The sequence below is a fragment of the Benincasa hispida genome, chromosome 10, assembly GCF_027475165.1.
Source record: "Benincasa hispida cultivar pf3 chromosome 10, pf3_genome.v1.1, whole genome shotgun sequence".
NCBI classification, from domain to species: Eukaryota; Viridiplantae; Streptophyta; class Magnoliopsida; order Cucurbitales; family Cucurbitaceae; genus Benincasa; species Benincasa hispida.
In genome coordinates, this window is record NC_143487.1 from 35,614,808 (window position 1) to 35,686,896 (window position 72,089).

Here is a 72,089-nt window from a genome sequence, read left to right on the forward strand (position 1 = left end):
CATTGTAATGTTCTTTCTCTGTTTTGTAAGGTTAATAAGATTCTGATTTGAATAATTTATCTTTGGAAGACAACAAATTTCATTATTCGTTGTTGTTGGACATTGTCCTTTCCTCTAGTTGGAGATGGATGATTTCTGGCTGTTTTAATTTCTTTCTACTCCTATCACCATCCATCTTTAAATTTACCAAAACAACTATATGCAAAAATAGAAATAAGTTTTTTATAAATCAATTCACCTATTATTAATGTTCTGCAAATTCAAATTTCATACCTACTGTTTAATTTTAATATTCTAAAGAAAAGGAAAAAAAAAAGAGATAAAATGGTTGGAATTAACCCAAAAACCAAAAACTTCTAGTCAAGTTTTCAAAATATTTGGCCTTCGTTTGTTAATCATTTTGTTTTATCTTCTTTGTTTTTTTTTAAAATTAAGCTTATAAACATTACTTTCACGTCCAAATTTATCTACTTTCTATCAATGATTAAAAAACCAAGTCAAATTTTGAAAACTAAGAAAAAGTAGCTTTTAAATTATTGTTTTTATTTTTAGAATTTGAGTAAGAATTTAACCATTGTACTTAAGAAAGATGCAAACCATCATAGAAATGATGAGAAAATAGGCTTAATTTTCGGGAAAAAAAAAACTTAAATGGTTATCAAACGGGGTCGTATCTTTTATAAGGATATACCTCTATGTTTAAAAAACATAACTCGTGACCTTGTTTGATAACTATTTAGTTTTTTATTTTTGTTTTTTGAAAATTAAACTTACAAACACTCATTTTCCCTCTTAATTTCTTGCTTTCTTATCTACTTTTTACTTAGGTTTTAAGAATAAAGTCAAAATTTGAAAATTAAGAAAAAAAAAATTAATTTTTTTTTTTTTTTTTTTTTTTGTAAATTTGAATAAGAATTGAACTATTTTACTTAAGTAATATGCAAACTATTGTAAGAAAGTGTGAGAAAATAGACATAATTTTTAAAATAAAAAATAAAAAATGAAATAGTTATCGAATAGAAACAAATGCTTATGAATTTTTTATTTTCTCTCTTCTCTCTCTTTTGTCTTCTCCCTTCTCTGATTTCATAAATTTTTCTCTCCATTTCATCTATAACACTCTTCTTCTCCCTCAAAGGAATTGACCACCAACATATACAAAAACATTAATGGAAAAAAAACTAACCACAAGATCCACAATATATAATCAAGTATTAAAGAAATATCTAGATTTGAAAGATGATAAAAGAGATAGAGAAGAATAAGATGAGAGAGAAATTTCAGGAAAAAAATGTCTTCTAATCAAAGATAAAAGGATTATTCACTCTTAAACAATGTAAAGAAAATATCCTTTTTGAAAGTATGTCACATGGAAGATTTTAGCTTTTGAGTTAATTCTAACAATTTTCAAGGAAAAAAACAAAAGAGATAAGACATTACAACTCCCTATGGTCATAAAATAATCTAGGTTAAACTAGCACTTTGTTCTCTATTACTGGTTTTTTTTTTTATTTCCTATTTTTGTTTTTAAATATAGAAAATTATTAAAAAATAATTTTAAATATTTTAAAATTTCACTGTCTATAAATGATAAATAGTGACTAATAGTCTATTAATATTGTTACTGATAAATGTCTATTAGTGTCTATCTCTATTTATTATTGATAAACAATGATATTTTACTATATTTAAAAATATTTTCAACCATTTATCATTTAAAATAATTTTCCTTATTATTACCCTATTATGGTCACTTACATTAGCCATATTTAAATACAAAGTCAAACTTTAGAAGTTTCATAGGGGTATATATTTAATTAATGGTTGTAGCATTGCTACATTGGAGCTTCAAACTCGATGCTTCACTTTTATAAACATAACTTTAGGAAATTCCATTTGTTTAATCATAGAATCCTCCCTACTTAAAATGGGTTCAAATCTCAAAAAAATTATAAATATTTTAAACTTTGTTATTTAAATAAAAATAAAATTACTAAATCAAGTATTTTAGAATAAACAGATCAAATCAAAAATTGTGAAAAGGGGAAAAAAAAAAGTACAATTTAAGCCTTTGGTTTCTTTGAATGAGATATTTACTTTACATATTTTTTTTCCCACCCTATTTGATGAATAAATTGGAGACCAACACTATCAAGTTATCAAAACTCATCTTGTAACATTGACAATTTCCCTATAGGCCAAGCATCATATCTTGTTGGATATGTTTTTGGATGGGGAATTAAACCTTCAACCTTGAGAGAAGAAGGTCATATTAATTACTACTGAGTTAAGTTCAATTTAACAAACGTTTGTATGTTAAGCTGGTAAAATTTTAATAACTGTTAAAATGCTAATGAATCGATAATATATTATACTCAAAAAAGAAAATTTATCAATACTATATGGGAAAATGTATTAAATCTTGAGGCCAAAAATCAGTGTTAAACTTGTAACTATAAAAGTGATTGACAAAAGCTCTTGTTTTTTGATTCATGATCCACTCAAGGATTATTAAGATTATATTTTCAAGTGTTTAATTTAAAAAAATAAGTCATTTTAGAAAAAATTGGAATGGTTGACAACTATTCAAAATAGATTTTCAAATGCATTTTAATCAACTTTTATCATAAGTGTTTAAATAAAAATGAATTTTTTAAAAAACACTTTTTTCTTAAGTTAATCCAAACGACCCTAAGCATTTGGGACCTAAGTTTGTCATCATACTAACATGAAGATCCTCACGATAATTGGTTATTTTTGTAAGGTTAAATTAAAAGGATAGTCCCTAAATATTGAAGTTTGTGTTTATTTAGTTTGAACTTTCAAAAATGTCTAATTGGTTATTAAATAGTTGATTTTTGTGATTAATAGGTCATTCTACCTTCGATTTTATGTTTAATAGGTTTTCAAAACATTCAATTTTTTTCCAAAAAAAAAATCATTGATTATATATAAATTTGAATTTTATATCTAGTGAAACAAAAAAATTTCAATTTTGTATTTAATAGATTCGTAATTTTTTTAAAAAAAGAACTTGAAAGTCTAGAGACTAAATTTATGAGTTGAATTACAATAAATTTCACTAAACTATGGAGTTGGTTTCACTTATATTTATACTACAAACTTTTAAAAGTTTCACGTTAACGGTCAAATTTTGAAATTTATTTCAAAACAATCCTTGTGCATTTTGACGTTAATTTCATAGAGGAAAAAATTGTATTTGCTTATGTGAACAAATCAAAACAAATACATGAAAAAATATACACGTGACGGCATGTGTGAATATATACATATAGTCGTATTCCTGCATCCTATCTCACTTCCTCAATTTCTTGTTCTTTTGTATATGTATTTGGATTTGCTTGCTTAAGAGTAACACATAGACAGACACAAATTTTTTCGTCCATAAATTAAAAGACAGAGCCTTCTGAGATTGTTTTGGAAAAAGAAAAAAACCTTCCAATTAAAAAGTTAAAATAAAACTTCTATAACTTTGAAAAAACTAATTGGAACATGGATTTTTCTTTTTTTTTTTTAGTCTAACTAAATTTATAATTTTGAAAAGTTAAGAATCAAAATACCATCATCACCACTAGAAATAATAAACTAGTTTTGGTTCTTTTCAATTCTAAATCTATGATAGCTTGTACAAGGGAACGAGAGGCTTGAATGGTGAAGACATGTACTTTTAGTTGTGAAGACAACCTCAATCTTATCCACAATTAAAATGCCAATGTCCATTCTCCATGAGGAAGGAATTCAATAAGCATCAAACCATAATTCAATCTTTTCAATCTCTTTTGATCAGTTGGCTTTGATGTTCCTTTGCACCCGAAGGTTTGTTGAGAGAGGGAAAAAGTCCTTTTTTAGGAGTGGAAAAGTATTGAGCTTTCTTCATTACGTTAAAAGAAAACATATTGGTCCAATTAAAGGTATGCACGATTCGGTTCGATCCGATTTTAGTGAAACCAAGGACCAAACCCTTCGATTTACATAAACATGGAACCATTGAAAACCGAGTTCCATCGTTTTCAATTTTTTAACTGAACCAACCTGCTTCGATTCAGGTCGGTTCAGTTTGGTTTTAAATCTTTAAATCCCTACACCATTGTGCCTTATTTCTGCCTTCAGCTTCCAGCTTAGTTTTGCTCTTTCTAATTACCAATATCTATCAATAATCACTCAAAATATTTAATCAGATTTCTAAACAAACCTAAAATTCAATACATTTCATTCAAAATTTCAATCAAAGTTCATCCAAAATAAAATTTTAAAAAAATAAATATATGGAACTAAAAAGTGTTAGCTTTAGAGTTTCAATCAAACCAAGTATTTTGTTGATAACAAACTCAGATTTTTTGTACTAATATTTTTAGTATTTCAGATTCACAATCTTGTAGAGATCGGAAAAAAAATTCCAACGCAATTTGAATCGCTCAAATCGGAGTTCAAACGAGGAAGTTATAAGCAAAAGAAAATTGGAGAGGAAATCCAACGTGGCAGCGACACGTGGTACCTTGCTGACGTGGCATCCGACGTGGCAGCTGACGTGGCATACAAACGGTCAATATTGATGACATGGCAACTGACATGGTGGATGACGTGATGCTCCAACCGATCACTTTTTGATTACATGGCACATGATGTGGCAATGACATGGCGACCGTGGATGAATGAGATAATGACAAGTGGCGGTCACCCAGCTTCACGCACGCGTGCGCCGCACGTGCCTGCAGTTTCTTCACAGAATGCATGACGCTCAATCTCCTCCCGTGCACGTGGTACTCATATCATCCGGCTATTTTTTATTTTCTTATTTTTCTTTAATTTCTTGATCCAATTTTCTCCAAATTCTCACTAAATTTAAGCCTTTTCAAATTTGATTTCCTTCCTAAATTTTCAATCTTCAAATCCTTTTTATTCTCCAAATCTCAATAATTTCAATATTTCAAAATTCCTTTTCAAATCCTTTTTATTCTCCAAATCTCGATAATTCCAATCTTTCAAAATTCCTTTTCAAATCCTTTCCTTTTCTATTTTTATTCAATCTCCACCCTTCATTTGCAATCATATCCAATGGCCAAAATTTATCCCCTTCGCCTATAAATTCGACTTGATTTTACTCTTCATAGACATACAAAAAGCTATCAAGTCTTAAGCTCTCAATTCTCTCTACTCTCGAATTCGTGTCCTCCTTGCTCCTAAATTGGTCTAGAGTTATTTTTGTGAGTTTTTTTTAGTGCTCAACTTGTGTATTTAGCCTTCAAGAGGTAATATTGTGAGGTGTTCTTTTAATTTTTGGGAATTGTATTAAGGTATGGGTACACTTTGGGTTGTGAGAAAAAGAAATTGGTTTGATTCTGGACCAGTAAAAAGGATCTTGGGTTTCTCTTTAGCTTAAGAAAAAGAGGGTCGTGTGTCGATTTGGTTTCACCTACAAGAGGATCACTTAGTGAAATACCCAAGAAGGGGTCTTGGAGAATGGAGTAGGCAATTTGCCGAACCACTATAATTCCCGATGTTTTCTCTTCCTCTCTTTTTTATTTCTGGTTTTAAATTTTTTGCTTCTTGCCTTAGTTATTTTTTAATCTTTCCTAATTGCATGATTTAATTTTTAGTGTGTTATTTAAATTTATCCTTGATTAAATTGTCTTTAAATTTGAAGTTATCATAGCTTGCATGATTTAAGTTTTGTCTTGCATAAATTTTCTTTAACCAAATTAGTGGGTTAACTTTATTGAGCATTGTTTGAAGATAAAATTATTTTTTAAAAATTGGTAGTCAACCCTATTCACCCCTCTAGTGTTACTTTTAGATCATATAATTGGTATCAGAGCGGGTAGCTCGGTTTTCTTAATTCAAAAAGGTTTTGTAATTTTTTTTTCTTGATTTTACATTATGTTTTTTTAATCTTATTAAAATCTGAAAATTTTCTAATTTTTGCAAAAAGTTTAAAAAAAATGAGTTTTAAAAGCCGTTTTCATTAGAATTATTTTTTGAAAATTGGTTATTAAAACCATTATTTTTTTTCTACTTCTTAATCTTTGAAATCTTTTTGATTAAAATCTAAATTTTGGAAAAGTATTTCTCTTTATAAAAATCTTTAAAAAAAATTATTATATTCTCTTCCTTTTTCGAAAAACTTAATTGTTTAAGCTTATGGAAACTACTAGAATAAATGGGTATGGTGAAGGTCAATCTACCACTAGGCCACCTTTGTTTGATGGAAATAATTATGCATGGTGGAAAACTAGGATGAGAATTTATTTGATTTCCATTGACTATAATCTATGGGAAATTGTTTCTAATGGTCCTTTAATTCCTATTAAGATAGTTGATAATAAAGATATTCCTAAGGAAGAAGTTTAATGATGAAGATAAAAAGTTTTCTATTAATGCTAAAGTCATGAACTGTCTGTTTTGTGCTTTATGTCCTAATGAGTTTAATAGAGTCTTTGCATGTAATTCTGCTAAAGAAATTTGGGATATGTTTGAAGTAACTCATGAAGGAACTAATCAAGTTAAAGAGTCAAAGATTAGCATGTTAGTTCATAATTATGACTTGTTTAAAATGGATGCAAATGAAACTATACCTGAAATGTTTACTAGGTTCACGAATATTGTTAATGCTTTGAAGGGATTAGGAAAATCTTATACCACCTCTGAAAATGTGAGAAAAATTCTTAGATCATTGCCTAAGAGTTGGGAAGCTAAGGTGACGGCAATCCAACAAGCAAAAGACCTCTCAAAACTTTCACTGGAGGAGCTCGTTGGATCTCTCATGGCACATGAGATAATCATGAAGGCCAATGTGGAAGAAGATGTCAAAAAGAAGAAGAGCCTAGCATTAAAGTCCACTCAAGTTCAAGAGGACTCTGAAACTGAAGTTAAACTAAATGATGAGGAGTTCGCTTACTTGACCAAGAAGTTCAAAAAGCATTTTAGGAAAAGGAACTTCTAAAAAAAAGTCAACAATCAAGAAGGCAAAGGAGAAAAGGGCAATAGAGATACAATCATCTGTTATGAATGCAAAAAGTCCGAACACGTGAAGTGGGACCGTCCTCAAAGAAAATCCATTTCAAAGAAGAACAAGAAGGCCATGAAAGCTACTTGGGACGAAAGTGATGAAAACGAATCTGAAAGCAAGGAAGAAGTAGAAAATTTGTGCTTTATGGCTTTTGGAGACGACGACGACGATGAGGTAAGTCCTGAAAAGCTTACTTTTGATGAGCTCATTGATGCATATAATGAAGTTAAAATTGAACTCGAAAAACTAGGTTGCAAATATGTCTCTTAGGAAGAAAAATGCTAAATTAGCTCTTGAAAATAATAATTTATTAATTGAGCTAAATAATCTAAAAGAGAAAAATGAGACATTAGTAAAAGATCTAGATTTATCTAAATCAAATTTGCATGCTTTAAAAGAAGAGTATAAATTATTAGAAAATAAAAATGAAGATATTTCAGCTACTCTTTTAAAGTTTACAAATGGGAAAACGAATTTAGATATCATGATGGGTAAGCAACAATGCATATTTAATAAAAGTGGCTTAGGTTATAAACCTCACCAAAAACAAAAGAAATTTACAAACTACTTTGTCAAAGAAGGTTCTATTATTTGTCATGCATGTGGAAAACATGGTCATAAAGCTTATGCATGCAATTTAAGAAAAATCAATATTATGAATGAAAAGAGATAGATTCCTAAATTTTTGTTAGCTAAGCCCTAAGGACCCAAACAAATTTGGGTACCTAAGGTACATCTTGAGAATTAATTCTCTCAGGTATGTTTGAGATCCATAAAAAATAAGTGGTACTTGGACAATGGATGTTCAAAACATATAACTGAGGACCACACAAAATTCATATACCTAGAAAAGAAAGATGGAAGATACGTTACCTTCAGTGACAATAAAAAGGGTAAGATTGTTGGCAAAGGTAATGTTAGTAATGGTTCGAATTTTCTTATTGAAAATGTTTTGGCGGTTGATGGTTTAAAGCATGATTTATTAAGTATTAGTCAATTATGTGATAAAGGATATAGAGTAACTTTTAGTGATAAAAATTGTACAATAGAAAATGCATGTGATGAAAAAGTTCTGTTTTTAGGAAATAGAGATAAAAATATTTATACTATTGATCTATTAGATTGTCCTATAGTAGAAAATAAATGTTTATCTGCATTGCATGATGATTCGTGGTTATGGCACAGAATGTTAGGTCATGCTAGCATGCATTTAATTTCAAATATTTCTAAGAAATCCCTTGTTAGAGGGCTTCCAAAATTAAACTTTGAAAAAGATAAAGTTTGTGATGCTTGTCAAATGGGTAAACAAACTAAGTCTTCTTTCAAACCAAAGAAAATGGTTTCTACTTCTAGACCTTTGCAACTGTTACATATGGACCTTTTTGGACCTACTAGAGTTGCAAGTCTAAGTGGAAAACATTATGTTTTTGTTATAGTTGATGATTTTTCAAGATTTACTTGGGTTTTATTTTTATCTCATATGGATGAAGCTTTAAAATCTTTTATTAGCTTTTAAAAAAGAATTCAAAATGAAAAAGGTTTTATGATTTCGAAAATTAGATGTGATCATGGAGGAGAATTTGAAAATGCTTCTTTTGAAATTTTGGTGAAGAAAATGGAATCTCTCATGATTTTTCCTCTCCAAAAACACCTTAACAAAATGGTGTTGTAGAAAGGAAAAATCGATCTTTATAAGAATTAGCTACCTCCATGCTTAATGAATATGATTTACTAAATTCTTTTTGGGCTGAAGCTGTTAATACTGCATCTTATGTAATGAATCGTGATTTAATAAGACATGTTTTAGATAAAACTCTTTATGAGCTTTTTAATACTAAAACTCCAAATATTAGCTATTTCAAAGTCTTTGGTTGCAAATGTTTTATTTTAAAAGACAAAGGGAAACTTGGAAAGTTTGAGTCAAAAACGGACATTGGCATATTCTTAGGATATTCTACCTGTAGTAAAGCATATAGAGTTTTTAATAAAAGAACTTATGTACTTGAAGAGTCAATGAATGTTGTTTTAGATGAAACATGTTGCCACTAATAAAGTTTATGCTAGTAATGAATTAGAAATGCATGTTGAAGATCTTAGTATTAAAGATAGGGAAGCGGTATCAAATGAATCTCAGAAAGACCCAGAAAAATCCCTCCCTCAGGATTGGAGATTCTCCACTCACCATCCTCAGGAGTTAATAATAGGTGAGGTATCTCAAGGGGTAAGAACTCGCTCTTCTTTAAATGCTTTAAATAATGTTGCTTTCGTGTCTCAAATTGAACCAAAGTCTTTTAAAGATGCTAAATCTGATGAGTTCTGGTTAATTGCTATGCAAGAAGAACTAAATCAATTTGAAAGAAATAATGTGTGGGAACTAGTCCCGCGTCCTAGTGATCATCCTGTTATAGGTACTAAATAGATATTTAGAAATAAAATGGATGAATCTGGTAATATTGTTAGAAATAAAGCTAGACTAGTTGCTAAAGACTATAGTCAAGAAGAAGAAATAGATTATGAGGAAACATTTGCTCCTATTGCTAGATTAGAATCTATTCGCATGCTTCTTGCATTTGCATCTCATAAGAATTTTACTTTATTTCAAATGGATGTAAAAAGTGCTTTCTTAAATGGTTTCATAATGGAGGAAGTGTATGTTGAACAACCTCATAGTTTTGAAAGCTTTGATAATCCAAATCATATTTTTAAATTAAATAAAGTACTTTATGGTTTTAAACAAGCTCCTAGAGCTCGGTATGACCGTTTGAGTAAATTTTTGCTAGAAAATGGTTTTAAAATGAGACTTATTGATACTACTCTTTTCATCAAAATTAAAGATAATGATATTTTATTAGTGCAAATCTATGTTGATGATATTATATTTGGTGCTACTAACTCTTCTCTTTGTGAAGAATTTTCTAAGTATATGTATAGTGAGTTTGAAATGAGCATGATGGGAGAACTTAAATTCTTCCTTGGGCTTCAAATTAAACAACTTGAAGATGGAATCTTCATAAATTAAGAGAAGTACACAAGGGATCTACTCAAAAGGTTTAAGTTTGATAATGCAAAAGTAACAAAGACCCCGATGAGTACTACTACAAAGCTTGATAAGGATGAAAAAGGTAAAAACATAGATATTAAAGCTTATAGAGGTATGATCGGATCCTTGCTTTACTTAACTGCGAGTAGGCCTGATATTATGTTTAGTGTACGCATGTGTGCTAGATTTCAATCATGTCCTAAAGAATCGCACTTACATGCTGTAAAAAGAATTTTTAAATATTTGCTTGGTACCGTTGACTTAGACTTATGGTATCCTAAAAATGCATCTTTAGATTTGATTGCATATTCTAATGTTGATTTTGCTGGTAGTCTAACTGATAGAAAAAGTACTAGTGGAACATGTCATTTTCTAGGTAGTTCTTTAGTATCTTGGTATAGTAAAAAGCAAAATTCTGTTGCATTATCTACCACTGAGGCTGAATATATTGATGTTTCTAGTCGTTGTTCTCAAGTTTTATGGATGAAACAAACGTTGCGTGATTTTGGTTTAAATTTTGAATAAGTACCAATCTTTTGTGAACTAGTTCAATTAATTTAACTAAAAATCCCATTCAACATTCTAGAACAAAGCATATAGATATTAGACATCATTTTCTTCGAGAGCATGTGCAAAATAAGAATATTGTCAATAATTATGTTAATACTGAGAACCAGGTAGCAGATATTCTTACAAAGCCATTAAATGAAGAAGCCTTTTGTAAAAATAGACTTTCACTTGGTATTATTAAAATTACCTAATTATGTTTTATAGGGGAAGCATTATTCATATTTCTATGAATTTATGTGTTATAATTTATTAGGGGGAGCATTATTTGTATGATTAAGGGGGAGAAAAATCACTTGTATATCTTCTTGTTGATAACAAAAGGGGGAGAAGTATTTTTGGTATTATGGTGGTTTGTCATCATAAAAAAAGGGGGAGATTGTTAGTTTTAGGGCTTCAATCAAACAAAGTATTTTGATGATAACAAACTCAAATTTTTTATACTAACATTTTCAGTGTTTTAGAGTCACTATCTTGTAGAGCTCTGAAAGACGATTCCAACACAATTTGAATCGTTCAAATCGGAGTTCAAACGAGAAAGTTATAAGCAAAAGAAGATTGGAGAGGAAATCCAACGTGGCAGTGACACGTGGCACCTTGCTGACGTGGCACGCAAATGGTCAATATTGATGACGTGGCAGATGATCCTCGTCAATGCAATAATTGGACTAGTTAGTTTTTTAGGAAAATTTAATTAGCTTTTTTAATTGAATTGGTTAGGTATAAGAAATTATTTAATTTTGGTAATGAGAATTCAGTGATCAAATATTTTGAAAAGGGAAAATTCCATATAACCCAAGCTAAGCTTTCTCATAAAATTGATTAAACTTTTAATTTGTGCTTTTATTTTACTCTATTTAACTTTCCTTACATCAAAACAAATTTCAAACCCCCTCATCGATTACCTTCAGATTGTGGACGGTTTGATTGAGAAATTCAAAGGCTCCCTATGTTCGACCCGTGTTATCGCTGCTACATAAATTTTATTATAAATGGTTTAAAATTATTTGGTTTAGATTTAGGCAACGAAATTCACGTGACCAAGGAACTACATGTTCTTTTTCTATCTGAAGAGGTTGCTCTTGAAAGAAGGCTAAGTGTGATGATGTTTTTGCACAACCAATTGCCATTCTTGCTAATTCTAAACTTGCTCTGATGCAAAATCAAAATTTTAATTCCAACACTGGATGCAGTTGGGGATCTAATGGAAAGGTGGTAAAATTTTTAATCATGGTAAACTCTTTCCTTTTGGAAATAATGGTAGAGGACGTGGTTTTTCAGGTTTCCTGCTCAGCTAATATAACCTCCAAGACCTCCATCTTCTGAATAAATGACTCAAGATGTTGTATGTCAAATTTGTATCCGAGGTGGTCACAATGTCTTGATTGTTTTAACAGAACATAATGAATTATGACTTTCAAGGACGCTATCCCCCTTCTCAGTTAGTTGCTATAGTGGCTGCACAAAATCACGCCTCTATTAATTCATCCAACATGCCTTAGTTAACCGACTCCAGTTTCAACACACATATCATTTCTGACATAAATCACTTATCTCTTACATATGAATTTTCTAGAGATGAACAAACTACTGTTGGCAGTAGAAAATCTCTTCCTATTACTCATTCAGGTTATGACATTCTCAAAATTCCTTCCTTATTTATTCCTACACTCTCGAACAAAATGGTGTTGTAGAATGTTGAAATTAGGGTTTTTTACTCTAGAGGCTTTTTTGTCTTTTTCATTGTACCCTAGGGTTTCCCTCTTTTCTATTTAAGCTGGTGGTCACATTGTATTCTATGTATCAGACTTCTAATAAGAATCCTTTTATCTCATGGTTTTTTTCTCCCTGATTAGGGTTTTCCACATAAAATCTTGGTGTGTTATTTTTCTTTCTCTACTCTATTTTTCATCATGGTATCAAAGCATGGAGATGAAACCCTGGCCACCATTGAGGAAAATTCAATAAGAGAATCCCAAACCAATAATCCAGATATAATCAGTATTATCCAAAAAGTCATTGATAGATATTTTCAGTCTTTTCTTCCTTACTTTCAATATGATGATCACCCAACCCATTCCGACCAGCCAGCAGACAAGTCGTCAGTCGTGACCAGATCCATCCACGACCAGATCCAGTCGCCAACCGCAACCAGCCGTGATCAGACCAATCGCGACCAGATCCAGTCGCCAGTCACAATCAGCCTTGACCAGACCAGCCACGACCAGATCGGTGCCACGATAGACGCTCGCAATCGGTGCCCAGGTTTTCGGCACCTAGACCTTCACCGGCGCTTCGTCTCAGTCGTCGGCTGCCCAGTTCCTCCAACTATTCCTAGGTTACCTCTCATCCGAATCATACCCACTGTGTCTCTCAGCCGAACTAAAAAACCGACGGTAGATTTGTGGGTTTCTCTCTGTCAAATATGAGCAATAGATTGAGGCAGTTTTCATCGGTCATGGGTGAAATTGGAGGGGGAGATTCTTCATCTTACCACCAAGACCAAGGGAGTATAATCCAGGATCAAGTTTCTCAGTTGCAGCTGCAGATTAAACGACAGAACGAGATGTTCCAGCAGCAGGTAGCTGCTATTGGGGAAGCCCTGGGATCGACATCTAATATCCAACCAGATCTAAACCAATATCCTGAAAATTCGATAACTTCGTTCTCTACTTACTCCTCAAATTTATGTTCTGAAGCTATAGGCAACTCTTCTAGCTTTATTATAGGAGAAAATTTGAATGGTGATAATTACTTCTCTTGGTCCCAATCCATTAAAATGGCCCTTAAGGGTCGTCACAAATTTGGATATCTGATAGGTGAAATACCAAAACCAAGGACAGGTGATTCCCAAGAGCGAATTTGGAAAGGAGAAAATTCTTTGTTGAGATCAATTTTGATTAGAAGTATAGAACCTAAGGTTGGAAAACCCTTATTATATGTAGCCACAACCCGTGATATTTGGGAGGCAGCCTAAAAACTCTACTCCAGGAGACAGAATGCCTCTCGTTTATATACCCTATATAAGCGGGTCCATGAATGCAAACAGGGGACAATGAACATTACTGTTTACTTTAACAAACCACCTCTCTTATGGCAAGAGATGGATTTGTGTCGTGAAATGATTTGAAACTGTCCTTGTGGAGGAGTTTTACATTACCAGTCTGAGGAAACTGACCGCGTGTATGAATTTCTTGTCGGACTCAACTCTAAATTTGATACTGTGCGAAGTCGTTTATTGGGGACCAGACCTATACCATCTCTGATAGAAGTCTGTTCTGAAGTTCTCTTGGAGGAAGATAGGTCGAGGGCCATGAATAGTACACCTGTAGCACCAACAGATTCCGCTACTTTCAAAACATCAGGCCCTGTCCAAGATAAATAGAACAGTAAGCTGCCCCCAGTGTGTGAACATTGCAAGAAACCCTGACACACGAAAGATCAGTGCTGGAAAATTCATGGCCGACCACCAAATGGTAAGAAACGACAGCCAAGTCGGGCTTTTATAGATGAATCTATTACTGGAGATACTCAACCTTAGAATCAAGAAACCAATCAGAGGACTACTACTATAGTGGGAGTAAGTGCAATCGCTCAATTAGATACTTTCACTCCTTTGGCCTTGTGAGTATAACTGGTAATAAACCATAGATATTAGATTCAGGAGCCACAAACCACTTAACTGGCTCCTCTGATCAATTTTTGTCTTATCAACCTGGTGCTGGAAATGAAAAAATTAGAATTGCAGATGGGTCCTTTGCCCCTGTTCCTGGAAAAGGACGAGTGTCGCCCTTTGCAGGCTTAATCCTCCGAGATGTGTTGTATGTGCCAAAAGTTTCTTACAATCTGCTATCTATTAGTAAAATTATAAGAGATTTGAAGTGTCGTGTTATCTTCTCACTTGATGCTGTTGTTTTTCAGGATCTGAACACGGGGATGATGATTGGCACTGCCCTATGACAGAAGACTCTATTTTCTCACTGAATAAGCCTCCTTTAGGATATGTGATAGGACTAGTTTGTTTTCTTCTCATTTTTCTGTGTCTGAAACTGATTATGTTATGGCACTATCGCTTAGGCCATTCTAATTTCCAGTATATGAATTATTTGTTTCCTCATCTTTTTTACAATATTATTATTTCTAAGTTGAAATGCGACGTGTGTGTCCAAGCCAAACAACCTCGTGTTTTTTTCACGTCTCAATCTTATAAGCCCTCTAAACCATTCACCTTGTTCCATAGCGATGTTTGGAGTCCGTCACCTGTTACTCCCATAACCGGGAAGCATTGATTTGTAACCTTTATTGACGATCATACTAGACTAACCTGGGTCTTTCTTCTGACACACAAATCTGAAGTTACTTCGGTCTTCCAACAATTCTACAATTCTATCGAAACTCAGTTCAACGCCAAAATTTCTATTCTCCGGAGTGATAATGGTCGAGAATATCTTAATAACGCCTTACAAGAATTCCTAATCTCAAAAGAAGTTATCCATTAGAGTTCCTGTGCGTACACCCCTCAACAAAATGGAGTGGTCGAACGAAAAAATCGTCACCTAGTCGAAGTTGCTCGATCTCTTATGTTGTCAACTTCTCTTCCTTCTTATTTGTGGGGTGATGCTATCTTGACATCAACCCATCTTATAAATCGCATGCCATCCCGAGTTCTGAAGTTCCAAACCCCCTTAGATTTCTTCAAAGAGTCTTACCCAAATACCAGACTTCTTTCTGATGTACCTCTTCGTGTCTTTGGCTGTGTGGTGTTTGTCCATACTCATGGCCCTAACCGTACCAAGTTTATCCCTCGGGCTTAGAAATGTGTCTTTATGGGGTACCCACTACATCAGTGTGGGTACAAGTGTTATCATCCCTTTTCTAGAAAATACTTTGTCTCTATGGATATGACATTCTTTGAAGATCATCCATTCTTTCCCAATGGTTCTTTTCAGGAAGAGCATATTAATGAAGAAACCAATTGGGCTTCGAGTTTATCATTCTTACCTGAACCTATCCTTGATATCAATGTCAGTACTAATGAACCTATTCTCCCGACCAAATAAGTCCCTTGGATCACATACTATAGGAAGAATCTCAGGAAGGAAATAGCGCCGCCTGTTATCTCTCCAGCTCCAGTTCATGAGCCAGAACAGAGACTAGTTCCAGGTACTAATAGTCCTATCCCTGATCACGATAATAAATACGATGAAACTGATGCTTGTATTGAAAATGTTGAGAGCAAAAGCAGGGAAGATAATGACAGCAAAGATGTAATCGAGGTCAATGATGGTGGAGAGACAGATGATTGTGAGACTCTTGAAAAGATGGTTGAACCTAGAAAAGAAGCATCTCTTACTCCCACTAAAAAAACCATTGAAAGTGGGAAAATAATAGAACAAGAGGGTGAGTGCAATATGACAAAAGAAAGTAAAGACAGAGATGAATCCTTTGATCTTCTAATTTCCCTAAGGAAAGGTACTAGATCATGTACAAAATATCCACTGCAGAGTTACTTGTCCTATAGCAATATGTCTCCTAAGTTCAAGGCCCTCACTACAAATCTAGACATAGTAGTGATACCAAACAGTATACATACAGCATTGGAAAGCCTTGAATGGAAAGCCACAGTCATGGAAGAAATGAAGGCTCTCGAGAAAATCATACGTGGGAGCAAGTCAATCTTTCAAGTGGTCATAAAGCAGTCGAATGTAAATGGATGTTCACAATAAAGTATAGGCTCCATGGAACAGTTGATAGATACAAAGCCAGATTAGTTTCCAGGGGATTTACTCAGACTTTCGGGGTTGTTTATTCCAAGACTTTTTCGTCGGTCGCAAAGCTAAATATAGTTTGAGTCCTCCTGTCTGTTACAATTAATAAGGATTGGCCCCTTCACCAGCTTGATGTGAATAATGCCTTTCTCAACGGAGAATTTGAGGAAGAAGTCTACATGAGTCCTCCCCCAGGATTCGAGAAATAGTTTAATCACCAAGTTTGCAGATTAATGAAGTTCTTATATAGGTTAAAACAGTCCCCAAGGACTTGGTTTGGCAGGTTTACTATGTTTGTGAAGTCGCAAGGGTATAAACAGGGTCATTCTAATCATACTCTTTTCACTAAAAGGTCAGTATCCAGGAAGATTGTAGTTTTGATTGTTTATGTTGATGACATTGTTATTTCAGGCGATGATACCTCAGAGATTGACCATTGAAAGCAAAGATGGCTGAGGAATTCGAAATCAAGGACCTTGAAAAATTAAGATACTTCCTTGGAATGGAAGTAGCTCGATCGAAAGAAGGAATTTCAATTTCCCAACAGAAGTATTCTCTAGACTTGCTTGGAAATAGGTATGATAGGGTGCAAACCAGTTGACACTCCTATAGAAGCAAATGCAAAGTTAAGTAATATGAGTAAAGGTGTTTCAGTTAGCAAAGAAAGATATTAGCAACTTGTTGAGAAATTAATATATCTCTCGCATACTAGGCCCGACATCTCATATGTAGTGAGTATGGTAAGTCAGTTCATGCAGTCTCCATACGAAGAACATATGAGGGCAGTGGAGCGCATTTTGAGATATCTGAAAACCTTTATAGGGAAAGGCTTGATGTTTAGGAAAATTGAAAGGCGATGCATCGAAGCTTACACCGATGCTGATTGGGCAGGATCAGTAGTAGACAGAAAATTGACTTTAAGGTATTGTACCTTTGTGTGGGGTAACCTTGTTACATGGAGAAGCAAAAAACAATGTGTTGTTGCCAGAAGTAATGCCGAGGCTGAGTACAGGGCCATGAGTCTAGGAATCTATGAAGAGATTTGGCTTGAAAAAGTTTTAAGAGACCTTGATCAAGAGCATACCAGTCCAATGAAACTCTATTGTGATAATAAAGCTGCAATAAGCATAGCAAATAACCTAGTTCAACATGATAGAACAAAGTATGTGGAGATTGATTGGCATTTCATCAAGGAAAGACTTGATAGTGGCAACATTTGTGTTCCTCATATTCCTTCCACTCAACAGATTGCAGATGTCCTAATAAAGGGACTGCCTAGACAGTGTTTTGATGCGTGTGTGAGCAAGTTGGGTCTTATTGACATCTACGCCCCAACTTGAGGAAGAGTGTTGAAATTAGGGTTACTCTAGGGGCTTTTTTGTCTTTTTCATTGTACCCTAGGGTTTCCATTTTTTTCTATTTAAGCTGGTGGTCAAATTGTATTATGTGTATCAGTCTTCTAATAAAAATCCTTTTATCCCGTGATTTTTTCTCCCTGATTAGGGTTTTCCATGTAAAATCTTGATGTGCTATTTTTCTTTCTCTACTCTGTTTTTCATCATAGAATACAAGCATCGTCATGTGATTGAAACCACTTTTACTCTTATGTCTAAATCTTCTATTCCTCTAAAATTTTGGCTTTCTTCCTTATAAATTTAAATCACCTGACGTCAACCATTCTTAGCCACAAATCTCTTTTTGAACTTCTCTTTCATCGCCTATCAGATTATTCTTGTCTCAAGACTTTTGGTTGGTGCTTTTTATCCACTCTTAAAACCTTACACTTCTCATAAATTGGAACCAAAAACCTCCTGATGTGTCTTCCCGGGATACTCTCTTGATTATAAGGGTTACCTATGTTACAACATGGGCACGCATTGCATGTATACCTCCCGTCATGTAATTTTTTATGGGTCCACATTTCCTTTTGCACTTTCTTTTTCCTCTTCTTCTTCTTTTATCTTCTAATTTTCCTTATCAACCTCCACTTTCTTTGTTTCTTTTACCTAAATTACCTCTATCACAGCCTACTCCATCTATATCTTTGCCCACATCTCCACAAGATTCACATGTTCTTTCCATTTCTTCTCCATCTACTACCGATAGTAACCCAAGTCCACCACTTCTTTCAACCACTCATGGCCCTCCTACTATTCCTTCAATAAGTGCTCCACTAGTTCAAAATTCATATTCTATGCAAACATGTGGTAAATTTGTATCTTCAAACGAAAAGTCTTTTGTACCACCTTGTTTACTGATGTTCTTGATAAACCCACTTCTTTCACTAAGGCTTCCAAATTACCTGTTTGGAAAACTGCTATGGATGAGGAATTTGCTACCTTAGTTAAATAGGGCACCTGGATTTTCACACCTCTACGTCCTTACAAACATGCCATTGGTTGCAAATGAGTATATCACTTAAAGCGTAATCCCGATGGTAGTGTTGCTCGCTATAAAGTGTGTTTAGTCATCAAAGGATATCGTCAAAAGGGATGAAAATAGAAACATGCAAGCAGAAGTAATTAGAAACTTACACACTCTAATTTCATTAAGTTTAGGATTAAGCATGCTAGTTCAAAGCTGTAAAAATAAAGTTTGGTGTACAAACCTTGATGTAGCTCGAAATTGAAGCTATCCTTTGATTTTTTTTTATGGCGAACACTTCGTGGACCACCGTTAGAGTCTTCCCTGCTATTCTCCGGCCTTAGAATGGATTGTGAGATCCAATTGGTGATGAATTTGAAGGAAAAATTAGAGTTTGAGAGAGTTGGAGCTTATGATTTTTAGAGGAGAAATTTAGCTTAATTGATCAACCTTCCAACTTCAATCTCAGTAAAAAAATTCTTCTATTTTAAGAAGAATTCATGCACCATAAATTCACTTAAAGGTGATAGCAAATTAAGGTTTAAAATAGTGGGAATTGAGGTATTCTTCAAGTGGGAAAAATGGAAAAAAATCCACTATCTAAAATTCAATTAATATTGAATTTCTAATATTCAATTTAAATGAATTTGTAAAATTAATTCACATAATTAATTTCAATTAATTAAAAACTAATTTTAGATAAAACTAATTCTAATAATTAAGTTTAAATAATTAATTAAATAATTAAGTTAATATCAAATATTAAATTAATAATTAACACCAATCTCGATTATGAATCCCTATTCAAGTGTGCAGTATTTAAATATTTTCAACTCTCCATATTGTTTAATTCATATTTAAACAATAATATGTTAAGTATATTGAATAACAAATAACGCTTATTTCCTAAGGCAAATTTGAATAATTAAAATTCTCTCATCACATTGTCCTAAGGTTTAGTTCGATATGAGTTAGCAGGAAATGAACCTACAGATCATGAGCTCTAACAATCCGAGATTAACCTACTAAACTCTTTAACCTAGCTAACTAATATTCGTTAACTACTAGGACACTCCACTGTAGCCTAGTAGCTGCAATATACTCACTGTAGATATGTTTCTGTCCGCTCGATATAACTATGATTAGTAAGTTGATCATTCACAGGTAGTTCATAATTACAGCTAGGTCAAAATTACCATTTTATCCCTGTAACTACATCTTGTTCCTTAAGTCCCACCGATCCTCTAATGAATAATTGGTTTGTGGTCTAACAGAAGGAATTGTAATGGGAGAACCTTGAGCGGAAGCAGATCGATCAAATTCCATTTTTATTGAATACGAAGTTTACAGTAAACAAACAACAAAATATGCATTTAATTCTAAATTACATCATGCTTTAAAAAAAAGGTTTCAAGAAACCTCACATTTGAAGATCTTTCTTCGCGTTTTTCCCTCGAACAAATCACGAACAACTTGAAGACCTTCTTCAAGATTAACCTCAAACAAAACCCAGACACTACCACAAAATTACCTTGGTATTCTCAAGGTGAGAACTCAACAGTGGTGGGCTCTGACTATTTTGGTTAAAAGGGAAAACTTAAGGTAGAGGAGGAAGAATGAGAACTCTCAAAACTCAAGACAAAAACACAGAACTCTTCTGTATTTTTCTTTCTCTATCTCAATCGTTCAACACTTCTCAGAACAAGAAGAAGAAAAACATTTTTCTTTTTATTCTTCTTGCAATAAATAACCATCACCCCCTTACGTGGGTGGAGAGAAAAGAATGGGAAGGGAGTTGTAACTCTCTTTCTTATTATCAAAATAATAATAATAACATAAATATGATAACTAACTTATCATATTATATATATATATATATTACTGTATCAAATATAACATATAACCTATAGTTTTAATATTGTATCACATACAATATAAACTATAGTTTTTTTTCTCTTTTATATGGCATTTAATATAAATTTGTATTAAATTTAACAACTATGAATCCAATTCATAGAAACTATATTTGAATCTCATTCAAATATTTATTTCCTCCCATTAAACTATAATATATCAAATACATTATGACAATTATATCACATATAATTGAAACAACTTAATTATATCATATATAATTAAATCCCTCTATTAATTTGAACAATTCAAATTAATCCAAAAACTGATTCTCAACTAAATCCTATTGAGCTACCAAGAGGACCTCATGGACCTATAGCTTGAAGCTCCAATGGTACATGAATAATTAATTAAACTCTTTAATGATATTATTCACCATCTGTTAACTCGGGCACTCCACTAAAGACTGATAGCTTTACTCTTCGCACTACAGATATATTTTTATGTCCATTGGATATAACAAATCAACAGTACGATGACCCTTCACTATTACTCGTAAGTACAGTTGGGCCAAATTACCATTTTGCCCCTATAGTTACATATAACTCCTTAAGTACCACTTATCCCTCTAATGAACAATAGATCATATTCCAACTATGACTAAATCCCTTTTGGGCCAGAAGAGGGTGTGGTGCCACATTGTCCAAGACCTGGAATTAGCCCTTAAGGGAGCAATTTATCTACTTACCCCTACCTCAGGGAAGAAGTGAATTCCATCTTGTGTAGATGTGTTTCCAGCTCCTCAATCAGACGAATCCCCAAAATGGTAGGCTTGTTGAGTCGATGATTTGACCACTCTCATCCATATAAATCAAAGGACTACCTCATAGAGAGGAATTCATAACTCACTCAGGATTCAGGTCATGTTATCTATGGTCATCCTGGTGAAATGTAAGTCTCTGTTATGAACGACATTATATAATGAGACTAAACATTTCATGGTCCGGTCTTATAGAAACTCCTTTTTATAGAATATCTCCGCTCGTATGTCTATACATGAATGATCCAGATTAGATCATTTGTAGCACTTTACAACAATTGTAACACCTACAAAGCGGGCCATACTCGTAGTGTCACCAGGATAAGGTACTCAACCTTATCCATCTACTACAGACCATTTAATTGATCATTTAAACAGGATCCACCCGTATGTCTTTACATACATGTTTAAGTTACAAAGATAACCTTGGATGTTAGGTTATTGGTTTGTGGTTAATGCAACTAAAATATATATATTTTATAGACAATGAATAAAATATCATATATTTTATTAAATACATAATGAGTTTGTTCAACAATGTTTACAAACTGTAGGATCTTACGAGATTTAGGACATTAATCCCAACAATCTCCCACATGATCTAAAGCTAGTGGAGTGTACAAATACACAAAAAACAAACTAGGGCATAACACGCGCCCAGTCCAATATCTTCCACTTGCCCTAGTCTAGATGTGGCCTTTCCTGTAGACCTATACTCTACAGGTAACTCTCAAACACTGTAGCCATGAGGGCCTTTGTAAACGGATCAACAACGTTGTGCTCTGAAGCTATCTGCGTGACAATCACGTCCCCTCGAGTCACAATCTCTCGGATGAGATGATACTTTCGCTCTATATGCTTGTCGCGCTTATGACTCCTAGGCTCTCGGGAATTAGCCACAGTACTAATATTATCACAATAAAGTGTGATGGACTTTGACATGTCTAGAACAACTTTTAGATCAGTCAAGAATTTTCTGAGCCATATGGCTTCCTAAGCAGCTTCAGAAACTGCTACATACTCAGCCTCCATGGTGGAGTTAGCGATGCACCCTAGCTTGGTGCTTCGCCATACTACTGCCCCTCCATTAAGAGTGGACACTGATCCTGATGTGGATTTCCTAGAATCCTTATCAATCTAAAAATCAGAGTCCGTGTATCCCATAAGAATCAAATCCTTAGAACCATATATAAGCATGTAGTCCCTCATTCTCCGTAGATACTTCAGGACGTTTTTAGCGGCTATCCAGTGATCTTATCCTGGATTAGATTGATATCTACTGACTATCCCAACTGCATAGCAGATGCCAGGTCTAGTACATAACATCGTATACATCAAGCTGTGGGGATCCGTCTCATCTTCTTAGCCTCTTGAGGTGTCTTAGGACACTGTTCCTCAGACAATGTAACTCCATGCCTGAAAGGCAATAAGCCCCTCTTGGAGTTCTGCATCGAATATTTGACGAGCATCTTGTCAATATATGATGCCTGAGACAGTGCTAGCACTTTGTTTTTTCGATCTCTAAAGATCTGAATACCCAGAACAAACTAAGCCTCTCCCAAATATTTCATTTGAAATTAGGTCGCTAGCCAGTTTTTAACTGTAGTCAGTAAACCTAAATCATTCCCAATGAGTAGGATATCATCTACATATAAGACTAGAAAAACTACTAAAATATTAATGATCTTCTTGTATACACAAGATTTATCAATGTTTTAATCAAAGCCATAAGATTTGATTGTAGTATCAAACTTTATGTTCTAAGATCGAAAAGCTTGTTTCAGTCCATAAATGAACTGATTAAGCTTGCAAACCTTTTGCTCTTGACCTTGGGTTATGAATCCCTCGGGCTGCACCATATAAATGGTCTCCTCAAGATTGTCATTCAGAAAAGTAGCCTTGACATCCATTTGCCAAATCTCATAGTCATAATATGAGGCAATGGATAAAAGGATTTAGATAGACTTAAGCATGGCAACAGACGAGAAAGTCTCCTCATAGTCAACTCATTCTACTTGGGTATAACCCTTTGCCACCAGTCTAACCTTAAAGGTTTGTAGCTTCCAATCAGCACCTCGTTTCCTCTTGTAGATCCATTTACAACCTATAAGTTTAACCTCATAAGATTGATCTACAAGATCGCACACGGAATTGAAGTACATAGACTCTATTTCGAGATCTATCACTTTGATCCACTCAGCTTTTTCAATATCCTCCATTGCCTTCTTGTAAGACCATGGATCTTCAACTTCACCATCAGCTACCATCAGCTTCTTATTGATGTACAAGGTTCTTCAAGAACTCTTGTTGAAGATTCAATAGTTTCTTTGGAAACACAATCTTACTTCTGGGCCTGTGCTCTCTTATAAGGTATTCTTCAAGAAAAGTAGCATTTGTTGATATAAATACTTTGTTTTCTTTAGGATCAAAGAAATAACCACCTCTCGTTCCTTTGGGATACCTACAAATAGGCATAACGTTGAACGTGGTTCCAATTTCTTAGGATTAGCCTTAAGCACATATGTTGGGTAACCCCAAATTTTGAAATGACATAAACTAGTTTTACGTCCATTCCATAACTCCAAAGATGTTCTGGCATCACTCTTGGAAGGAACGCAGTTCAGGATGTATGTTGCATTCTCTATTGCATATCCCTAAAACGAGTCAGGTAAGGAAGCGTAACTCATCATAGACCAAACATGTCCAACAGGATTTGATTTCTCCTTTCTGATATACCATTTTGCTGAGATGTACCAAGTGCTGAGAGTTGGGATACAATTCCATGATCTATCATATAGTTCTGGAATGTTAAATCCATAAACTCTCCACCTCAATTAGATTGAAGTGTTTTAATCGTTCTATTTAATGCATTTTCAACTTCAGCCTTGAATTCTTTGAACTTTTCAAAAGATTCAAACTTATGTTGCATTAAATAGACGTACCCATATCTTGAATAATCATCAGTAAAAATGATGAAATATTCATAACTTCCCCTAGCTTTTACATTGATTGGACCACAAAGGTCTGAATGTATTAGCTTTAAAGGTTCTTTGGCTCTATGACCTTTTCCAGTAAAAGTTCTCTTAGTCATCTTGTCTTCAAAGCATGACTCACACACAAGTAAAGAATTTTATTCTAACTCGCTTAGAAGTCCATTCTTTACCAACCTCTCAATCCTATTGAGATTGATGTGTCTTAGTCTTAGGTGCCAAAGTTGGGCATTTTCCTTAGGAGAAATTTTAAGTCTTTTATGTTGAGTTACTGCAATTTTAAACATCTATGTGTTATGGAGGGCATTTGTTGCTAACAACCTTAGCACATACAAATTATTTTTCGGTTTTGCAGAATAAATATCAACACCATTCTTTGTAATAAATACTTTATTGAAAGAAAAGTTTATATTATAACATTGTTCTAACAATCACTTTACAAAAATTAAGTTCATTTTTAATTCAAGAACTACAAATACATCTTTTAAAACAAGAAATTTGTTCTATAAAGTCAACAGGGGACCTTCCACTGCCACTGCTGAGACAATGTGCCCGGTTCCAACTCGCATTGTCATCTCACCAGCATCTAGTCGCCGCTACGAACTAATTTCCTAAAATAAAGAACAAACATGGTTAGTGGCCCCATAGTCAATAATCCTGGCAGAATCATCATTCTCCACTAAACAAGTTTCTAACACAAGCAAATCGTATTTACCTTGTTTGGTCTTCTTCTTTTCTGCTAAATATCTGGGGTAGTTCCTCTTCCAGTGCTCATCTTGGTTGCAATAGAAACATTTTCCTTTGTCAGCCTTGATGGGTTGTCTACCCTTATTCGTAACAACTACTGGGTTAGCAGCCTTTCCCTTTCCACCCTTCTTCTTCTTCCACTTTTTGGTGTTTGAGGAATAAGGTATAGACTTCGTTTCAGAGGTTGAACCTTTATGGAGATTTTTAGAAGATGAAGCAACATTTGCTTCACCCTTCTTCTCCTTGCTTTTCAATAAGGATTGGAAGGTTTGTAGCTCGTTGAACAGGGTAGTCAGGTTGTAGTCAATCTTGTTTAAAACAACATTGCTACAAAAATGCAGGAAACTTTCAGGTAAAGATTCCAGTATTATGCTAACCTGACTGGCTTCATTGATGCTTGACTCGTTCATCTCCGCCATGTTGAAGTGGATCATCATATTGAAAACATGTTCTTGAACAGATGCCCCTCTTGCATACGAGCATTGAAGATGTACTTCAGAGTGTCATGCCTGAGCTGTGCAGACAATTGTCAGAACATTCCCCCTCAGGGACTCCACGATCTCACGTGCTATGAGCATGGGCTCATGCTTCTTAGCCAAGACTTCATTAAGGCTTGCCAAGATATACGCTCGAGCCTTTCGTTTGCCCTTGTCCAATGCTCATATGCTTCCCGAACATTTCGAGGAGCATTGGTAGGGGAGAACACTTCTCCATCAGGACAAAGCGAAGGTCGTCGATGATTAGAATAGTATTGGTTGTGTTTTTCCAACTGGCATAGTTCTTTTCCATTAACTTACAGCCGGTTAGTAAACTTAAAGTAGCGGTAGTCATTATAATGAATTTGCTGGGAAAAAAAACTATTTTAGTCTACTTGCATTAAACCACTTCAAGAAAAACAATCAACTTTTAGCAAAATAGTCTAATGTACCCTGAGTGACATCTATTTTGCAATGATGTTTCAGTGAGGCAAGAAAAAAGTCACCTTAGGGTGATCAAGTGCCCCTTCACTGAAATGAGACATTCTCAACCATTAAATAGAAACAACTCCTTGTCACTATAACTAATAGTCACCATTGTTCGGTCCAGAATTTGTTAACATCCTTAACAATTCTGCTTAAGTGTAATCCCTCATTTTAGGTTCTAGAGTTCTGCCTCAATGAGCCAACCGTAGGGAAAAACTGATTGAGACATGAAACTAAAGCAACCCTATCCATTTCTGGAGATCAAATAAAGCATCATGCAATACAACCATCCTTTAAAGGGGCATCTACGATGCCTCGAGGCAATGCATGAAACTTTATTTAACCTAATGAGAGAGAATAAGGGATTTGTTGTCACACATCCTGCTCCCACTTACTATAAACACTCTCTCCATTCACCGTGATATTGACCTTCCCCAAATGCCATCCGTAGGGGGACACCCATGGTGCCTCGAGGCCAAGAGTAGATCTCATGGTGTGAACTTTTAGGGAGAAACGTATAGAGGCAAAAATGAAGTATCATATCCCCATTTTCCTCCCACTGAGTATTCTACCTAGGGTTAATTAACTTAGGAAAAATCTGGCTATTGATTTTATCTAATTATTTGTTTAATTTGCTTAAAAACAACTCTTATCTTTAATGATTAAACAATTTTGATTGAACTCTCATTAAACTCTTTAATAGACTTTGATTAAACTTGCATGCTGTAACAAATCTATTTAATTCTTGCATGCATGTAACAAATCTATTTAATTCACCTTTCCAGATAGGTTCCCAGGAAGGGGTGCGACATTTCCATCGACTAAAGTACCCTAGCCTAGCCAGAACCCACCTTAGACTAAAGGTCCCTTATAGATACATTTGTTACATATTTAGTCTTTTATTAAGAATCAATTTAATCCAATTAAACCAATTTAAAATATTAAACTTGGATTTCTAATCTCATTAGAAATGTGATCTTAAGTCTATCTCAATCATATCTTAAAATAATTAAAAAAAAATGATAATAGCCTAAGGTGAAGGAAATTGAACACGAGGATTTCCATGAGCAACGGAATAGATCATTCCAAATTACACTCATGTATGGACATTACAAATTAAAGTTGTAAAACGAAACATATGGTTATGTATTCATTATAGAAATTACAGCATGACACAATAAGAAATCAAGGAGAAATCTCTACGCACGTTTGAAGACTCGTCTCCATGCTCCTTGATCAAGAACGCTCGAACGCAGCAACTTGAATGCTCGAACAACACGACCGCTACACAACATGAACACCTCGCACTCGAACTTAGTGATCGCCTCGGTCACGAACACCCCAACAGCACGAACGACCTCCACAGAACCTTGACGGTGTCGAGTTGAGTATGACCCCACCAAGAAGGCTACCTTGGTATTCTCAGTGTGAGAATTCAGAGGGTGGGCTTTGTGTGGACTTGGTATGAGGTAGACGAAGAAGGATTCAATAATCGTGTAAATGATTGGGCAAGTGGGAGAAGAATGAACCTATCGTATAGGTCGATGCCCAAACATTTTGCAAAAACTAAGTGATCGTCTAGCAAAAGCTAAGCGATCGTTTAGCTCATCGTTTATCCGCGTGTCTGTCGCTTACAAAACACTACACGATCATTTACTAAAACAAGCTGTCGCTTAGTAAATCCGTATTTACTTGACAACTTCCGTGAGATTCTTTTTTTGAGAGAGAAATCTCAAAATCAATTTTGACAAAAAACTTACTAAAATTAGGAAAATAATTTTTCTCTTATCTCAAGGTTACCAAGAACCACCAATAACCTCCCACTCAATTGGTTATTAAAGAAAAAGAATTAATTATCCAATAATTTATATTATTATAAATATAAATGATAACCAACTTATCATACTATATTTATAACCTATAGTTTTAATATTTCATCTCATGAAACATATAAACCATAGTTCTTTTTTTATTCCATGGTACTTAATGTAAATCTCATTTACATCAATCCTCCACTAGATATATCTCATACAACATATCGATCATATCATATATAATCGAATTACCTCTTGTCAATTTGAACATTTCAAATTAACACCAAGAACTGATCCTCAACTGAATCTAGCCGTTAACTGTCAGACACTCCACTAAAGACCGATAGTTGAATTCTCCTTAACACAGATATATTATGTGTCCATCTTAACCAATCAGCAATACGACAACTCTTCACAGATCGCTCGTAAATACAGCTGGACCAATAACCGTTATGCCCCTGTAATTACATCTAACTCATTAAGTACCATTGATTCCTCTAATGAACATAAGTCATAGTTCTACTATGACTGAGTCCTCTCTTCCAAAGAGAAGTTGTGGCCACTATGTTCAAGCGTCAGAATTAGCCTTAAGGGAGCAATCTCTCTACTTATCCCTGCTTCGGGAAATGAGTGAATTTCATCTTGTGGATTGAGTTCCTAGCTCCCAAATCAGACAAGTCCCCAAAAAGGTAGGCATGTTGAGTTGGCAATCTGGCCACTCTCACCCATATTAATCAAAGGACCACCTCAAAGGTAGGAGTTCCCAAAACACCAGGATTGAGGTCGTGTCACCTATGGTTGTTTAGGTGAGGTGTAAGTCTCTAGTATCAACAATGTTATATACAAAGTCTAGTCATCTCATGGTCCAAATCTTATACAAACTCTTTGTATAGGACACCCCCACTTGCACGTCTCCACATGAATGGTCAGGATCTACCATCTGTAATAGTTTACAACACTTTTAAACCTCTACAAAGCAGATCGTTTTCGTAGTGTCACCAGGATCAGGTATCCCACCTTAATCCTTATACTACAGACCTATTTAGGTTATCACTTAAGGCATGATCCACTTATATATCACATATACATGCTTAAATTCACATAAGATAACGAAGGAGCTTTGTTTATTAGATATAAGTAAATGCTAGAATTAAATAACAATTATTTTATTCACTAAACAATGTGTATTTTTACAAAACAATGAGACTCCGGGAGAATTAGGACACCAATCCCAACATAAGGTTAGCATGCAACTCTTTATGCTTCATGCAATATTGATTCATTACTAATATATAACAATTATATAACTAAGTAATGAATCATGCTATAGCATACATTCTATACATCCATTCAACCATATATTATAATACTTATAATATAAATGATGCATGATTATGCTATAATGCATGCATATATACTATAACACTTATACTATATGATGCATGAGCATGCTTTGTGTAATTTAAATCATGCATATTTATATATTATAACACTTATAATATAAAACGATGCATGAATATAAATGCATAACCTATGGTGAGTTTTAAAACTATATGACATACATTATGACATATAATATAAAACATACATCATATGTATATTTACTCTAATAGTTGATGGACTGGGATAGGACCTCTAAAAAGAAAAATACAAAAGGCTAACTATTACAAAATTTGAGTCAATCAGTTCGGAATAGGTGAACCGAGTCTTGAACTACCCTTCAAAGAACTACCTTGCAGCTCATCATGTAGAAAATGAACTATGCGACGAGCATCTATGCGATGAGCATGTAAGACTACATGATCGTGTAGCTAACAACTATGCGATGACCATGAAAGACTAGCGATCACGTAGCTAGCAACCATGCGTTGAACAACTAAAGACCACGCGAACGTTCAGTAAGCAACTATGCGATCTTGTAGCAAATGCCACACGATCGCGTAGCAAACGCTACACGATCGGGTAGAATTAACTACCTGATCGCATAGAAAGAGCTACCTGATTGTTTAGCTGTAGCTACACCATCTGGAACCTCTGTTTTGTCTTCTCCATCGAAACTCTGCTCTGCAACCCTTCTTTGAAGCCTCCCGAGAATAGCATGAGTGACTCTTGTAATTACAAACTCGATTGCAACATTAATGCCCAAAAACGCAGTGGCCTTTACAAACCAAATTTGTAAATTAAAGAAAGCCTTAAACAGACAGTTCTATCCTGAAACATCCATCAACAAATTCATCCACAACCATTCATCGCATAAGTAGAATGCAGATTATAAAACCCATAATTACTGTAAAACGATGCAATACAAGAATAGAATTTGGAATCAGAAACCTATAACCTGACTCTGATACCAATTGAAGGAACTCTAATGGGAGAATCTTGAGCGAAAGTGGATCAATCAAACTCTATTTTTATTGAATACAAAGTTTACAGTAAACAAACAACAAGATATGCATTTAATTCTAAGTTACAACATGCTTTAAAAGAAAGGCTTTCAAGAAACCTCACCTTTGAAGACATTTCTTTGCGTTTTTCCCTCGAACAAATCACGAACAACTTGAAGACCTTCTTCAAGATTAACCTCGAACAAAATCCAGACACTACCACAAAATTACCTTGCTATTCTCAGGGTGAGAACCCAGGAGTGGTGGGCTCTGACTATTTTGGTTAAGAGGGAAAACTTAAGGTAGAGGAGAAAAATTGAGAACTCTCAAAACTCAAGACAAAAACACAGAATTCTTTTGTATTTTTCTTTCTCTATCTCAATCATTCAACACTCAGAACAAGAAGAAGAAAAACATTTTTCTTTTTATTCCACTTGCCATAAATAACCATCACCCTCTTACGTGGGTGGAGAGAAAAGAATGGGAAGGGAGTTGTAACTCTCTTTCTTATTAACAAAATAATAATAATATAAATATAAATATAAATATAAATATGAAAACTAACTTATATATATTATATGTTGTATCAAATATAACATATAACCTATAGTTTTAATATTGTATCACATACAATACAAACTATAGTTTATTTTCTCTTTTATATGACATTTAATTTAAATCATATTTATATTAAATTTAACAACTATGAATCTAATTCATAGAAACTATATTTGAATCTCATTCAAATATTTATTTCCTCCCACTAAACTATAATATATCAAATACATTATGACAATTATATCACATATAATTGAAATAACTTAATTATATCATATAATTAAATCCCTCTATTAATTTGAACAATTCAAATTAATCCAAAAACTAATTCTTAACTAAATCCTATTGAGCTACCAAGGGGGGCTGATGAACCTGTAGCTTGAAGCTCCAACGGTACATGAATAATTAATTAAACTCATTAATTACATTATTCACCATCCGTTAACTGTCGGACACTCCACTAAAGACTGACAGCTTCACTCTTCGCACTATAGATATATTTCTATGTCCATTGGATATAACCAATTAACAGTACGATGATCCTTCACAAATTGCTTGTAGGTACAGCTAGGCCAAATTGTCGTTTTGGCCCTATAGTTACATATAACTTCTTAAGTATTTATCCCTCTAATGAATAATAGATCATAGTCCAACTATGACTAAACCCCTCTCGGGCCAGAAGATGGTGTAGCGCCACATTGTTCAAGACCCGGAATCAGCCCTTAAGTAAGTAAACTTGGGCCACTCTCACCCATGTAGGTTAAAGGATAATCCCGAATAAAGAAAAAGTCATAGTTAGCTCAGGGTTAAGATCGAGTTACCTAGGTCATCGTATTGAAATAGTATTCTTAACAGTAAACAACATTATAAAGTGACTATTTTGTGGTCCAATCTTATGCAAACTCATTGTATAACATACTTCCACTTGCATGTCTCCACATGAAAGCTTCAGGATTACATCGTTTATATCAAATACAAAATGGGTCGCATCCATAATGTCCCCAGGATAAGATGCCCAACCTTATCCTTATACTATAAACCTTTTTGGCTATTTACTCAAACTTGATCCACTTTTATGTCTCCACATATAGTTCAAGTATTCAGGTAATAGCCTATTATGTCTCCACATATTATTCGAGATTATCCTTTCATCTGCATGGGTGAGAGTGTCCTGACTTACTGCCTAACTTAAGTGAACCTACTTAAAACCTCAATATGTAAAACGACTTGGCAAAAACACAACCATGAAGTTAAATAGTGCAAGACTTAATTACTGTTCCAAAAACAAACATATGTCCAATGAAATACGACGATAAGAATAAACATATGTCCTAAAAGAAAATAAGTTTTACAAGTCCCCGATTCCTTTCCAAATATGTGTTACCTAATCGTCCACATTTTCCATATTCAATTTCTAATGTAAATAACTTGAAAACTAGAACCCATTTTAAGAAAGTTCCTTCTCCAAACATGTTCAGAATTTTGTTAGTAATATTACCTCAAAGTTCAACGTGAAACTTCTTGTGGTTTAACCAAGACCTTTAAATATTTCCCCAAAGCCTTAACTGCAATTCCCTGCTTGAGAAAAGATTCTAGGTTTAAAATCCAAAATATGTAACTCGAACCCTAGACCTTTTCCTGCCAAGGCTCCTGCTACAAACTTACTTGAAATGGTGTTTACAAGAATACCTCAAAGTTTCGGCTTGAAAACCCAAGTGGTTTGGTCTAGATCTACGTTTCTTTGTTGAGTGCCCGAAAACACCTGAAAATGAACCTTCGACACTTCCTTCCTTTTCTGACCCTCTTTCTGACGAGAATTCCCTTCCAAAGGCTTGATTTCAGAACCTATACTCGTAAAGCTTTCCAATGGTACCAAGTTCGTCTAGTTTGCCCGAGCAAATCGTCCAAAACGAGCCCTTGAAGTTCTCTTCCTTTTTATACTTCTGTCCGGCCCTTTGCATGAAATCTCCTTAAGCTACCTCACCTACTAATGGAGATTAAGGATGAGATTAAGCCATCTGTCCATGTAACTAAAAGAGAAGTTTAAAACTGAGCGTTTTGAGTAACTCGATCCTCGCTGGAAAAACTCGATGGAGAAAGGTCTTTACTTGATGAAAAATTTCGTGACTCTCTGTTAAATACTCGATGGAAGGACTCGCTACTCGATAGGGAAACTTGGCGTTGGGAGCTCGCTCGATGCACGCTCCTTATTCGATCGCTCGTACTCGACACGCGACCCTTCTTCGCTTACCCTCGACACTTGACTCCTTTCTCAATCACTTATACTCGACACTCGACAGCCTTTACTCGATGCTCAACCCTTCCTCGATGACTTATACTCGACGCTCTACAGCATTTACTCGATGCTTGCCTTACGCTCACTTGATCATTAAATACCCTTCAACACGATCAACACTTAGCCAAAAATTCTCTTTTAAGCCAGATTAATAAGTACTGAGAGCTAAGTTTCCATACTTAATCATTTTTCTTCTTCAAAATCATCTTTTACCTCATAATGCACAAATCAAATCTAACTTAAATATTTAACCCAACATTTTGCTTAACTTAAACAATAAACATAATTAAAAAGGGAAAAGTATGGTACGAGTTTTACAAAATTTGTGCGTTGTCCAGTGAGTATTGAAGTTCCCTTCTTGGTGGCGTTTCGGTAAGTTTCAAGGATTGGTAACTCCCTTGTGGATTGGTTTGGTGTTAAACCTTTGAGTTTTATTGAGGTTGTCGTTGGATTTAAAGAACTACATTTTGGCTAAGATTATTTGGAGTTATTTGAGATTGTTGGAATTTGAGACCCTAACCATTGTTATTGAATTTGCTTAAATTGGAACTTTCGCTTGAGAGTTTTGGAACTAATTTTGAACCAAGCCACATTTTCAGTAAGTTAAATTGGAGACACTTGGACCAATTTGGTTAATTGAATTTAAATACCAAAGGATTAATTTAAGTTTTGGATTTATTATTTTGGGTCATGGTTGCTAAATTAAGATCTGAAATTTATAGGGTTAATTCAAGTCTTCCAAAGGTTTTAAGAAGATTAATTACATGGACTAAAATTTGTGACCAAAATTTGAGGTAAGTAATGTTACTACTGAAATTGCCTATGTGCCAAGCGATAAATTTAAGATTATTTTTTAGGATTCTAAGCCCGTTTCCATCGAGATGCATGAGGATAAATAAGCTGATCTTGATTATGTTTTGAAGCATGTTATAAGTGCTAGCATGAACTAAGTTTTTTGTTTATACGATTTGCTAGATGAATAATGAGCATGATGATATGTATTTACATGTTTGTGGGACTATGTTTTATGACGCACAATATGTTTATGATAGTGATAGTCACCATCGTCCGTAATTAAATACCCACTAGAGGTGGTAATCTCCTTCGAGATTTCACTAGAGGTTTGTGTTTCCTTTGGGATTCACCAGAGGTTTGTATTTCCTTTGGGATTCACCAGAGGTTTGTGTTTTCTTCGGGATTCACTAGAGGTTTGTATTTCATTCAGGATTCACCAGAGGTGGTGATCTTCTTCAGGACTTCACCAGAGATTTGTGCTTTCTTCGAGATTCACTAAAGATTTGTGTTTCCTTTGGGATTCACCAGAGATTGTGATCTCCTTTGGGATTTCACCAGAGTTTTGTGTTTCATTCAGGATTCACCAGAGGTGGTTATCTTCTTCGGAACTTTACCAAAGATTTATGTTTCCTTCGGGATTCACCAGATATTTGTAGGTACACTTAATCTACGGTAGAGTGGGTTCAACTAACCACTAGTTAGCCATCCTATGAAAAGTAGAGGTTTATGCAACCCTACCAGAGAATGGCGTCTAGAGGACATAGATGCTTAGCCTGACCCCAGTAGTGGGGTTACTTACTGAGTATTTTATACTCTTTCTTTCTCATGTTTATTTTTTAGGTAAGGGTAAGAATATGTCGGTGAATGACAAGCGGAATCCGTAATCGAGCCATTGGGACCAGTCATATGCTTCCACTCATGTTTTCGGGATTTTATGTTTTAAAATTTATAATCTTGATGTTTGAACTTGAAATTTTGGTATTTGTGCTTTTGAACTTTTTTTATGAGAATTTTCTAGCTTTACTTTATGGTTTAAGGATACCCTATTAAATGAATTTCAGTATTTACCCTGTTAAATGAATTTTAGTATTTACTTTTAATAAAGTTAACTATTTTATGATATTTATACGATTTTATGAAGTCATGAAAAGATGTCATTTTGAACAGTATGTATGCATGTCTATAGTAGTGGCCTAGTTGGAGTCCTAGGGAGTTGAGTCATTACACAACACTTCCCATCTATTCTCTGGCAAGAACCTGGTTTGTGAGAGCCTTCTTTTGAAAGAGTTAAAATAATTTTTGGTAGTGAGTTTTTGTGTAAAGAAGCACCTCTTTGTAATTGAGATTATGAGAGAACTTGAGAGAGATGGGGAGATTTTTCATATAAAAACCACCATCCTCCTAAATGCAGAATTCTGCATTTAGAACACAAAGAGGGGAGTTGTAACTCCCCACTCTCCTGGCTCTCCCCTTTCCCCCTCCATCTACTTCTCCTATAATGCAGGGGAGTTAATTCTTTATTTAATTTAAATTTAATTAAATAATAATTAATTAATTGATTAATTTTATTAAATATTTCATATTTTATTAAATGAATATTTGAATCATATTTAAAATATATTTCTCTCTTATAGCCTATAGTTTTAATAAGAATCTCATTCACATTAATATATAACCTATAGTTTTTATATAAATCCCATTTATATTAATTCAATGTTTGAATCAAATTCAAATATATTAATTCTCTCAAATAGTTTTAATTATAAATAATATTTATAATTAATTATATTATAATATATCATTATACATTATACTTTATATTAATTATATAATATACAATTAATATATTTATATCCCTCTACTAATTTGAACAATTCAAATTAATTCATACTATGGTTCTTGTTAATCCGTAGGGAGCTAGCATGGACCTTATGGACCTATAGATTATAGCTCCAATTGTACGAGATTAATTGATTAAACTCTTTAATTAAATTAATCAACATTCATTATCTATGGGCCACTCCGCTAAGGACCCATAGTTGCACTCTTATGCACTATAGAACATGTTGTGTCCACGAATATAACTATTACATGTAAGTTGATCCTTCACGAGTTGTTCATAATTACAATTGCGTCACATTACCGTTTTATCCTTTGTAATTACCTCTTTGTCCTTAAGTACCATTAATTCTCTATTGAACAATTTCCTTATGGTTCAGCTATAAACTAAATCCCTTTCAAGGGAGTGAGGGGATGGGGCCCCATAATTCAAGTCCTAGAGTCAGCACTTAAGGGAATTATTCATTTACTTACCTAACCGGGAAGGAGTGAATTCCATCATGTGATGTTATGTTTCCAACTCCGTATTTAGTCAAATCTCTAAGATGATAGGCTTATTGAGTCAGCTGCTCAAGTCACTCTCACTCGTACAAATCAAAGGACGAACCCTTACAGGAAAGAGTTCATGACTCACTCAAGATTAAGATCTTGTTACATATGGTCATCTTGTGAAATATTAATCTTTTCAGTCGATGATGTTACAAAGAAAGATTAATGATTTCTCAGTCCTATCTAATACAAACTCATTATATAGGGTATCCACATTTACATATTTCCACATGAATGATTTGGATTATATCGTTTATAATTTTTACAAAGTGGGTTGTATAATTCCCAAAAGGTCACCCAAAGGATTGTTCCCAGCTAAGCACACTAAACTTTAGAGTACTTCTAATTGAGCTACCGAAAAGGAAGGTGCACCTTCTTGGTATAGGTAGTAACCTTCTATTCTTTTAACCTTTATTAACTGTACATTCATGTTCTCAGGATCCCTCTCATTCGGATGTGTGCTCAGTTCATTCATGTTCCTCTCTTAAACTTTGGGCATTACATGCTTATCAGCATCCACTTGACTCGTCCTCAAACCACATATTATTGGAAAGGTTCCGCTATGATACCATTTGTAATGCCCTAGGCCCAAGATTCTAAATTCTGGTTTGAATTATAAACCTGGGGGCTGGGGCATGACAGGATACATTTATCAATCAACGTTTCACGTGTATTTGATTATGTGTTGATCATGTTGCTATTTGCATTTTATAGCCCTTGTAGCTGAACTTACTATGGTTACACCTTTTCGATTAATGGTTGATTGGCAAAAAGTTACCAAGGCTTTCTATCAACCAAATAATATTTATAATCTCTGATCAAGAACTGCAACTAACAAGTTAGTAGCAAGAACGGGGTTGAACCATAGGAAACGTTAGATAAAATCTCCTTAAGCTAAATTAGTCCTTGGAAATCAGTAAAAACAGAGAAGGCTTGGAGTTTGGATTGACAGGAAAGCTAAATGCAATAATTTAAATTGCGAAAAATAAAATAGATTAAGAGAGAGAAAATGATACACGAATTTACTTTCATCGATTAAGAGACTGTCAGGCCATCTATGAATTAATTCATTGATTAATCGTGAAAATATCATAGGTTATCTACTTATCAAGCCTAGTTGAATGTTTGAAAATCCAGACAAACTCCCTAAGGAAAACCAACGTGGTTGTCGATTCCTATGTTAACTAAGTACTGTCACGCAAGCCTATTTACTTCGTTAACCACATTAAACTCTTGGATTGATTATAACATTGAGTTAATTTAGCCAAATCTAACCTAAAGTATTTCCATTCCTTAGGTTTCGTTATCTTTTACTACTGATAACCCTTGAATTTTAGCAATCGAACCATAACTATAACTGAAACTTATTACTACTCAAATTAAGCATGCTATAGATACAATTACGGATAACTACAACTTGCATAGCGTGGGAGAATGAACATACGAGTATTTATGATTAAGTTGTCAATTTAATCTACTAATATGTTCATCTTAAATATACAAACAAGGAAAGTGAATCAAGAACAAGTAGCAAATCCTAAAAACACACATCATAATATCATAAAATCTATAGAAAATATCCAATAAACCTCAAAATTGACGTTTAGGCCTTCAATCGATCATTAAAACTCAAATAACAATGCCAAAATATTCATTACAAAGCGGAAAGAAACCTCATGGGTTTTGGCCATTAGCCCAAACTCTGAAAAACGCTCCCTAAGTTGCCTCATGTTTAACATAGAAGAAAGAGAATATTTATAATAATCACGATGGCACCGCAGTGCTGAGAGACGAGGCTAGGCCTTGAAAAGCCCTCTACCTACAATGTCGTGTTGCAGCAGCACTGCAATGCACACATGTCCTCCATCAGAATTTGGAGTGTTGTGGAACCACAAGGTAGCACCGCGACGCTCTTGCCTTGTGTAGTTACTATGGCCTTACAACATCGATGCGTTAGATCTCTAGGGTCATTTTCATCATTTTTGCCCTTGAAACTTGGTTGCTCCAATTAGCTCTTAATTGCTCCAAATTAACCTTGAACGGTTCGTAACGCTCTAGAATGCATTGTTTGCTTGAATCCCTATAAACATAGATATTAAAACACATTAAAGATCATCAACGAGCTAGATTAGAGGCACTAAGATAGCACATTTTGGGTACTATCAATGGCTATAATTGGGCAGTCTAAAAAAGGGCAACACAACATAAGCTATGTAATTTGAAGTTATGTTACACTTTATTCATTAATTATCCTTTGGCTAGATTCTATAAAAGCTCAGTTTTCATTCATAAAAAGGTCCATGAAAAGATGGATAATTGATGCCTCCAAATTTACCAGAAGAAGAAGATAAGAGAAAGGTATATTCTTGTTTCTTGGTGTTTGGATGGATATATTTGCATACTTATCAGTTCGTTCATTAAAGACAAGGAAAGATAACGTAGGTAGGACACAGGGAATTTAGAGCCATCAAGTGTTGAATCTGAATTCTAAATCCTTGACCTCGATCATTACAGTAACTTAAGAGAGTTATAGAGAAAGGATAGAAGTGTAATGATAAAGTAAACTATGTTAATGATGTTTGAGAACTTCCCTTATTTTAAATGAACCACCACAACAATAATGAGAATAACACAATAACTAATTAAGACACAACCCCAAGAAAATTAAATAGACCTAACTTGGAAAAATGGTCAAAAATCAAGAAGAAATGAAAATTCGTTTATATCTTCAGGATTTCAAACTCACCACAATCTAATTAATCAAACTACATTTAAAGTTTTAAATCATGCATTCAAAATATAAGAATACAAAAAAAGCATAAAACTTAAGATAGATTAAAACTCTATGAGAAATTTACTCAAATTCTACTTCTCGTCAAATGTGAAAAATACAACATTATGCTAAATGAAATGTCATTATGAAAGGACATAACCTTTAATCTACATAGTCTAGATTCAATCCCAACCTTTCAATTTCATACATGAATTTTTAATAGGTATAATTACAAAAAATCAATAGGTATATAACGTTTTGATGATGAGGATGTATTTGAATTTTCATATTCATTATGTCTTTTAGTTGAAAAGGTATCTTTTGTAGCTTGATATCATGCAACTCTTCACCATTTGTAGGAATTTTTAGTTATATCTCTAGTTGTTGCCACTTATTTCCTTATCATGAAATCTACCATTTTTTTTAAAGAATAGAAATACCAGATCTCTTAAAAAAGCATAAATTAAGGTTTAAAGATTGAAAATATTAAAACAAAGAATTTCAAATTAAAAATTGAGTTTCGATTTAAAATTTGAGGATATAAACATGATTAAAAAAAAGAAAAAAAAATCAATTTTAAAATATAAGATATAATCAGATATTAAGGGGTCGTTTGTTTTGTGGTTGTTATCTAAGATTCTCCTGGATTACTGTGCATTTGTGTGACGATGTAAAATGTCCGAGCATTCTATGATGTCCTTATAGATGGTTGATAATTTTTTATGTCGTCTAAAACATGAATTTTCTAGATTTCTGTGCTGAAGACATCCTCTTTTTACCTTTTTTTTTTAACCCTTCTTTTTTGTCACGTATATATAAATATCAGCCTTCTATATTTTTTATAATTAAAATAAATATGATCAACTACATATTTCACTTTTTTTTTAGTTATATTGTAGTTATTTTTATTTAAACTACATGTGAATAGTACACATAATCGTAATGTTGAGGCCCAGCCCAGTAGCCGCGCCGATGAAATCTACAAAAACAAAAAAACCCCTAAACCAATCTAGAGCGAGAAACCCTAATTTTTCAGTCAATGGCCTATAAATTCACCGTTCGACCATATTTTCCATACCGTCGTCTCCTCAATGTTTTTGCTTTTCCTCTCTACAGTCGATGCTCTCATTCGAATTTGCCCCATTTCGGCACATCCGTATTGGTTTACTCCCGGCGATGTTGCAGAGTTTTTATTTTCCTTGCTTATTCCCCTTTCAATTTCAATTCTCATCTTCTTTTTCATCTTGTTGGTTTGTGCTGTGACGAGGCTATTTTTGTGGACTAGAGTTTCTGATCTGGGTACAACTCCCGGGATCTGATTATATACCCTTGGCTGTCTGAGCACTTTGTACAAATTTGTTTGGTTTTGTGTTAATTTGACTTTTTTTTTTTTTTTTTTTTTTTTTTTTTTTTTGGATTGGGTATTCGATTCTATGGGCTTATGATGATATTTCAAATAATCTTAGCGGATTTCAGTGAGATTTTTCTATCAATGATCTGATTGTTACACACACTGAAGCCTATTTTAATTTAGGGTTAAGTTGTTGAAATGTGTAGCTTATGTCAATAATATGCGCTTCATTCTTGTATTCTCATGGATTTATGTTGTTATTTAGCTGGATATGGAAGCTATGATGAGATTAAACACTTTGATGTGTTATGGGCAGTGGCCGTAACTTTTAATTAAGTTATGCCGTGAGCCTATATATTAAACGACTTCTCCTTCCACTGAGCTTCATTTCTTTTTGTTTTCATATTGGTCTTTTTGAGTACTTTAGTTAGAAAATTGTAATGAATTGCGTCCATTACCAATTCTGGGGGATTAACAGTTCCTCTTGGCATAATGGCTCGGACGCAATATCAGTAATGTGGTCATCCTGATTGATGGTTTGTCCCAATTCCATTTAATCCTGGAAACACCACAAACATATTCAGCCTAGAACTACCTTCATTTTGCATTGTTCTTATTTGGGTAATATTTTTTTATTGCAGTTAGAAATTTATCTTGGGGGTTACACTGGTTTCTATTAATGGGCCTTTAGTATTTGAAAATGGTTGAAGGTTATGACATAACTCTGAGCAAATGATGATTTATATTCATTAGAGCTGATTATTCCGTGAAGTTTACTAATTCGAGCTTTTTAAAACTGATGCTCAGAAAATTTGTTTATTTTTTCCATGTAGTAGTATTAACTAGGGAAACATTTCAACTTCTTGGTTGACCTTCGAATTTGCGAGTTCATCCGGAGCAGGTGACCTTGTTGGTGCAGGAAATTAGACACTTCGGTTATTTGGCAAGGCTCAAAGTGACGACAGGATCTTGGTGAGCCAGAATTGCAAATGAAAATTTATCTATACCCACGTTGGGAGAGCGGGGATGGGTTGGCATCTCGTATTTATATTGTTTTGGGAAATAGTAATTGTATATTTTAAGAATAATCAATCAATACAAAACTCCAGATCACGATACTGTTTCTGTATAATGAAAGAACATTAGTTATCTTTGTGGTGAGGTGCAGTGGAAGCCTTGGCAAAAATGGTCATGGTTGGTGGGCAGCTATGGATAAAAATGGTCGAGGATCACAGTTGAAGTCTCATGTGGAAATGGTCTGATGGTCAAGGCTACAACATTGGAATGGGTTGGCATTAAACTCATCTTGAATTTGAATGGTCAACAATGTTTTTTCCGTTCTCAGACTCAATCGAATTTATTGTCAAAAGAAAGTCTACAATCAATCCCATCATTATGAGAATATATTTTGTTTGGCAACAAAAGTAGTTGATAATTTAAAAATAAACTATTGATTTAATTTTTTTCCCAAAGGTAAATAAAATGTTTATTTATTACCCTACCAGTCTTCCAAAAGGTGTATAAGTAATATGAGGAAATGAGATCAGTCAAAGAAAACTAGCTTATGTACTTGGTCAAAATTACACCAACTTCTAAGCTAATTAAAAGATAAACTACATCAAATACATTTGATCTTTAGGGAGTAACATTTTATTGCCTTTCCTATAACATCTCTTCCTACTGAACTTGGTACATCCACCTCCAAACGTTGTTAAATACCTGAACAAGAGTTAAAATTGGCACATCCACCTCAAATGTTGAGGAAATCTCATTCATTATATAAGTTTAGGCTCGTTAATAGATTTTGCATGTTAATTATGCTATTTTATAGGTATTAAGCACCGAAGAGGTAGAATTGAAGATGGAATTTGGAGGTAATTTGAGCATCCAGGCTTAAAAGTTGCAACTCTACCTTAACGCTTGAGGGTTGGATTGTGACTATTATATAAATATGTTCTTTCTAGATTAGGTAAGGAGAGAAGAGAGTTAGGCCGTTTTAGAGAGCATGTTGCTTGATTTTAGCCATCCAAGCCAAAACTCATGAGATTTCCTTTAATTTTGAGTTGCAATTGTATATCTTGGGATTGAAAGTCACGATGTTGATTTTTGAGGTTTGTAGGGATTTCTTGAATTCTTCGAGGTTTGTTGTGAATTTTTGATTGAATCTTTTTGTTTTTTGTGATTTCCATTCTTTGATTGGATTTCTAGCACAAGCATATAGAATTGATGAATTGATGACTTAAATATTGTGTATGTTTGTTTTTGCTATTTGTGTTTTTGATGTCTGTCATTGCATCGAAGGCATGCTCAATTCAATGGCAATAAGTTTTAGTTCAAATTATTGCATGATTTTTCGGCTATCTAGGATCACCTAATTGATAACAAAACTTAAAAATTGGTGCATTAGGACAAAATTGGTCATTCTTACTTAATGTTTTAATCAATCCAAGAACGTAATGCAATTAACTAAGTAAATTGTCTTTATAACGAGCTTAGTTAATTTAGGGATTAATTACATGTCATTAGGGAGTTTGTATGGGGTGTCCCTACATTCGATTAGGCTTGAGAAATAGTTAAATCAAGCATGTTTTCATAATTAATAGATTAGATTCTTAGACCCTACAATTTTTAAACCAGTGAAGGTAATCTTGTGTTCAATCTCTCTTTTCTCAACCTATCTTTCTCTTCCGCATTTTATTTTTTGTGAACCAAACAATCAAAATTCTCATTTTTACTGCTTTCCACAGTTAAATTTAACTTAGGAGAGATTCAATTCTCGGTTGCAACAGTTACACCTAAGCATTTAATTAAAATGTTGAATAGAATGTTTAAAATGGAAATATTAGAGAAAAGATTATGAAAAACATGTAATCTAATGTAAGTTGTTTGAATTAATAAATAAGACTTATAATTGTTTAAGAAAAAGACTCGAGTAAATAAGACTTATATATATATATATCGCTCTGAAAGTCTTATTTACTTGAGTAAATAAGATATAATAAATAAGTCTTATAAAGCATGCAGTTCAAAATATTGAAGATATTTAAAATTCTTTAAAATTTAGCCGATAATTGAAAAAGATATATTTTATCTTTCTATAGAGTACATATATCGAGGGGTTCGATAATTCCAAATTTCGAACGAAACATCGATATTTCAATTGGAAGCAAATTAGTAAACTTATTACATTTCTTTTATTATTGAATCAAATTAAGGTTGTTTCTAAATATAAGAAAATAAATCAAAATAATAAATATAACAAAATTTCATTATCTATCTGTAATAGACTAATATTTTACTATTATTTGTAAGTATTTTCAACAATTTTATCATTTAAAATAATTTTTCTCATACTAATTTGAATTTGTTTTCACATGAATAATAGATTTTTTTTTTTTTTTATTATTATTAGAAAATTATGATGTAGTTATGCCGTATTTATTTTGATCATCTTTGTCGTAGGTAAAATATTATCACGAGTCATGAATAGGATTATATCATATTATATGGTGAACATGATCTTTTTACAATCTAGACAATGTTGTGAAATTGAGGAGTACAACGGGAATACAAATATAGAGAAAATATAATATAATAATATATTTATATAATAATATTAAATATATAAAATATAAGGGAAAATTAAAAGGATATTGTATTTTTAGAAACTATTTAGAAAAATATTGTTGTTTTCAAACTATTTGTAAAAATATTGTTGTTTTAAATAAGTCGAGGGTTGAAAATTCGACCTAGATAGGTCGAATTTTGAACCTTCGACCTTTCTTTTTTGATAGAGAGCAAGATTACGAGAGACAACGAGATTTTGAGAGAGATTTTGATAGAGAGCGAGAATACCGTACAAATTTCCTTTTTTTTTTTTTTTTTTTTTTTTTTTTAATTTTCCATTTTATAAAAAAAAATTCTAAAAAAAATTTATTATTTTATTTAAACTCTAAAATAATAAATTAAAAAAAATAATAACTCATAAAAATAAAAAAATATAAATTAAATATCTCTTTTATATAAAAATAATTACAAAAATCAATATGTCTCATAAGGCGGACGTGGTCGATTTCGAGCTGGTTGTCGTTGTCGACTTCGAACTTGAGGTTTCTCGGGTTCTTCTTGATATTGCTCTGGTGCCTCTGCAGGCGTTTCATAATATAAATATTCATTATGCTCTTCACGACCTCGACCATGTCCATGCACGTATGAAGACGAAGGACCAGCCTCTGAGTCATAATGTCCTGAACCAAATGCTGGCATCATCATCATTGGACTAACATAATCAGTTTGACCCTGCGTCTGCGTCATAGGGGGCAACGCTTCCACATTATGTGCAACCTCATCAAACTCATCCTCTTCCCGAACAGGTCCTCTACGTCTAGGAGCTGGTGGAGGAACAATAGGTATATCGTACATATAATGAATTTCCTCCATATAGCTTTGGTTGTCACTACTCATTGTCCGGCATATGTTTTGACCATTCGTACAAAAATTAGGCAAAGTATGCACAATAATTTTGTACAGCTCCCAAATAACCTGAAACACAAAATATTATATTAGAGAATATTAAAGACAAATACAATAAAAATGTGAATAAAATAATCAATTAGGTTTAGTGTAATGTACCTGTTCAGGTTGAAGCAGATCAAACATGTATCTATACTGGTTGACTACATGTGTGGCTGTCCTAGTCACATAAATTTTGTCTCTCCACCTAAATTTTTAAATTGATAATTTAGAATTTAAATTAACTAGATCAGTGATATAAAAATTAAATTGAATTAAAACAACATACCGAGAACCGTAGGCTCGTCCAACTAACTGAGCGTCATTAACATGATGTAGCTGTGGAGCCATTGTTGGAAATCGCTCCCAAGCCCATAGTTGCAAAAGTATGAGAGGCCCAGCTATCTCTCGAACCTCAGGTCTTGTTGCTTTGCATAGTTGTCTATACAACCATGCCAAGCATGCTCCACCCCACGAATACCGCCCCGCATCATGGAGGTTAGCTAACAGTGGCAGGAACATCAAGTGAACAAAATGACTTGATTTATCTGAAAACAGACTTCCACCCATCATTTGTAGTATATATGCTCGCGCATATCTTATGACGGTTTCCTCGTCTGCATCATCTGTGAGCTCACGAAATTGTGTTCCTAACCATATTAAACTTAACCTCGATCCTTTAATCTTGTCGGCAGGTGGGGTCGCACCGAGGTACAGTTGACAAACTTCTAACTAGTCATCGTACATCACTCCGGTGACCGGCTCACCGTCAACAGGTAACCCCAACAACACTTCTATGTCTTGTAGAGTGATAGTGCACTCTCCAACAGACATATGGAATGTATGCGTCTCGGGCCTCCATCTCTCGACCAAGGCTGTGATCAGATGCCAGTCCAACTGAATAAATCCTGCCTCTCGACGTCTGCAAGATATTTCTCCAGTAGTACGATCTCGCCATACAACATATGATCGATGAATGGACTGGTCGTACAAAACATCGGGATCAACAGGTCCTGGGTTTATCTTGACGCTCCAATGCATCCCTTATTTCTGCTCTTCTTTTCTCGAAATAGTTCACGCATTTGAAGAATGTTATCTGAGCAAGAGCATTTATAGGCAACATTCGAGCTCCTTTGAGGACTCCATTTATGCACTCTGATAGATTTGTCGTCATCCACCCATATCTGAATCCTCCATCATGTGCAAGTCCATTGCTCTAAACTAATGTTGTCAAAAAAACTTAGACAGCTCCGATTTATTCCTTTGATATCTTCAATTGCTTTGTTGAACTTTTGAATTTGAAACTGACACCCGACACGATAAACATAAACTGACACCCGAAAAGTTCACGTTATCACAACGAGATGGATTGGACAGAACCAGCTACTCGACAACGATGTGGATTTTGTAACCAGTTAGGACATAATCGAAGGAAGTGTCCTTCGTTACTAAGACGGGCTCCAGATAGTTAGGGATTGAATAATAAATAATTTTTTTTATTATATATTCATTTTATTGTATATTCAATTTTTTTATTATAATTTATTGTATATTTTTTTTATAATAATCTACTGTATATTTTTTTTTTTGTAATCAATAAAGTTTTACATTATAATAATCTAATATATTCAATTTATAGTATCTAATATATTCTATTATATTCAATTTATTGTCTAATGATTATTCAATTATAGTATAATAATCTAATATATTCAATTTGTTGTCTAATGATTATTCAATTATAGTATAATAATCTAATATATTCAATTATAGTCTAATGATTATTCAATTATAGTATGATTATTAGCTATTTTTTTTCTCTTTTTTCATATATATTTCTATGGAAAGTTCAAATAAAGTGAAGACTCTCGCTCTCTCCTAAGATCTCGCTCTCTCACTCTCGCTCTCTCCTAATATCTCGCTCTCTCAGTATCACTCTCTCCTAAGATCTCGCTCTCTCGCTCTCGCTCTCGCTCTCTCCTAAGATCTCGCTCTCTCTCAATATCTCGCTCTCTCTGTTATTGTTGTTTTTCCATTAATGATTACTAGCTTTCATTTCTTTTGGAACAATCAAAAACACTTTTTTGATTATGGATCTACTATTTTGTTGGTAGACAAAGCTAATTCGGAATTGTCTTTCATTCCAAGGCATAACTTGTATCCATGCACTTCATATTCGCCTAGAGTTCGCTCCCAGAAATATAGCCATCCCCACCCCCTCACGTTAATCCCACAAGCCTCCGTCTAATTCGAAATGATAACAAAATGCATAGGTTGTTAGAAGCAGCTTGAGTACATAGATACATATAGTATACCATCTCATTACTCTATTTCCTCTATGAGGGAAAAAGAAAAGTAATAAACCTGTAATCTCGAGGGTGGATGTGTGTCAAAACTTCAACCTTCGACAACCTAAGCGAGATTCGCGAGATTTCCCTTGTCGAGGGTTGAAGTTTCGGCAGTTTTTCTTTATTCGTTGAGTTCTCAACGTTCAACCTCCACATTAGTCGATTTCTCAACGTTCGACCTCTAGCCTCGAATTCCCAATACAACAATATTTCTCTAATAAATTTCAAAACAACAATATTTCTCTAATAAGTTTTGAAAACAACAATATTAAATTAAAGGTCCTAAAATATAATATAATATAAAATAACTAAATATATAAAATAACTAAAATATAAAATTGGATAATATGTAAATTAGTGGAATTTTGAAGTAGAATTCTCACCAATGTATATGTAATTTTAAGATCCACCAACTGCCACTATATTTATAGACAAAGTGGCAAGTAGTATGTGGACTTATATGGACACCAAGCATGTATAATTACAAGGTACATAGACAACATGAAGGGTGACACATAACTTTGAGACACTAAGAATGGACATCTATTTATTATTATAATATTCATAATACTCCCCTTTAAATACCTATATATATATATATATGAAATATGTCTCGTTAAAACCTTGCTAGGAAAAACCCAATGGAAAAAACCCTAGCAAAGGGAAAAAAAAGTACATATTTCAGATAATATATACTCCTAAAAGAATACAATATATTTACTCCCCCTCACGAAAGCATCATTTAAGATCGCTGAGTCGCTGCATTTCAATGTTGTGCACCATTTTTTCAAAAGATGCGGTTAGTAATGGCTTTGTAAATAAGTCTGCTAGGTTATCATTTGAACAAATTTGTTGTACAGTGATGTCGCCATTTTCTTCAAGATCATGAGTGTAGAAAGGCTTCGGTGAAATATGCTTTGTTCTATCTCCTTTAATATATCCTCCTTTGATTTAGTCTTTGCAAGCTGTGTTGTCTTCGTAGAATATTGTTGAAAGATTTTTATTAGAAGACAAGCTTCACGAATATGCTGAGTCATTGACCTTAGTCATACACATTCTCGACTAGCCTCATGAATTGCAAGAATTTCAGCATGATTTGAGAAATTGGCTGTCATAGTCTGTTTCACCGATCACCATGATATAACAGTTCCTTCACATGTGAACAAATAATCTGTTTGAGATCTAGCTTTGTGTGGTTCAGATAAATATCCAGAATCTGCATAATCAACTAGATCAAAATTTGATTTATTTGAATAAAACAAACCTATATCGATTGTTTCTCGGAGATAGCGGAGTATACACTCAATTCCTTTCCAATGTCTTTTTGTAGGAGAAGAACTATATCTAGTTAATAAATTTACTGAAAATGCAATATATGGTCTTGTATTATTAGCAAGATACATAAGTGCAAAAATTGCACTAAGATATGGTACTTTAGGACTAAGAAGTTCTTCATATCTTTCTTTATATCCAATGAACGGATTTCCATTAGAATATTTAATGGATATGCTTTGTCCATACAAAATCTTTTCAAAATTTTTCCTATATAAGTTGACTGATGAATAAATATTCCACCTGCTAAATGCTCAATTTGCAAACTAAGTCAAAATTTTGTTTTTCCGAGATCCTTCATCTCAAATTCTTTCTTAAGATATTCTATTGCCTTTGAAAGCTCTTAGTGGGTTCTAATTATATTCAAGTCATCAACATATACAGTTATAATAGCAAATTCTGATTGTGATTTCTTTATAAAAACACATGGACATATTGGATTATTTTGATATCCTTCAATAAATATCCACTTAAGCAATTGTACCACATCCGTTCTGATTATTTCGATCCATATAATGATCTCTGTAATTTTATTGAATACCATTCTTGGAAATTTGATGTATATGTTTTAGGTACATTAAATCCTTATGGGATTCTCATATAAATATCATTATCAAGAGATCCATATAACTATGTTGTGACTACATCCATAAGATGCATATCAAGACTTTTATACACAGTCAAGCCAATTAAATATCTTAGTGTAATTGCATCCACCACTGGAGAATATATCTCCTCATAATCAATACCAAGTCTTTGTGAAAAACTTTGTGCAACTAGGCTTACTTTATAGAGTTTAGGGTTTAAAAGTAAAAGGAGTAGGAGTAGTTCAGTGTATACAAATTTTCTTTTATTTCCATTTAGAGTCAAATTAACGACATCGATTCTCGAGCTTGAACACCGAATTTATGCTATGACTCGACATGAGGCAGATAAGTCAGACTCAGTAGTGACAGGTACATTTCCCATTTTGGGACATTATGCTTATGTATTGTTTGACTCTGGTTCGATGCATTCATTCATATCGGTTGTGTTTGTGAAGCATGCTAGTATAGAATTAGACCCGATGCATTATGTATTATCAGTTTCCACTCTATTTGGAGATGTTATTTATGTGGCACAGAGAGTAAAAGCATGTCAGCTTGTCATAGTAGAATGTATGTTAGACGTAACTTTGTTAGTCCTTGATATGACAGATTTCGATATTATTCTAGGCATGGATTGGCTGGTTGCCAACCACGTGATCATAGATTGTTTTCATAAGGAAGTTGCGTTTAGTCTGCCTGCAGAAGTTAGCTTTAAGTTCAGAGGAGCTAAGACTGAGATTTTGCCTAGGGTAGTCTCAGCTTCAAAGGCTAGAAAGCTGGTTAGTCATGGTGTTTGGGGCCTATTGGCTAGTGTGGTTGATGTTAGAGACCCCGAGGTCACCTTGTCATCTGAGCCAATTATGAGGGAGTATTCGGATGTTTCCTAGAGGATCTATCAGGGTTGTCACCGTATAAGGAGATAGATTTCATTATTGAGTTAGAACTATGCACAACCCCGATCTCTAAAGCTCCTTATAGAATGGCTCTGATAGAACTGAAAGAGCTTAAGGCCCAGTTGCAAGAGCTACTTGACAAGGGTTTCATACGCCCCAGCGTGACACCGTGGGGTGTGCCAGTGTTGTTCATGAAGAAAAAGGACGGTTAATTACGCCTATGCATAGACTATAGAGAGTTGAATAAGGTAAGCATTAAGAATAACTATCCACTCTCCAAAATTGATAATCTGTTTGATCAGTTACAAGAAGCTACTGTATTCTCCAAAATTGACCTCCAGTCAGGTTACCACTAGCTGAGGATAAAAGACAGTGATATCCCTAAGATTGCATTCCATTCTAATATGGACATTACAAGATCATTATAATGTCGTTTGGATTGACCAATGCTCCAACGATATTCATGGACTTGATGAACAGAGTGTTCAGAGATTTCCTTGACACATTTGTGATTGTTTTCATCGACGATATCTTTCTATTCTAAGACGGAGGTAGAGCATGAGGAGTAACTTCGAAAAGTCCTAGGAACTCTAAGGGAGAATAAGCTGTATGCTAAATTCTCAAAGTATGAATTCTAGCTGTATAAGGTGTCCTTTCTTGGGCACGTGGTGTCAAAGGATGGAGTTTTTGTGGACCCAACTAAAATTAAGGCAATTATGAGTTGGCACCACCCTACCACAATCGATGAGGTGCACAGTTTCTTGGGGTTTGCTGGTTATTATCGCCGATTTGTAGAGAATTTCTCTCACATAGCCACCCCATTGACCTAGTTGACCAAGAAGGGAGCTTCGTTTGTTTGGAGCAAAATTTGTGAGGATAGTTTCTAGAGTTTTAAGAAAAAGTTGGTTTATGCACTAGTTCTTACAGTATCAGATGGCTCCGAAAGTTAAGTGATTTATAGTGATGTTTCTAAGAAGGGGCTGGGTTGTATGCTTATGAAACACGACAAAGTGGTTGTCTATATCTCTCTCTAGTTGAAGAACTATGAGTGAAACTAGCCTACTCATGACTTAGAGCAGCAACAGTGGTCTTTGCGTAAAAAATATGGAGACACTATTTGGACGGGGAAAAGATACAGACCTTTGTTGATCATAAGAGTTTGAAATACTTCTTCACCCAAAAGGTGTTAAACAAGAGACAACGTAGGTGGCTTGAGTTAGTGAAGGATTATGATTGTGAGATTTTATACCACCGAAGTAAGGCGAATATGGTGGCTGATGCTTTAAATAGGAAGACAACCCATTTGGCTGCCTTGATCACTAAATAGCTGCAGCTATGTAATGAGTTAGAATGATAAAAAATTGCAGTAATAGTGGAGGAAGTCATCTCGCAGCTAGCACAGTTGACAATACAACCGACTTTGATGCAGAGAATCATTGATGCGCAACAAGGCAATTTGTACCTTGTTCAAAAAATTCGTCAAGTAGAGTTAGGTCGAGACAATGAATTTTTAGTGTCCTTGGATCATGGCCTTCTGTATCAGGGAACGAATATGTGTACCTGCATATAATGGTCTTAAAAGTAAGTTATTGGCAGAAGCTCATAGCTCTTCATTCTCGATAGATCCCGACAGTACCAAGATGTACTAAGATTTGAAGCAGTATTACTGGTGGTTCGATATGAAATGGGAGATAATTGATTATTTCAGCAAATATTTGGTCTATCAGTAGGTGAAGGCCTTAAGGCAAAAGCCAGGGGGTTTGTTACAGCCATTGAATATACTAAAATGGAAGTGGGAGAGTGTCTCAATGGATTTCATTATGGGTTTACTTAGGTCAGCGAAAGGATTTTCAGTGATATGGGTTGTAGTGGACATACTCACTAAGGTGGCATATTTCATTTCAAGGAAGCCTTCATATTCGGTGAATAAATGGGCTCAGTTGTACATGAAGGAGATAGTAAGATTGCATGGTATGCCAGTATCGATTATATCCAGTAGAGATCCTCGCTTTACCTCCAATTTTTGAAAGAGCCTCCAGGCAGCATTGGGGACTCAGTTGAACTTCAGTATAGCCTTCACCCTAGACAGATGGGCAAACAGAGCACTTGATCCAGACGTTGGAGAATATGTTGCGCACTTGTGCGTTGGAGTTTTCAGGGAGTTGGGACTCTCACTTGCAGTTGGTTGAGTTTGCATATAATAACAGTTATCAGACAATTATTTGCATGTTGGCATTTAAGGTCATGCACGATAAGAGTTGCAGGTCTCTTGTTTACTAGGGTGAGGTTGGAGAAAGAAAGTTGGTGGGAATTGAGCTAGTGAAGACGAAAAATGAAGCCATGAAGAAGATTAGAGCTCGAATGCTAATGATACAAAGTAGACAAAAAAACTACGTCGATGTTAGACGTAAAGATCTTGAGTTCGAGGCAGGAGATAAAGTTTTCCTGAAAGTAGCTCTAATGAAAGACGTTCTGAGGTTTGGAAGGAAGGGAAAGCTAAGTCGGTGTTTCGTTGGGCCATTCGAGGTCTTGAAGCAGATTGGCCCTGTGACCTATCAGTTGCCTTTGCCACTGTCACTCTTTGCGGTCCATAATGTTTTTCATGTCTTCATGTTGAGGAGGTATGTGACAGATCCGTCCCACGTGGTGAATTTGAGCCCTTGCGGTTGAACGAGGACTTAAGTTATGAAAAGAAGCTTATATATATGTGATAAGTTATCATATAGTAAATATTAAACTATATATTATATCAAATATAACACATAACCTATAGTTTTTATTTCTTTCAATAATGTATGGTATTTTATATAAATCACATTTTTATTAAATTTAATTATATGAGTCTCATCTATATAATTAATATTTGAATCATATTCAAATACTTAATTCCTCTCAAATAAACTTTATACTATAATGTTTCAAATACATCATGTTAATTATATCACATATAATTAATTTAAATTAATTATATCATAAAAAATTAATTCCATCCATAGTTTGAACAATTCAAATTAATTCAAAATTAATTCTCAATAATCCCCGTTGAGCTACAGAGGGGACCTTATGGACTTCTAGATTGAACTTCAGTGGTACTTGAATAATTAATTAAACTTCTTTAATTAAATTATTCCACATCCATTAACTGGTGATCACTCCATTAGAGACCACAATTGCACTCTTTGCACTACATATATATTTTTGTATCCATTGGATATAACTAGTCAACAGTATGATGACCATTCAGAAATTGCTCGTAAGTATAATTGAGCCAAAAATTACTGTTTTTCCCCTATAGTTACATCTAACTCTTTAAGTACCACTTATCCCTCTAATGAACAATAAGTCATAGTCTAACTATGACCAAACCCTTCTCGGACCAAGAGAGGGTGTGGTGCCACATTGTTCAAGCCCCAAAATCAACCCTTAGTGGAACAATTTATCTACCTACCCCGACATTAGTGAAGGAGTGAATTTCATCTTGTGTAGCTGTGTTCCCAACTACCTAATTAGACGGATCTCCAAAATGGTAGGCTTATTAAGTCGATAATCTGGCCACTCACACCCATACAAATCAAAGGACCGCTTCATAGGTAGGAGTTCACAACTTACTCAGGATTCAGGTCATGTCACCTATGGTCATCCTGGTGAAATATAAGTCTCTATTATTAACAATGTTATATAATGAGACTATTCATTTCGTGGTCCGGTCTTATACAAACTCTTTTATATAAAATATCTCCACTCACATGTATTTACATGAATGATCAGGATCAGATCATTTGTAGCACTTTACAATAATTGTAATATTTACAAAGTGGACCGTATTCGTAGTGTTACCAGGATAAGGTACCCAACCTTATCCATCTACTACATACCATTTAGGTTATCACTTCAATAGGATCCATCTGTATAGTTGTAGGTGTTACAATTGTTGTAAAGTGCTACAAATGATCTGATCCTGATAATTCATGTATAGACATGCGAGCAAGGATATTCTATACAAAGGAGTTTGAATAAGACTGGACCAGGAAATGTTTAGTCTCACTATATAATGGTGTTCATAATAGAGACTTACATTTCACCAGGATGACCATAGGTAACATGACCTGAATCCTGAGTGAGTTGTAAACTCCTGCCTTAGCCATCTACTGCATCATGCATAGGAAACTATTTCAAGGGAGCGAGTCTTAGCCATCTACTACATCATGCATCACATCCCCCTCGACATAGGCAAAATCATTGTGGAGCAAATCAAAGCAGTCAAAGGGAAGCCATGCGAGTAGCTTTGTTTTCCATGGCTAGTATGTGCATTATGTGAATGTGAGGGCATCCTTCTTGAGGATGACTCTGAAGAAGTTGAAGGTTTAATGGACATCAAGCTGATCAGGTGTCTGCTTTGAGGCTCGCTTAACCAACCAACCCTGCCTTCCCAACCCAAGGCATCAACACTTCAACCTTTAAAATGAACGGCAAAAAAAATACGTGTCAAGCCTTCCAAAAATGAACCAAGTCGATAAAGCTTCACAAGAGCAAGAGCCTGAAGCTGAATTGGCATTAGAGTACGAGGACACCACTATCGTGGACCTCAACTTATCTCTCTTTTCCTTAACTTTAACCCATGTTGATGGCTCAATTGATCCAACTGTTAGAGTTAAATAACATGCAGCGGAAGTATCAAGGATCCATAAGCATGCTAATTCACTAATTTTGGTAAAAACTAAAACATGTTGTTCATAAAAATAGGTTTTCAGAACATACCTTTGAAGTACTCTTTAAGAAAACAACTGTTCAGCTGCTATCTTCACTTAACAACGTGAACCACCTCAAAGCCTTCCCTACTATGCTCTTGGAGCTTTAGGCAGAGTTGTGGGACTCAAGAACAACTTGTAGATGTGGAGAAACAAGGGAAGCTCATAGCAACAAGTTAAAGAAGACAACTTCTTCTTCACCACGATTTTTCTCTCAAAATTCTGTATCCATCATCATTCTCCAACAACTGCAATCTTCTTTATATATCAAGATGAACATGCAAAGAGATGAAGTGCATGGCTTGCAGCTCATGCTTGGAGAATCAAGGTAGAGAAGATCATGGTTTGTGTGTGAGCATAAAGATGATGATAATGGAAAAAACTCCTTTTCCATTATGTGCAACCCATGCAAACGAATTTCCAATTCCTTTTTAAAACAAAAAATGACTTTTAAATAATTTTAATTTAAAAATGGATTTCTTAAATTAATTAAAGAAATCAATTAATTTAATATAAAATATTAAATTAATTTTTGCACGATTATCATCTTTATATATTTAAATTATATTTAAATATTTATTTTCTTGTTCCGTTTAATTTGAACGTTTCAAATTAATTTCTCAAGCTACCCTAAAGTGTACCCATTTACGAGCTAGTAGGGGGACCTCGCGGACCTACAGATCATGGGCTCCAACGATCCGAGATTAATCGGCTAAACTCATTAGACCGATCTAACCCCCATTCGTTAATTAATAAGTGATTCCACTAAAGCCCACAGCTGAACTTCCCTCACTGTAGATATATTATGTCCATTCGATATAACCATGATTAGTAAGTTAACCCTTCACAGGTTGTTCGTAATAACGGCTGGGTTGAATCTTTGTTTTACCCCCGAAATGACCTCTTGTTCCTTAAGTTCCATTGATCCCCTAATGAACAATTTATTTGTGATCCAATCAACAAATCGAATCCCTTTTAGGCCAATGAGAGGGTGAGACCTCTTGTTCAAGATCCAGAATCAGTACTTAAAGGGAACAACTTCTCTACTAACCCTAATTGGTTAGGAGTGAATTCCCTCTTGCAGCCTATGTTCCCAGCTATTTATCCAGTCTTATCCCCAAAATGGTAAGCTTATTGAGCAGAGGCAATTGGTCTACTCCCACCGTTTGCAGATCAAAGGATAATCCTGAACAAATAGGAGTTCATAGTTAGCTCAGGATTAAGGTTAAGTTACCTAGGTCATCGCTTTGAAATTGTCAGTCTTAAACAGTAAACAACGTTATAAAGTAAGAGTGACAAGTTCGTGGTCTGATCTTGCACAAAACTCATTTGAACAGGACACCCCCACTTCTCATGTCTCAACATGCATGAATTAGGATCACTTCGTATGTAGCACTTTACAACACTTTGTAATAACTATAGAGTAGGCCGCATCCAATAGTGTTACCAGAATAAGGTACCTAACCTTATTCATATACTATAGATCATTTTGACTATTTACTCGAACCTGATCCACTTGTATATCTCCACATAAAGTTCAAGTACTCATATAATAGTCAAGGGGTTTATTGGATTTCTGAAAAACAATATATTCAACAACAACTTTATTGAATTCTTAGAATAATTTCTAATGTTTACAAACTATGAGTTTTAGGAATAATACCCAACACCAACGCCCCAAGATGAAACACATAGGGATTAAATCGGCAAAATGCAAAGCCCTCAACCCCCTCCTCTCCGCTCACCCATACTTCCTTCCTTTAATCCTCCCACGATTGTAAATGAGCCAACTATGTTTGGAACCAGTGTTAGTTCTAAAAAAATAGCTAATTTTATGTCATTAATCCTATTGTTTTGAATAATTCTTTTGCTCTATTTGACTTATTTTGTAGGTAAGTCGATCCCATTGAGTAAGCGTATTGCCAAGATGAAAACTGACCCGAAATATAGCAAAGTCGAGAGTTGGATGAACCATATTGAGTAGAGACATCAAAATGATCAAACTGCCCTTGAGGGCAACGTTACAACCCTCCCCTAACCATTGTCTGATGCTAAGAGGCAATAAACATCGAATTCTGGACAAGCAGTCAGCGTTGCAACGCCCCGCCAATGCTCCAGCTCGATGCTATTGGACATTAGCTATCAAACAAGGCAACGTTGCAATGTTATGAACTTTAACGGACAAATTGCTTTCGCGCACGCACAACCGAACGTCGAAGCCGTGTTGTGATGCCTCCCTGATGTTCAAGGTCTGATTTCGCCACAGTGTTGTAACGCTCCAAATAGTGTTGTGATGCTGAGCTCGTTCTATAAATGAAAAGTTTCTGTTCCAACTGAAAAAAATACAGAGTGAGAACGTTTTTAGGTTGATTTTCTGGGCAAGTTTCACCATATTCAACATTCTTTCCTCTTTATTCATTGATTTTCCATAGGCTATGCAAGACTAGGTAAACTCTTCCTAGATTAGTTGTATGTTTGAAGGTTTCTAGTTGATTGTACTGAATTTTTGTGAACTCATTGGGTTGATTTGTTTCATATTGAATAGAATTTTTCTGAATGGATCTGACAAGTCGATTTGTTTAAGTTTCTTGTTTGAAAACTCATCATAGCCTATGCAAAATTGTTGATTTTGTTGCACAAATTTGGATCGCATGTATAAAGTTAAGACTTTTTCTGACCTAACTCATGTGTGCCCTAATTTAATTTGTCTCAATTAATCATGCTATAAGATATGACTTTCCGGCTTGTAGTATGTCTCGACATTTGAACCCTTTCGTAATGCAATTTGGTTTTAACTTGGATTTTGCTGAGAAAGAAGAGTTTTAAATTAAATTAGGGCTAATTTGGTTTAATATCAAATTTGGCTATTTGGGCTATTAGATTCTCTAATAGATTGAGGTGTTCACTAATTTTGTATGATTAATTAGTGCTTAATGATAGAAAATTAAACATACATACTACTCCCAAAGGCTCTTTCCATCAATTTAATCCAACCCATTTGTGTGCTCATTCTTGTTTCTTTCCATCGTATGTTACGTTTTAATAATTGTTTTCACAAATCCAACAAAAACCCCCGTCACATGGAATTCTTTAATTAACCTTGCTAGTCGACAGTTTCCTTGTGGATTTGACCACGTTCTTTCTGGTTTTACTACGCTTTTGGGTATAGGTATAGGATCAGTGATTATATTTATTTGTTTGAGTCATTGATCATGTGCGGCAATGTTTCTATTAAATTTGATGTCTGAACAAAATTGGTATTGTTGCCAGGGAAACTTGGTAATTAGCCAGGGGAATTTTAGGATTCTGCATATATATAAAAAAAAAAGTGTGTGTGCTGATTTCCTTTGGTTTATGACCCACTCCTCTGGGAGGCAGATCTTACTTTTGTTACAGATATTGCTCAAGAGGAGAGGAGAATCCGAAGGGAGCACAGAAGAGAGACATTGGAAGGAAAAGAACATCAAGTTTCTAACAATCTAATAGGAGCAATGGGAGAAGAGGTCTGAGAGAAAAGTCTGAGGGGGCTAGCGGAACGAGACATGGATCAATAGCCCTATGCATAGTCTTTCCTCTTACCACCATACATTTCGAACTCAAGCCAGGACTGATAAACCTATTGGCAATCTCCAGGGGGATTTTAGGAGAACTACACAAACATATCAAGGAATTCCATACGGTGTGCGTAAGTATGCGGCCTCATGGAGTTACAATAGAACAATTGAACTTAGGGATTTTCCTTTCTCGTTATAGGATGATGCTAAGGATTGGTTATATTACTTAGCTCCAGGGTCTATTACTACTTGGAGTGAATTGAAATGGAGATTTCTTGAAAAAAAAAAAAAATCCAGCTTCTAGAGCCAATTCTATTAGAAAAGACATCTATGGAATTAAACAATTTGTTGGTGAAACACTGTTTGAATACTAGGAAAGATACAAAAGATTGTGTGCTAGTTTTCTGCATCACAAATATCTTATTAGTTATTAATCCAGTACTTCTATAGTGGTTTACTTTCTAGTGACAAGAGTTCCATTGATTCTAGTGGTGGTGGTGCTCTTGCTGATAAAACGTCGAATGAGGCTCATGAATTAATCTCACGCATGGTTAAGAACGATCAAAATTTTTGGATCAGGGTTGTTGAAATTGATTTATCTTTTATTTATGAGGTAAAAGAATTAAGGTCCAAACTTTCTAACTTGACTACTCTTATGACACAGATGGCTCAAGGAGGAGTAACACAAGTGAAGGGTTGTAGGGCTTGTGGAGCAATTGGAAACTCTTCTGATGCATATCCTCAGGCCCAAGTAAATGCAGTTGGGGGTTACCAGAGGAAGTATGACCCTCATGCTCCAGTATATAACCCAGGATGGCGAGATCACCCCAACCTCAAATGGAAAGTCAAGGTCAAAGGCATCACAATTTCAGTCACTCCAATCAATCATCATCATTATCCTCTTCAGGTATGTCATTGGAGGATATTGTTAAATCTTTGGCTGACCACTCTTTAAAATTCCAACAGGATATTCATCAGCTGCAAAAGGATTCCATCCAGTTGTCACATGATACCAAGGCATTGCAGCAAGAGACCAGAACGAGGATGGAAAATTTGGGCATTGAAGTCACACAATTAGCCACTTTGGGGAAGCTACCCGCTCAACCGGACAAATGTGAGTGCCATCACATTCAGGAGTAGGAAGGAGCTTCCACCACCTAACCCTCTTCAGACATCCCACCACCATCTGGTAAGTCCAATGAGGAAGTCCAGCAACATGAGAAAAATGAGATTGAATCTAAGGCACACCCATCTACTTCTAAGGTATATATTTCCCCCTTGCCTTCAATTGAACCTTATATACCTAAGGCTTCTTTTCTTAGTAGGTTAGCAAAATTGAAGCAGAAAAAATAAGGATGAAGAACTGATCGAAATGTTTAAAAAGGTTCAAATAATATTCCCCTCTTGAATGCGATCCAGCAAATTCCAAGGTACGCTAAGTTTCTTAAAGAACTTTGCACAAAGAAGAGGATAGGTAAGGACAATGAGCAGATTGTAGTAAGTAAAAATGTTTCGACTTTGTTTAAACATAATATGCCCTAAGAAATGCCAAGACCTAGGTATGTTTACCTTATCTTGTATCATTGGTAATAGAGTGATAAGGCATGTTATGCTTGATTTAGGAGCTTCTATTAATGTTATGTCGTATCATATGAATGAAGAGCTTAAATTAAATGATTTGTAAAAAACTGCCATATGCATTTAGTTAGCTGATAGAGCTTACATTCAGCCTCTAGAGATAGCTGGGGATGTTCTGTTGCAAGTAAAGGATTTGATTTTCCCTGTTGACTTCTATACTCTGAAAATGGATGAGATATGTTCACCTTCTTCTTCTACAATTCTGTTAGGAAGACCATTTATGAAAACAGTAAAAACAAAAATTGATGTTGATAAAGGATATCTTTCTATGGAGTTTGATGGAAAAGTTTGTTCATTTAATATGTACGATGCTATGAAATTTCCTGAGGAATATTTGTCTCTTTACATGATTGAAACAGATAATATAGTGGATGAGATTGTTTTGCATGATCATGATGATTATGATCAACTGATTGCTGGTGACGAGAAATTAGAAGTCAATTTTACTCGACAACTAAAATCCCTTGAATGCGGTATGCGTTGCATGTTTTTAAGATATGCGTTGATAGTCATGCGTTGGAATGATAACGCGTTAACGAATGTATGCGATGACCATGCGTCCTGCCACAAGTTTTCTTGCGTTCACGCCAAGTAGAACATGAACGCAAGTTGCTCGGGTAATCCGAGGTCGAACATAGGGACTTGTAGCTATATGTATGCAGTAATGTGCATGCAGCGGTTTAAATAAAAGAATGAAAGGGAGGTTGGTAAGTTAACCCTACTCCTACTTCTATCTAACAGACAACGCAATGAGAATATGCATGGGAGGTAGAGATACGACAGTTATTGACATGAATAAATGAATGGAAAAATAGATAAAATGCGGAGATGATTTCATTGCAACTCTTAAGAGTGACCACAAGGGCAACCTTAGTCAACGCAAGCCATGCTATCATGCTACACGCACGTGAACCTAACTCTAAGACGCATGCGATGTATCTGCGATATTACCAAGAAGCCTATGCCTGCATAGACATCCATAACTAGTTCACTAACTCTCGCTGCATGAGCATGGCTGCCGCATACCCCTTATCCTACTTCCTGGATGCATGCAATATCCAATCTGTAGGGTATATACGCTGTGTGAAGCAAACAGAGCTTATCTCTAAGATCCCCATTCTTGCCTATGCGTTCCAATTCGCTCTCTTGAGTCTTAGATTTGTGTTTTAGACTACTCTCTCAAGTATGCCTAAATGATGAATGAAGTGCTCATAGGATAAGGTAACCACTTACTTAGTGAAAAATGCATACATTGCTTAATGCGATCAACCACTTACCCTCCCGGGCAGTTGGTTGTTGTTGACTTTACTCATAGATAAGCAATGCGTTAGCATATAGATAGGTGTTGCCACAGCTTCACACTAAGCAAATTCACACAACGCCCGCCTCTCGGTAGGTTGCTACATGCTTCATATCCGTAATCCACATGACTAAGTATGCAATACCCAAGAAATTCCACTAAGTGTTGCAATGAAAGTAAATGTGCTAAGCAAAGAAGATGGAGATGGAGTTGAAGGAAATAGAGAAATGCATTGAAAACAAATTGTATTAATTCCTTAATCACAAAATGTCATACAATACAATATAAGAAAAGAAAGAAAATGAAATGACTGACTGGAAGCAAAGACTTGCTTCCAGCGGATGTGCGTCAAGGCTATCGGTGGTGCCATGGATGGGCAGTGGAGTTGACCCTCTCGAGATCTAGCTCCGATCGAAGGCTCCGGTCGTCACTCGAAATGGATGAAGGAGGTGAAGAACTCTCAAGCGTCTTCTCACGCATTTTTTCTGGATCACGGGGAAAATCCTCGGATTAGTTGAATTTCTACTCATCGGCTTCTATTTATAGAGCTTGGGTCGCTGACAGCATAAATTGGACTGCTCTGAGTCTGACATTCAGCGCGTTAGTCTTTTCTAAACCTCTGCCACTAACGACATGGTAGGTGAAATATCAACATCATCTTTTGATTTTCTCAAGGTAGATACGTTGATGCGTTCATTCCACCAACCTTGCGTTGATCCCATTATTATGCGTTATTGCGTAGCCGAAATCATTCAATGACCGCATTCGTTTAATACTGCAACTCTACATGATGACCGCGATCGCTTGACGAGCGTAACTCCCATGCGATGGACGCATACAGCTGATTACTGCAACATCCATGCATTGATCGATGCATTCACCTTTGCGATGGAGAGTTTCTCCGCATGCGGTCGTCTATGCGATGGTCCGATTTTCGCATTTGTGTCCACTTCCTGTATTAGCTACAAAAATAGAACATTGAACGCATAATAACGCATAATAACGGATTAGCCGAGATTCTGCTGAACACCGCAAGCTCAATTTGTCGTGAATTCCTAGCACAATTGCTGTATATTCTGCTTAACAACCTTCATAATTCTAAGTAAAAGGCCTAAGATGACATGCATTTCTGCATGTCATCACACCCCCAAACTTAAAATCATGCTTGTCCTCAAGCATGCGTTATACTCAAGAAATTCTAATTCACCTTCATGCTTTCTTTTGCGATGACCAGCTTCTCAGAATATAATTTACACACACCTCTGACCATCACTGCAATGCTCTCCTCCATTTTGGCTGCTTCTTCAAAAGGATCTTTTCTAAGTTTAAATCCGGCAAGCCTTTGCTAAAAAACATTTTATTCATTCACCACAATTTTGCGTTTAGCCTTTGAGAATGCATTCATCAAAATAATTCAAAACTTTGCGATGACTTATTCAAATGCGACGTTGAATTTGGTTATGCCTTTCGTTTTGGCTTACCCCCACATGTGTCATGCGGGCATCCAACTTCGGTTGCATTCCATATTCAACTAAACTCTTGTCTCGTTTGATTTGGCTTGCGCCGGACAAAGGAGTTGCGTTAATGCGCCCGCTGCCACCCCCAAACTTAGAGGTTAGCAGCGTTCTCACTGCAAAGCTAAAAACAAAATTACAAGAATGCGATAATAAATTTTTGAACAAAGGTTTGCATGAAATAAAACTTAAAAACTTTCAAAATTTGAAGAGGCTAATAAAAGTAAAGAATGCATTGTTTGATTAGTTATAAGATGCGGTGAATTATACGTACCATCATAGAAACATCTCAAAACAACACAATTGGGAAAGAAAAAATTTCAAAAGGATAAGGTATACAAGATAACAGGAAAAGACCTTAGGTGGAATAATGCATGTGATCATGTGTTGGAATCCACGCGATCGAAGCCATGCGTTGGAGGATGAAAGGAATTCTTCCGTTGTTCTACGAACTAAGGAGACTTATTGTTGCACCTACAAGAGAAAACGTACCACAAACCAAGGAAGCAGCCATATATCCAAAATAATAATGAGAATAAAAATAACCTATACTAAGAAAGCAAGTTAAAGATAGAGTAGAAGACATCCCTGGAAAAATAGAATGTTGTCACCGCAAGGAGTCTTCCATGCAGAAGATGGCTCTCAACTGCTTGGGTCAAGTTGCCTTGACCATTGGAACTTCCGACAATTGTTGGGCTCGTGTTGGCCACCATGTGCTTAGAATTACCTTCAGCTCTTCTGCGACTGATTGCCCTTCTACCTTGGGGTCAATACTGGCTTTCAGCGTATCGCCTACACTTCAGTATTATTTGTAACCTGGTCGCACAAACTGCAATACTCCTAAGATAAAAAGTTTGCTCGCAGAGACATAAAACTTAACAAACAATAACTGCCAAGTCTCCAACAACAACGCCAAAAACTTGGTGACGGGAAATTAGAAGTCAATTTTACTCGACAACTAAAATCCTTTGGATGCAGTATGCGATGCATGTTCTTAAGATATGCATTGATAGTCATGCATCGATGGTCACACGTTAGAATGATAATGCGTTAATGAATGTATGCGATGACCATGTGTCCTGCCACAAGTTTTCTTGTGTTCACACCAAGTATAACATGAACGCAAGTTTCTTAGGTAATCCGAGGTCGAACACAGGGACTTGTAGCTATATGTATGCGGTAATGTGCATGCGGCAGTTTAAATAAAAGAATGGAAGAGAGGTTACTAAGTTAACCCTACTCCTACTCCTATCTAACAGACAATGCAATGAGAATATGCATGAGAGGTAGAGATACGACAATTCTTGACATGAATTAATGAATGAAAAAATAGATAAAATGCGGAGATGATTTTATTGCAACCCTTAAGAGTGACCGCAAGGGCAACCTTAGTCAACGCAAGCCATGCAATCATGCTACACACACGTAAACCTAACTCTAGGACGTATGCGGTGTATTTGCGATATTTTCGAGAAGCCTATGCCTGCCTAGACCTCCATAGCCAGCTCACTAGCTCCTGCCGCATGAGCATGGCTGCTGCATAACCCTTTATCCTACTTCCTGGACACATATAATATCCAATTTGTAGGATGCATACGCTATGTGAAGTAAACAGAGCTTATCTCTAAGATCTCCATTCTTGCCTATGCGTTCTAATCCGCTCTCCCGAGTCTTAGATTTTTGTTTTAGACTACTCTTCCAAGTATGCCTAAATGATGAATGAAGCGCTCATAGGATAAGGTAACCACATGAACTTTGCTGACCTAAGATTGTTCCTATCCCTAGTGAACAATGCATACATTGTTTAATACGATCAACCACTTACCCTCCCGGGCAGTTGGTTGTTGCTGACTTTACTCATAGACAAGCAATGCGTTAGCCTATAGACAGGCATTGTCGAAGCTTCACACCAAGCAAATAAGGTTACTCAGACACTCACACAATGCATACCTCTCGGTGGGTTGCTACATGCCTCATATCTCTAATCCACATGACTAAGTATGCAATACCTAAGCAATCCCACTAAGTGTTGCAATGAAAGTAAAGATGCTAAGCAAAGAAGATGGAGATAGAGTCGAAGGAAATAGATAAATGCATTGAAAACAAATTGTGTTAATTCCTTAATCACAAAATGTCATACAATACAATATAAGAAAAGAAAGGAAATGAAATGACCGGTTGAAAGCAAAAACTTGCTTCTAGCGGATGTGCGTCAAGGCTGCTGGTGGTGCCATGGATGGGCGGTGAGCTGACTCTCCCGAGATCTAGCTCTGGTCGAAGGCTTCAACTGTCACTTGGAATGGATGAAGGAGGTGAAGAACTCTCAAGTGTCTTCTCACGCATTTTGTTGGATCACGGGGAAAATCCTCGGATTAGTTGAATTTCTGCTCATCGGCTTCTATTTATAGAGCTTGGGTCGCTGACAGCATTAATTGGACTGCTCTGAGTCTGACATTCAGTGCGTTAGTCCTTTCTGAACCTCTGTCACTAACGACGTGGTAGGTGAAATGTCAACATCATCTTTTGATTTTCTCAAGGTAGATGCGTTGATGCGTTCATTCCACTAACCTTGCGTTGATCCCATTAGTATGTATTATCGCATAGCCGCAATCATTCAATGACCGCATTCACTTAATACCGCAACTCTACATGATGACCGCAATCGCTTGACGAGCGCAACTCCTATGCGATGAATGCATACGACTAATTATTGCAACATCCATGCATTGATCGACGCGTTCGCCTTTGCGATGGAGAGTTTCTGCACATGCGGTCGTCTATGGATGGTCCGATTTTCGCATTTGCGTCCACTTTCTGTATTAGCTACAAAAATAGAACATTGAATGCATAATAATGGGTTAGCCGAGATTCTTAATGCTGAATGCCGCAAGCTCAATTTCTCGTGAATTCCTAGCACAATTGCCACATATTCTGCTTAACAACCTTCATAATTCTAAGTAAAAGGCCTAAGATGACATGCATTTCTGCATGTCATCAATTGCTCCATGTATTGATTTGGATTCGCATGATTTATCTATTTTTTCTGTTTATGTTAGCAACCCTGAACAACCTTCTTCTGACTTTGATCTTGTTGATTTAGAGGTACAATGGATTGAGTTGAAAGCCCTCCCTAGTCATCTGAAGTACGTGTACCTGGGTAAAGGAAACACCTTTTCGATTATAATCTCCAGAGAATTGACACCCATCCAAGAGGACTGTTTGGTTGAGACTTTGAAAACTTATAGGAAAGCCATTGGATGGACTCTTGACGATATTAAAGGTATAAGTTCTTCCTTCTGCATGCATAGGATAACCTTAGAGGACAGAGCCAAAGCCAAAATTTAACCTCATAGAAGGCTCAACCCCACGATGAAGGAGGTTGTTCTTATAGGAATCATCATGCTCAATAAGGCCAGTATCATTTACCCAATAACTAAAGTAAGTGGATAAGTGCTATTCACGTGGTACTAAAGAAGACTGACATGACAATTGTGGAGAACGATAAAGGTGAGATGGTACCGATGTACGTTCAGAATGGATGGAGGATGTGCATCGAATTTCGAAAGCTTAATGAGGTAACTAAAAAGGATCATTTTCTTATTCCTTTTCTTGACCAGATGGTGGAACGACTTGTTGGGAAGCCATTCTTTTGTTTTCCTGATGGGCACTCAAGATTTTACCAAATCTTGATCGCACAAGAAAACCAAGAAAAGATGACCTTTACCTACGCTTATAGGACCTACGCCTTTAAGAGGATGCCATTAGGGCTTTGCAATGCCCTAGGTACATTCCAAAGGTGCATGATGAAATTTTTTTCTGATTACACATAAAAGTGCATTGAGGTTTTTATGGATGATTTTACAATCTATGAACAGTCTTCCAATGTTTGTTTGAATAATTTCAGTCTTGTGATGAAATGTTGCATTGAAACTAATCTTGTGTTTAACTATAACAAATACCACTTTATGACTTCACATGGTATTATGCTAGGACATCTAGTTTCTATGCAAGGTATTGAGGTACACAAGGCAAAGATAGATGTCATTACTAACCTTCCCTATCCTACTTGTATTAGGGAAATTCGTTATTTTCTTGGTAGCGCAAGTTTTTACAAACATTTTATCAAGGAATTTTCGAAGTTGGCTCTTCCTCTATCCACATTGTTGCAGAAAGATGTGCCTTTTAAGTTTGATAAAGAGTGTCAAAAGGCCTTTGACACCTTGAAGGAAATGTTGACCACCACCCCGATTCTTCAACCCCCACGATGGGACATTTCATTCGAGATAATGTGTGATGCTAGTAATCTAGTAGTTGGAGCAGTTTTGGGACAGCGGGTTGACAAGAAAAGCCATGTATTATTTTGCATTGAGGACCCTCAATCCTACCCATATCAACTACACCACGATGGAGAAAGAGTTTTTGGCAATTATTTTCGCTTTAGACAAATTTTGATCTTATATTCTTGGTTTTCCTTTTACGATTTATACTGATCATTCTACTCTTAGGTACCTCATGGACAAAAAGGAGTCCAAACCTCTACTTATTCGTTGGATTCTTTTCCTTTAGGAATTTAATCTGACCATCAAGGATAGGAAAGGTGCAAAAAACTTAGTGGCAAACCACTTGAGCAGGATCGTGCAAGAAGGAGATCCTACACCTGTATGAGAGGATTTTCCAGATGAGTATCTGTTCTAGATGACCATATCAATTCCATGGTATGCTGACATGGTAAATTTCCTGGAGATTGGTAAGTTCCCTCATGATATGCCTCGTTCTACGAAAGCTAAATTAAGGAGTGATTCGGAATACTTTGTTTGGGATCCACCATACCTTTGGAAGATTTGCTCTGATCAAATCATTAAGAGTTATGTCCTAAATGAGGAATTTGAGTTCGTACTTTGATTCTGTCATGAGTTGGCATGTGGTGGGCATTTTAGCCTTAAAAGAACTGCTAGGAAGATTTTAGATAGTGGATTGATTTGGAACTCTTTAATTGCTGATTGCTATGTGTTTTGTAAATCTTGTGAGACATGTTAGAAGTCATGATACTTTTCTAGAAGGAATGAAATGCCACTTAACTCTATTCTTGTGTGTGAGGTTTTTAATATCTAGGGTATGGATTTCATGGGATGCTTTCCCTCTTCTTATGGGTATCTGTATATAATGTTAGTTGTGGATTATATAACGAAGTGGGTTGAGGCTATCCCCACTAGGATTGACAATGCTGCTATTGTTTCAGGATTTTTAAAAGCTAACATATTTTTCAGGTTTAGTATTCCTAACATATTTTCCAGGTTTGATATTCCTTAAGACATAATCATGGCTAGGGTTAACACTTTTGTAACCAAACATTTAGACTCTTCTTAAGAAGTATGAAGTCCATCATCGAGTTTCCACTCTGTACCATCCTCAGAAGAATGGTCAAGCAGAAATATCCAATCTAGAGGTTAAGAGTATCCTTCAGAAAACCGTCAACACAAAAAGGAAGAATTGGAGCACGTGCCTCAACAATGCTTTTTGGGCTTACAAGATGATAACTTGTAGAAATACAAGTTATTTATGCTGCCTTATTCAGATATTGCAGCCAAAAGAGAAGGAATATGCGTCGATTGTTTGAAAATTAGCTCAGAAATACAATAAATATAAATTAACGTAATTACACCCACTAACATCATTAAGATGGTAGAAGAGGATATTTCTACTACTGTTTTGCAGGAAACCAAGTCACCGCTTGCGATCAAGGCTCAATGAGAAATTGAACAACGCATCTCTGTCACATTGCGCTCGTCAATCAAAAATGAAAAGACGATTAACGCAATGACGGCGCAATGCTACAGTCGATTCCGACCTAAATTTCAACCGCATGTGGCAAGAAAAACAGCAACGCATGCGAGCAATCGATCGGAAGATGCAGCTGAGCAACACAAACGCGGAGGATTGTGACACGTGTACAACTAACCGTTGTGTAGATTTGACGGTCTGATTGCATAACAGAAGGAATATTTATTCCTCCATCTTTAGAATTTTCATAAAAAGAAGTGGGGTCCACAAGCCAAGAGTCAAAGCTTTTCACCTATAAATACCCCCATTGAATTCAAAGAACATATACTTGATACGAGGGCTAATTGATACTAGATCATTGAGAGAGAGAGGCTGAGTTGAGTACTGATTGGAAGAAATCCGAGAAGGGAAGAGACAAGGCCGAGAGGTGAGTTTCAGTGCGATTCTGCCAGATCCCCGTCGTGAATCTTTGTGCTTGATCCCTGCTACCGGTTGAGCAAGCCTGAGAGGAAAGCTCATCCTTCTGCACGATCCACCTACACCGGCAAGCAAATCTCCATCCAGATCGGCATCAAGACATTGGCGTTTATTTCATTCTCTTAATCTCTTCATTCACAAATCATATATCGGACGTTAAATAGTGTTATTGAATGTCTCGATCACTTTTATTTCCACTTTTCTGTCTATTTCCGCTCCTCCATTAATCAATTTCTCCATAAAGCTTTCTTAATACCTTAGTAATTAATATGGATTAAACGAGTAACTTAATTTGTGCTAAAGAGATAAATGTGTTTAGAAGAATGCGTTAACTAAAGCAAGTAGTACTTCCAGAGATGGAAGCAACCTTGTGTTCATTACGTTTGTCCCTATTTCACCACAGAGATGTGGGAATGCAGTCGATCACTGAGAGGTGTACGCCAAGGGAAAAATGGAACCGTATTTATATCTTGAACTCAATTAAGGAACTTGCGATGTTTGTATTAATTATCTTCTCTATTTCTGCTTCACACATAAGACTTTTCATCGCATTACACGATCTTTGTATAATTTTCACGGCCAGCCTTGACCGCAGTATCTTGTATCATGAAACCTGTATCTTGTATCATCTTAGCTTAGATTTATTTTATCGTAATTTACTTTAATGCAATTTATGTTATTATTGCATTTTTACCGCTTTACTTTACTTTATCGCATGTTTAATTACTTGTACACAAAACTCTTTTATAAATTGAAAAACCCATGGTCGCATGTATCACAAACATAATGCAATAACCGAAAATAGTCCCTGTGTTCGACCTTGGATCATACTGAGAAACTTGCGGTGAAATTATACTTGGTTTCAATGCAAGGAAACTTGTGACAACGCACAACATACTACACGAACATTCATTAATAACACATATCTAGAAGTAGTATCATATATCAACGCATAGAATCTATGTCATCAAGTTTATGGCATGAACGCAACCTTGCATCATATTAGATAGATAAAAAAAAATTGCGTTACAAGTTTATGGCGTTGTTGCCGAGGATTGGTTAATGGTTTATTGTTGGAGTGTGTTTGTGGTGTTTTGCGGGACAGATCTCGTTGTACTGGCTACTCAATGCGGAGAGCAGCTTGACAGTTTATGAGTACTGATGCTGAACCAGAATTCAAAGCTGACCCTGAGTTTGAGCATACCTTTCGCGCATGGGCACGTCAGAATCGGATAAGGTGAAAGAAAGTAGCAAGTATGGCAGATAATAACGACAATGCGATTCCAGTAGTAAATCAAGAGGCTATTAGGCTAGCGCAGGATCCTTTTTTCCTAGCTGTGGATCGTAACATCCCCATGAGGAATTATGCGGCACCCAACCTGTATGATTTTTCGCCTGGGATTTCGAGGCCTATTGTCGAGGAGAACGCAAGCTTCGAAATAAATCCAGTTATGCTACAAGTGATCCAAAATGCAGGGCAATTTGGGGGTCTGCAAGGTGAAGACCCGTCTGCCCACTTGACCAGCTTTGTCGAAATGTGCAGCAACTTCTCATTACCTGGCGTAACCCCAGAAAGTATTAGACTGTATTTTTTCCCTTACACCTTGAAGGACGAAGCCAAGAGGTGGGCTCACTCACTGGAGCCAAACGAGATCACATCATGGGATCAACTAGTGGAACGATTCATGAAGAAGTTCTTCCCACCAGCTGTCAACACAAGGCGACGAAAGGACGTGCTGAACTTCGAGCAAATGGAGAATGAGGCCCTGAGCACCGCCTGGGTGCGATTTAGAAGATTGGTGAAAAATTGCCCGCGTATCGGGATACCCGGTTGCGTGTTGATGGAGACCTTTTATAATGGCCTGAATAGATCAATGCAGGTTATTGCTGACGCCTCTGCGGTAGGAGGTTTTATGGACAAAACGTATACTGAGGCTAAAGTCATTCTTCACCACATATCGTGGAACATGGATGAATGGATTGATGATGGCTATAGATGTCGAGGCGTCGAATGAAGAAATAATGAAACTGCCATTGTCCTTGCGGAGACAATGACCACGTTAGCCGCAGTGACCTCCATCCTTCAATCGATGGCAATCAATCAAGGAGAAATCCCCCAACAATCAATGCAACCCGCTGTGCCGGCTCAAGTGGCCGTAATAAGTTGCGTTAATTATGGAGGGGCTCATGTAGCAAAAATGTGCCCATCGAATCTCCAGCAAGTATGCGCCATCCAAAAAAACCCCTTCAGAAACACTTGCAATCCTGGCTGGAGGAGCCATTCTAACTTTAGTTGGGGAGGCAATCCTAACCAAGGGGGGCCAATCAACCATCAGAGTGGCAGTCGAGGAAATCCTCCTTTTCACCATAACTCGAACCAGAGGCAACCAAGGCAATCGCATAACCAACAACCCTCATCTTCAAACACCTCTGGAAGCTCATTGGAGGCCCTGCTTAAACAATATATGGACAACAATGACACAGTAATGCAAGCGCGGGGCTCTTCAATTCGAAACTTGGAGATCTAAGTGGGTCAACTGACATCTGAGCTGAGAAATAGAGCATCAGGAACGTTGCCCAACAACTCTGAAGCCCCAGGATCCAATGGAAAGGAGCAATGTCCCTAGGACATTGGGCAGGCAAGCCGGACCGTCAGCAGGGATGTGGATTGCACTCACTCAAAGAAATGCATCTTTCGGTCCATATCTCAGATCTATGTTTAATGCTTTCTTTAAATTCCTGTCTTATTGAATTCCTGAATTTTGTCTTTACTTATTCATTTGATTCGTTTCTTGACTTTATGAATTTAATTCTTCATTTATTTCCTTTGTATTTATTTTTGTACCGTCTTTAATTCTTTTAATTTTTATGTAATTAATACGTTAGTCCTTAATTGGTGAATGATTG

At 35.4% G+C, this 72,089-nt stretch overlaps 1 protein-coding gene and 5 non-coding genes across 7 annotated transcripts in view; all 6 read left to right on the forward strand.

Moving 5' to 3' along the window:
• The window catches only part of LOC120087856 (peroxidase 39-like), a 1,880-nt gene extending 1,825 nt beyond the window's left edge, over nt 1–55 (forward strand). For both annotated transcript variants that reach the window (XM_090306122.1, XM_039044813.2), the window contains one exon: nt 1–55. This exon is cut by the window's left edge and continues 546 nt beyond it. The gene's annotated coding sequence lies outside the window, so the exon portion shown is untranslated.
• A 40,342-nt stretch (nt 56–40,397) lies between these two features.
• On the forward strand, nt 40,398–40,496 carry LOC120089572 (small nucleolar RNA Z157/R69/R10). Its single transcript, XR_005485247.1, has one exon. It is a non-coding gene; the product is annotated as a small nucleolar RNA Z157/R69/R10 (small nucleolar RNA).
• An 86-nt stretch (nt 40,497–40,582) lies between these two features.
• On the forward strand, nt 40,583–40,669 carry LOC120089573 (small nucleolar RNA R11/Z151). The gene has a single exon (XR_005485248.1). It is a non-coding gene; the product is annotated as a small nucleolar RNA R11/Z151 (small nucleolar RNA).
• Nucleotides 40,670–40,772: 103 nt separating this feature from the next.
• Nucleotides 40,773–40,884, forward strand: LOC120089574 (small nucleolar RNA Z152/R70/R12). Its single transcript, XR_005485249.1, has one exon. It is a non-coding gene; the product is annotated as a small nucleolar RNA Z152/R70/R12 (small nucleolar RNA).
• Nucleotides 40,885–40,954: 70 nt separating this feature from the next.
• Nucleotides 40,955–41,078, forward strand: LOC120089577 (small nucleolar RNA snoR80). The gene has a single exon (XR_005485252.1). It is a non-coding gene; the product is annotated as a small nucleolar RNA snoR80 (small nucleolar RNA).
• A 146-nt stretch (nt 41,079–41,224) lies between these two features.
• Nucleotides 41,225–41,304, forward strand: LOC120089602 (small nucleolar RNA SNORD36). The gene has a single exon (XR_005485275.1). It is a non-coding gene; the product is annotated as a small nucleolar RNA SNORD36 (small nucleolar RNA).
• The last annotated feature ends 30,785 nt before the right edge of the window (nt 41,305–72,089 follow it).